General features: G+C 38.2%; 5 protein-coding genes across 6 annotated transcripts in view; all 5 read right to left on the minus strand.

The window, feature by feature from the left end:
• Positions 1-840: 840 nt before the first annotated feature.
• TAAR4 (trace amine-associated receptor 4) lies at positions 841-1,881 on the minus strand. The gene has a single exon (XM_003781681.1). It carries the CDS (start codon positions 1,879-1,881, stop codon positions 841-843), a length of 1,041 nt encoding a protein of 346 aa, XP_003781729.1.
• A 10,698-nt stretch (positions 1,882-12,579) lies between these two features.
• Positions 12,580-13,699, minus strand: LOC100958423 (trace amine-associated receptor 3). The gene has a single exon (XM_003781682.3). It carries the CDS (start codon positions 13,615-13,617, stop codon positions 12,586-12,588), a length of 1,032 nt encoding a protein of 343 aa, XP_003781730.1. The 5' UTR covers positions 13,618-13,699; the 3' UTR covers positions 12,580-12,585.
• Positions 13,700-22,944: 9,245 nt separating this feature from the next.
• TAAR2 (trace amine-associated receptor 2) lies at positions 22,945-23,877 on the minus strand. Its single transcript, XM_003781683.2, has one exon. It carries the CDS (start codon positions 23,866-23,868, stop codon positions 22,948-22,950), a length of 921 nt encoding a protein of 306 aa, XP_003781731.1. The 5' UTR covers positions 23,869-23,877; the 3' UTR covers positions 22,945-22,947.
• Positions 23,878-46,523: 22,646 nt separating this feature from the next.
• On the minus strand, positions 46,524-47,644 carry TAAR1 (trace amine-associated receptor 1). Its single transcript, XM_003781684.3, has one exon. The coding sequence runs from the start codon at positions 47,621-47,623 to the stop codon at positions 46,607-46,609; it is 1,017 nt and encodes a 338-aa protein (XP_003781732.1). The 5' UTR covers positions 47,624-47,644; the 3' UTR covers positions 46,524-46,606.
• A 15,451-nt stretch (positions 47,645-63,095) lies between these two features.
• The window catches only part of SLC18B1 (solute carrier family 18 member B1), a 26,314-nt gene continuing 17,320 nt past the window's right edge, over positions 63,096-72,089 (minus strand). For both annotated transcript variants that reach the window (XM_003781858.3, XM_023513540.1), the window contains exons 8-14: positions 70,825-70,926; positions 67,765-67,856; positions 66,140-66,235; positions 65,256-65,330; positions 64,158-64,251; positions 64,009-64,061; positions 63,096-63,665 (exon numbers count right to left, since the gene is read on the minus strand). In XM_003781858.3, coding sequence (XP_003781906.1) covers positions 63,599-63,665; positions 64,009-64,061; positions 64,158-64,251; positions 65,256-65,330; positions 66,140-66,235; positions 67,765-67,856; positions 70,825-70,926 — 579 coding nt within the window. In that variant the 3' untranslated portion in view covers positions 63,096-63,598. The remainder of the gene's footprint in view (positions 63,666-64,008; positions 64,062-64,157; positions 64,252-65,255; positions 65,331-66,139; positions 66,236-67,764; positions 67,857-70,824; positions 70,927-72,089) is intronic.

Genomic DNA, 72,089 nt, shown 5'->3' on the forward strand with positions numbered 1-72,089 from the left:
AAGACCAAAAGAATGTGGGGAACAGGTATTCGCTGAGGCCACAGATACTATCCTAAAACCCTGGGGGACGGAGAGGCTTCAGTTCTGTGAATGAAGTTCAATCTGTGTGAATGATTAACATGTATCCACAGATGTGGGCACACCCCCTGTGTGTACACACGCAGTATGCAGGGTGCATGTATGCAGAGATCCAAAGTGTATATTGGGAGAAAGAATATTTTCCTGAACTCTTTCTGTACTCATTCTTCTCATTTAGAAAGACAGTTCAATTTTATTAAATATTTGCAAATCTCACATCAATTCTTTCTGAAAAGAAGCTGAAATCAGAACCAATAAAATTGGAAATCACCACAGCTGTCTGCTTCCTCCTCCCCTTCCGTGTCACTTGGGCTTCCAATGTGCTCAGCTCTCTTCCCCTCCCCTAATAAGCAATAATAACCCCAAGAAAGATGTAGATCAAGTTAGAGACACTGTCAGTGACTGCAAAGACCGACTGTGTCTCCAAGGGTGATATTTATGAGTTAAATGGAGAAAATTCTTACTTGATTTAAGCTAAAGAAGTGAAACATCTAAATTCCTAAATTTGGAATTTCAGGAATCAGCAAGCCTTGGAAGAGAGCTCTCTTGTTGTCAGAGGTGCCTTTCCCAGAAGCCCAGAAATGGACTGCCTTTGTAGCTCTGGTGAACCCAGAGGCTAGGTCTGGTCTTTTGCCCCTACTTAGGGTCCTTTCTACCAATGGAAGAACCTCCTTATCTAGTCAATCCATGTCCCTATTTTGTGGAGAGATGGCATTTAGGATTCCTAGGCAGAAAAGAACCCCAGAGAATGAGATCCGCTGCCTAGGCATGCGCGGGAAACAAGCTCACGGTGGAAGAGTCAGGGTAGAAGATCATTCCTGTGACAATCATCCTCAGTGCCTTTCGAAACCAAGGATAAAACATGCCATATATAATGGGATTGAAAGTGGAGTTGAAATAACCCAGCCAGAGGAAGACATTGTACAAGTCCTCAGGGGTTGTGAAATTAATGAAAGGGTCTGTGATGGTTAAGATAAAAAAGGGCAGCCAGCACAACACGAACACCCCCATGACTATGCTTAAGGTCTTGGTGGCCTTGCTTTCTTTCTTGGACGATGCCTTCATTCTGTTCTGTCCACCCTGTTTTGTCCCAGGACCTGTGCCAATTTGCTTAGCATGCTTCCTGGCGACCGTGAAAATGTGTATGTAAATCCCCACCATGACTGTCCCAGGGAGAAAGAAAGCTATAAAGGAGGCCAGTACCCCCCAGAGCTTGTTAAATATTAGCACACAGAGACCTGTGCAGTCAATGGCTGCAACAAAATCTTCAGTACCAATTGTGTTTAATTCTGAGAACACCAGGCCAAAGGCAAAAACGAGGGGAATGGACCAACTGATGAGTAAAAACACCTCTATAACAGGGATGGTAATTTTGGTGACATAATGCAGGGGGTCACAAACAGCATAGTAGCGGTCAACTGAGATGAAGCAGAGGTGAAAGATGGAGGTGGTGCAGAGCATGATGTCACAGCAGCTGTGGACTTTGCAAAAGAGGTCTCCAAAGTACCAGCAGGACTCGACGGACCTGATCATACTAAAGGGCATGACCAGGCAGCTCAGCAAAAAGTCAGTGGTGGCCATGGAAAGGATCAGGAAGTTGGTTGGGGAGTGGAGCTGCTTAAAGTGAGCGATGGAAACGATCACGACCAGGTTGCCCAGCATGGTCATCACGATAGCCCCGACCATGACCATGTACATGGCCCAGACACTCGGCACAGACCTCATATTTCTAGGACATGAATTGTTAACCAAAGCAAAGCAAAATTGTACTTCTAGAGGGTTCTGTAGGTTGGGTGGATCCATCGTCTTTGTCCGATAGGTACTTCCTCTCTTTTCTGTGTAAGAAAGAAAGAAAAGTAACATTTATGGGCAGGATAGCTTTTTACAGAGGCCCAGCTAGCCTGCATTTCCAACCTAAGTTTGAATTCCCTGCTGACCAGGAGCACTGGTTCCTGAAACTGCATGTGCATAGAAATCACCTAGACAGCTTTTTATCGATTTATTTTTTATTTATTTATTTTTTTTTGCAGTTTTTGTCCAGGGCCAGGTTTGAACCCACCACGTCTGGTATATGGGGCCAGTGCCCCACTCCTTTGAGCCACAGGCACCGCCCCTAGACATCTTTTTAAAGCACAGATTTTGATTGTGGAGTGGGATCAAGAGTCTGCATTTCTCCCAAGTTCTCAGGAGATGCCAGTGGGATTAGTCTAAGATCCACTCCTTGAATAGGAAGGGGTTAAAGAAAATGGAATTCACATTCAGTCATCCAGTGTGTAAGTAACACAGGGGAATGCAGGTTCCAGTTCGCAAATATGTAGCCCTTTCTGGAATTCCCGATTCATAGGCAGATAAGCATTTTTCCTGTCTCACTTGTACTAGCCAATCGTTTTTGGATAAAAGCCCGTCAACAATTATTAAGATCTGGGCACAATTTTTAAGCAATAATTATGATCTGACAATTATGCTGCTTCTTTAAAAAAAAATTCTCTCTTTTGATCCTGTCATTTATTACATATTGTTCAATTAAGGAAACATTTCTCTTTCCAGTGTGAAGAACAGTTTTTGGAACTTTAGAGCAATATTTTGGCAAACTAAATACATGCTAAGGGTTATAAGATTATACATGAGTAATATCCAAAAAAGGATAAAAATATCTCTAATAATAGATCGTTTTCTTTAGAAGATGCATTCATGAATCCGAATTCAGGTTGAAGTACCCTTGTCCTCATATTTCAAGTTTTACATCTGGTAACAAATGTAAAATGTATGTGTGCTTATTGTACCATGTATGTTGTTGCATTCGTAATGTGAAAATAATGAGACCGACTCACCCAGAGTATGACATAGGCTTTTATTTGTTTTTCCATTGTCAGAGCTGGGCATGTCCTACGTAATTCTGATGACCCATGACAAGCATTTGTGAGAGCTAAGGCTAGTCAAAGCGAACTTTGGCCTGAGACTAGACTAAAGCTCCCTGGTCTGTTGGGGAAATTGATCCCACGTCCTCACTATATTTACCTGAAAAGACATTAATGAGAATACAAGCACCTTTGAAAATAGTATTTCCACTATTTACTGTAATAGACCAGCCATTATTTCCAATGCCTGTGTATTACCTGAAATCTTAATATTATGGCACCTTTTATGTGCTCTGGATATAGTAATAAAATTTCTCAGATTAGCACTTTTCTTCAGATAATGTTTAATTGTACCAATCCAATATTATGCAGTCAGGTTGAAGCTGAGGAACGAAATCATACAGAAATAAAATGTAAAAAGGACACAGATTGATTCAGCTCCTCTGTACAGCAAAGACTCTGAAGCAGAACACACAGCACAAGTGATTTATTTATTTCTCACTTTGGTTCCTAAGCTCTGAGGCTGAAAATAATGAAAACTGACAATCAACTTTAACATTCTTGTCGAAATTAATTCTAGAGCTAGCTAAGAGCTACTACAGAATTACTTAAGCATTTGTCACTATATAAGCATAGATACAGCATTCTCTGTTCAAAATAGTATACTTCATTATACAACTTTTAAAGTTTTTAATTTCATTTTTGAAAATCTGATTGAGGTTTATAAGGTGAATTTCTTTTTTTAAAAAGTGGAATTAAACGACTTCTAGAAATGAACAATATCTTTTCACATTCCTGTTGCATAGTTCAAACTATTAGGGGAATATTTAAACATTTAAGGGTTAGATTAAGACAAGAAGATAGAGTAAGACACACATGTTTATTTTAAAAGTTATCCAATAGGTGAATTGCTAAGTTAATATCAAAGATAAGAATAATTTTAAACACATATCTTTTTAAAAAAAATTTTCAGATTAATGTAGGGGTACAAGCAGTTAAGATTCCATGGTTTGCAGTTAAGGGTAACATCTGATTTGTAGGTGTGGCCCACACTCAGGTAGTATGCCATGCATTCATGCAATGTGCCCATTGTTACTTATAGCTCAAGCTCTGGGCCAAAAATTACAAAAGCAAGTAACCAAACACATAGATGACTGCTGGCCTACCACTCTGTTGAAAAAGAACTGCTAGGAAATCAAATGGTGTTGGAGTTTTGTCTCTTATATAAAAACTTAACAGAATAGAGATTCTTTCCTTTGGAGATTTACCTTCAAAAAATATGTACACGGCAGTTATTATTAAACCCTCTATAGTATCTCACTTTTACGATTGCATATCGTTGTACCATTTGCTCTGTTTACCAGTAACACATCCCCCAAGCATCAGCAAAGGACTCAATTAATTACTACAAAAACAGCATTACAAACAATCATGTAAGGAAAGCCTGGGAAATTATGAGTTATTTTCTTCTAGAAGGTAGAAAGAAACACTTGCCAGCAATTCTGTAGAGAAGAACAAGAACCTTATAGTTTTTAGTTCAAATGTAGTTCTTTAGGGGTAAAGATTACAGACTAATTAAGCAGACTAAGGACTCAGAAATAATGATCATGAAAATGTAAAAGCTTTTCAGAATTTTAAGAAAAAAAGAAATGAGGTAATAATTTTTTCCTCAAGTATTAAATGCCTAAAATTATATTAGTGTATACATATTTCCCTTAAATAACAATGGGAAATATTCAACAAGTTCAACAGTGCCTTGTCAATAAATGAGAAAAAGAAATAGGAGAGGACATGTCACACCTGTTTATCAAGCATGGTTTTCTTTCATTTTTGGTGACATATTCCGAACATTCCACTTCTGGGGCTATTTCAGCCAAACCAATGATTTTTAATCTTACTTTGGTAAATCTCACTCATACAATAGTTTCTTAAGTAAGGGAAATTATTTGCAAATAGATTTAAGAAAGCTGTTCTGTGGGTCCTCCTGTCATTGCCTCTTTGGAATCTCAATGTTTTGAAACACATGATCCAGACTTATTTTTACAGGTCAGTATTTTAAGTGTGGTGTCTCTGAGCATGACAAAATAGCAAGTAAAAAAAGAAAAAAGAAATAGAGCTAATTTTTGTCTCTCTTAATATAGTTTCCTTTGCTTTAACAAAATTGGGCTTATTAGGTAATTCGGAGCTAATGTGGTTGAAAGGTGAATTATCTGACGTGCTGTGGTTTCTTACCAGGCAAATGAGCCCTGTGCCCCTCACTTTCCTCCTTGCTCATTTCCCTCCAGTGAGTGATGCACTTGGGCCCACATGGCCTTAGGCAGGTTCCTTGCAAACTGCGCTGTCATCAGCATTTATGCACAAAACATGCCTCTGGAGGCAGCAGGACTTTGTGTCCTGTTTTTGACAGGCGTGTCCTTTCACCACCTTCAGCGTGCTGCCACCAAGAGATTACAGTCAGTCACCAGAGAATTGGCTCTGGGAGGGGGTATCAGTTTTGTATTATCATTGCTATGATCTCAGAGGGACAGCACAGACTAGTGTCACCCAAGAGCAAAGGAAGGAAAGAACACAGGAGAGAGAAAGTGAGAGAGAGAGAAATTTCATTCAAATCTAACACATGCTCATTTTACTGATTACCAAATGCTAGATAGTGTTTCAAACAGTGAATTGTTTAATTTGCAGCGTGAGCTTGACACGTTTACATCTCTTCCTTTTGCTATGACTCACAAGTCAGTGATATTCCTTCATACTGCAGTTCCTTAAATGTACAGTTTTCCAAATAAAGTCCTAACTCAAGAGCACAAAGAACTGTGTTTCGAAACAACCAGGATGAAAAGTGGAACCTTCCATCACCACGTGGCCATTTTCAAGCTCACTGGGGAAGCCTTTTCCATCAGTGTACCATAGTTTCAGACACTAAGTTTTAAGTACTTTACACTGATAATTTCATCATCCGTCAAGAACACAAAATCATTATAGTTAAGTACACAACACTTCAGAGAACATCAAAGCTTACATGTTTATAAAAATAGAATCAAATTATCCATATTTAAATCAACTGGTAACATCTACTGAATCACATTTTCTGAGGACTTTTCTTCATAAAGTTAAATCCCTTGATGAATGGGGATGGTTGGAAGATGTTGGGTTTTTTTTTTTTTTACATCCACCTGTATTTACAAAACTTCTCTTCAAATTTCTTCCCTAGATGGAGAACGAATTACTTTACAGGATATTTGTATAAATTTTGATAGCTTCAGTTAGAGTCCAGTCAGGAAAATTGGAGGGAATTAATTTAAGAAATTGTTTTAAAAGACTGTAGAAGACTAAAAAGGCAAAACAAACACACAAACAAAAACAAAACAAAACAAAAGGTCAAGGCTCTAACAGCAACTGCAGGAAGTATCTATTCCCAGTGATTAAGGAAGCAAGGTTGGGGAGGGTCTTCAGAACCTGAAAAGGCAGAGCAGGGGCCCCTCAGAATGGGTCCTCAGACTTCTGAGGTGAGGATGCTGCCGCCGCCTCCTCAGGAGCCTGGAAAGAATCCTCTTTGGGAGGTGAATTATCACTGTTATTTTTTTTTTATTATATAAATTATTTTAACAAAAGAGCTAGTTTATTATTTTTACCGTTTAACAACAATTTAAACATTTACCTATCTTCCTCGAGGAAGTGGATCTACTAAGGGCTTTAAAAATTTGACCCAATTTAGGCCCAGAAAAGAATTCAAATGTTTCATTGGTATTTGGCTGAATCAAATGATTCGGCCTGAAGACCACACCTCCGTGAACTTCCAGCCTCACAAAGCAGTGCGCAGGCTCTGAATTCTCTAACCCATTGCTGCCAGGAGCTGCTCTGACAGTTCTGCTGGGCTCTGTGGAGAATAAAATGACTTGTAGAGTCCCAGGGCTTAACTATCTCTAAAAGTAGAAACAACGAAATTGAATTTGCAAAAGATATTACCTGCTTTGGACATTAGAAAGATAAATGTTTCTCCTTGTCATTATGATATCAGTAAACCACTCACAACTACTTGTCCTCCAGGAATAATAAAGTAATATAAAATAAAGGTGGAAGAATGAAGTAAATGAAGAGTAAAGAAAGAACACTCCAGACCCGACGGATGCTCATTAAAGGAACACTAGAATTTTTGATAGGTTTTTTCACATATGCTAAATAACAAATAAGTCTGGATTAAATACAAAATTCAAATGGTTCAGGACATATTTGTAGACTTGATCAGTCTAAAGTCTTGCAAAATATGAATTCATGTGTCCACATATTTTATCCCCCCCCCAACCAGGATGCAAATTGATGGAGGAAGGGTTTAATTCTAGTTTATTATTGTGTCCTGTGTTGTGTGCTTGGTAGGCATCGAGAAACATTTACCATATTCAATCCCTTTAAGAAGCAGTGAAATTCAGTAAAATAAATATCAAAAGTCAAACAACCAAAGTATCTACTGATAAACTCCTATGAAGAAACATGTATGTAGATATTTATTGCAGCAAAGGTCAGAAATAGTAGGAATTTAGTTAAATAAATTATACTTCCAGTAACGGAATATTCTGCAGACTTTTTTAGGCAGATAGATGTTTACTGATATGAAATGAATCTCCAAGACATAATACTGTGTGAAGCAACCACAATGCAGAACTTCATGTACAATATTTTGCCGTTTTTGTAAAATGTGTGGAAGCAATGTGTATATGTCTGATTGCTTATGAATATTCCTGTGTTTCTATGTATCTTTAAGAAGTGTTCATCTCAGAGCTGGGCACTGTGGCAGGGCCTGTAGACCAAGCTACTTGGGAGGCTAAGGCAAGAGAATTGCTTGAGCCCAAGAGTTTGAGGTTGCTGTGAGCTGACGCCATGGCACTCTACAAAGGATGACAAAGTGAGACTGTCTCAAAAAAAAAAAAAAAAAATGAAAAAAACAAACAAACGGGCGGCGCCATGGCTTAGTGGGTAGGGCGCCGGCCCCGTATACTGAGGGTGACGGGTTCGAACCCAGCCCTGGTCAAACTGCAACAACAACAACAACAAAGAACAATAAAGTATCAATATTTGTTCATCAATTAAAAAAAAAATAAATAAAAATAAACAATTTAAAAAAAAAGAAAAAACAAACAGTGTTAATCTCTGAGGAAGATCTGGAAGAACAGGGAACAAAGATGAGAGAGAAACTTTCCAGTGTGTGGACTTTGGTTCCTTTTGCACTTTTTTTGAAATGCTTGTATCAGCTTTCTAACAGGTACAATTTTTAAAACTAAACTTTTCTTCATTTTATCTTTCTTTTTAATTATTTTAACCAAACTGTTTAATTTAACAGAGCTTAAGTGAAACTTTATTTTTGCCATAGGGAGGGTCTATGAACACATATCCTTTTGTTTGTGAAGTCTTAGAATAAGGTATAGAAATGACAAAGTACAAGTAAAAATACTCATAGAACATTTGGGAGCTCTAAGACCTGTAGAATTGGAAGGAAAAAGAAGAAGAAGAAGAAGAGGAGGAGGAGGAAAAAGAAGACGGCAAAAAGGTAACTACTTCTAAGAAGGTGTTAAGGCTGTGAATTTTTTAAAAAAAAGTTTTGCTTTATTTTCATAAAGGTTAAGATGAGCAGCAGGCTATATGTAAACTAAAGAGGTTATAAAGCTGCAAGCAGGCATCTTCATGGAGATGTCTCAGGTAACATTTCAGTAAGAAACAGGGCCCACTCCAATCCAGTAACAATGGGAGTTGAGAAAACCATCCTTTGAACACAGAAGAGCAACCAGCAGAGACACAGTTGATGATGGAAAATTAGTGCTTTAATCTAGTACAAAGAATGTATAGCAGGAGGCACCTGTAGCTCAAAGGATTAGGGCACTGGCTCCATATGCTGGAGGTGGCAGGTTCAAACCCAGCCCTGGCCAAAAACTGTAAAAAAAAAAAAAAAAAAAGAATGCATGGTCAATCAAAACCAGTTTTCTTCACATATAGATCCAAGGATATCTGCATTTGTCCGAATGTATTGGGTGTGTGTGATCAATACATTTCTCTAAAAAAAGGAATGACAAGGTAAATCAAACCCATAGTATTAATATCGTTTGTGGTCAGTCTAGAAATTATCTTTCTGTATTTGTCATTTTAAATATTGGTGATGGGTAAGAGAATTTGCCTTTGTGACAAGTCAGTCAGTCATTCAATTAGTAAGTGTGATTTAGGTATTAGAGAAGGTTATGTTATCTGGCCATTAAATTATCAAAAAGGGCGGCTCGGCGCCTATAGCTCAACCGGCTAAGGCGCCAGCCACGTACACCTAAGGTGGCGGGTTCGAATCCCCAGCCCAGACCCGCCAAACAACAATGACAGCTGCAACCAAAAAAAAAAAATAGCCGGGCGTTGTGGCGGGCGCCTGTGGTCCCAGCTACTTGGGAGGCGGAGGCAGGAGACTCGCTTGAGCCCAGGAGTTGGAGGTTGCTGTGAGCTGTAATGCCACGGCACTCTACCCAGGGGGACAGCTTGAGGCTCTGTCTCAAAAAAAAAAAAAAAAAAAAAATTATCAAAAAGGGAAGTGAACATTTTAATTAATGAATACAAACAATAGGGAATTCAATTAACTGGCCGATAATTGCCATCAAAGGTCACCGTTAAAAGTTACTAAGTGTGGGTGGCTCTGTGGTGCACTGGCTGGTGGACCAGACTTCTAGTGATGAAAAATTGCTAAACGTACAAACAGAACAACTTCTATTTATAAGTTATAGTTGTAAGTTAAATAAAGTTTATACCTTATAAGGCAGATGGAAATTATAAGTTAAAAAGTTAAGGGAGATCTAGGTTTTTAATATTATTTTAGGAATGAAATATTAATTTTAGAAGCCAAAATTGCCTTGAAAAGGCCTTTCTATACACAAAAGGACACCAGATATCTTACACTAACAGAAGGATCTTAAAAAACAAACAGGAAGTTGGCCACGTGGGGGAGAAGGGCAGTAGCTAGCTCCCCTGTCAGGGAAACAGGAGTGAACGAGTATTGGGGGGCCTAAATTCCTTCAGAGGAGTGTGGGGCCAGAAAGAGGGGTTCTATGTGGCAGTACAAAGAAAGACCAAGTTGGCTTATACAGAAGGTGATGCCTCTGGGCAGAATTTCAAAGCATTAGCTCAGAGCAATGAAAAGCTGCATTCGCCAAGTGTCCAGCAGGGAACAGATGGCAGGATCAACCTGGGTGACTGAGGAGAGCTTAGTAACTCATCATTAACTATTTACAAGGGTGTTAGCCATGTTTGAAGAGGCAAGAAACAGTCTAGTACCCAGGGCAGCAACGGCAGGGGAGCCCCTCCCTAACTAGACTAGGAGTAGCAGGGAAGGGGGCGCTCATAGGAATTCCAAGAGGATGGCCTTTCCTGGAGGGACACAAGCTGGCAGAAAGGTTGCCTGGGTTAAATGTCCTGATTTCGGCTGCTGACATGCAGGTACCCCCGCTGGTGAACTGTCATCTCAGACCCCAGGCAAAAGAACTCCTCAGACCAGTCTGCACAGGTCAGCCTCCTGCACAAAGTGAGTGGAGGAGCCTAGAGGGGGAAAAAAGGATCTAGCATAGAAACTACTTGAGATACTTATGAGAACGGTGTCAATGTTACAGAACTGGGCTGAGTAGATTGGAAAGCTGTGGACGCACGTGGGTGGGGCGGAAGGCACGCGTTACAGATCAATCTCTAAATAAATCCTTTTATAATCTTTACTGAGTACTCGAGGTCTGTTTCAGGGAATATATACACAGGTTCCACAGAGCTGTTTAGCCATGTGATTTATGCGGCTAGCTAGTTAGTCTAGCCAAATAGATGCCTGATACTGGGATAGGTTTATATCTACAGACAGTCCTCAGTCTGACGACTATATACCAATGTTCCCTCTCTGCTCGCTTCCCTCGATAATCCCTCTGATGTTGCTACCATGAGACACACATAGACGCACAGAGATACAAAAACACACACTGTGAAGTTTTAGGGGTAGAGAAATAGATCAGAAGTAGAGAAACTAATGAGAATCTTGAAAGCAGAAACCAGGAGGAAGCCAAAAGTAGAACGATTGATGGGCACGAGCTGCCTGTGACTGCTGACTTGGCGCGGCGGGGGGCGGGGAACAGTTTTAATGTTCTCAACCTTTAGAGGGAGAGGCGTCACTGGGGGAAGTCTACTGCCCTGTGGGACTCCCAGGAGGAAGAAGCCTGGTTGTGCTTCTCATGCTAATGTCTCCTCCAGACAGAGCCTAAATTGTTCATCTCAAGATCAGCAGTTAGACTGGCTCATCCTCTGGTAAACAAGAAAATATTTCACTGCTGTGAGTTATGCAGTTATAACTGATAATAAAGGCCAGCCTCGAGGCAGCCTTCCTTCAGAGATCTGCAGGTCACATGGTCTTCGCTTTTCCGACTTCCTGAAGAATCAGTAGAGAAGCAGGTACTTGCTTTTCTTCTGACAAGGAGAACCTGGTGAGAGGCAGGCAACTCTCACCTTGTCACACTCCTCTTCAAGGAAAGCTAATTTCCCATTGTTGGATCTAAGACAAAGAGTGTCCAGGTGTGAGGAGAGAAGGACTTAGAAGACGAGGAAAAGCCAAAATTAAGTTAAGCTATTTCAAAGTTCGACCTAAGGCTGAACTTAGAGTCAGGAAAAGAAGAATAATCTACCCTGTCCTGCTCCTCCTGTCCTCCCTCCCACACCACAATCCCAGGTACAAGGGGATCTGGACATGACCATTATATGTCCTAGACTTCCCAGTCAATGAAGCAAGAGGAAACCTGACTCTATTTTTGTCCTAATGTTTCACTGAAAAATCACTGGAAAGATTTTCACCAATGTTAAGGATCTGACTTACATCATAGGAATTGCAGAGTGGATGAAATTTTTTTTTGGCAGGGCCCTTGGGAGACTTCCAGAAAAAGTGGCTGGAACAAGTACAAGGGAAAGCCTTATGACTGCCAGCAGATCGCGCAGACATAACGCGCAGATTGAGATGCTAGAGACGCAGGAAACAGTCATTTCAAACATAAATGACAAAAAATCACAAAGGTTACATAATTATTTGTAATCATTCAGCTTCCACTGTGGGTAACTCTCAGTGGTGAGCCTACGGTTTCAAAAAATAACTGAATAATTTATACAATTATGATTGGTGGTTCTCCCAAACCAAACGATAAGGAGGGCTATTTGCTAATACAGGCCAACCTTAAGGCACCCTTCCTTTATAGATCTGCAGGACACATGATGGTCCCTTTTCTGACTCTTAAAGTAGAATCAGACAGGAATACAAACCATACACACTTTATTTTTAATTTCTTATATTGGTCTTTCATTTTCTGAAGTATGTAATTCTAGGCCAACCTCCTCTAAACTATGGTCTATATTTCCTTTGTACCTTTTCCACACCAGTCAGAGGTGTGTGTGGATTGGGACACAGCTGACAATTAACAAATGATGGATTTGCTTATTAACTGGTGAGACCTGTGACTGTAGCTCATGTGCAGGTCACAGAACACTCACCTAGATCAGGGACATGTGATAGTGTGAGGCTTATGACGATCTGGGGATTTAAGGTATGTGCTTCAGGTCAGAATAGTAAAAATCGTATTTTCAATAGTCTATTCGTTTTCATAACAGCTTTTTATTAATGTGCTTCGGGGAACAGGTTTGCAGAATCTGAATGAGAGCTAAATATTTTTCCTGACACTATGTACTTGAGAGCTCTCCGAAACCAGGGGTAAAAAAAGCCATGAATAAGAGGGTTGCAAGTGGAGTTGAAATATCCGAGCCACACTAAAAGATCAAGGGTTATTATGGGAGTGGAGTAGCCTAAATACGGGTCGATCAAAACAGCAAGAAAACAAGGCAGCCAACAAGCCAGGAACACCCCCATTACTATCCCCAGAGTCTTAGCCGCCTTCCTGTCCTTTTTCTTTGAAAGGTTTTTCTTCTCTTCCCGCTTTGTGTTCTCAGGCATATTACTGATGACTCTCGCATGTCGTTTGGAAACGATAAAGATCTTGCCATAAATACCAATCATGATGGAGCCAGGGGTAAAGAAACACGTAGTAAACAATATTGTCCCCCAAAACTTGTTGAAAGTAAGTGCACAGAAATTGAAGCAAGCAACAAGTATCGCATAGCTCTGCATGCCAGAAACATTGGCCTCCGACAGAACCAAGCTGAAAGAAAAAAGAGCCGGGGCCGACCAGCAAAATGCCAGCAGTCGCTTTATGGTGGATGTGGTCATCGTGGTTGTATAATGTAAAGGGTAGCACACAGCATAGAATCGATCGATAGCGATGGAGCAGAGGTGGAAAATGGAGGTCAGGCTGAGCATCATGTCAAAGCTTGCGTGGAATTTACAGAAGCCATCCCCAAAATACCAGCAGCTCTCCACGGATCGCACCATGCTATAGGGCATAATGACAAATCCGAGCAGGAAGTCCGTGGTTGCCATAGACAGGATCAGAAAGTTTGTGGGAGAATGAAGCTGTTTGAAATGGGATATGGAAATCATTATAACCAGATTTCCAAAAATGGTGATAACCATGGCTCCAGTCATGACGGAATACATTATCACTCGGACATGAAAAGGGCGGTTGGTGGGAGGACAAGATTTATTTCCAAATTTTGGACAACTGGACAAGTCTTCGGGAATATAAGTCAGATCCATGGTGCTTTAGTCACTTCGAATTCCTTTCAAGGGGGACAAGTCAATGTTTCTTCTCTTCTTAAGATGATTCCAGTAAATTTCGGCTCCTGATAGTATAATATAAAGTTTGGTCATCTGTTATTAATCCGCTTTGATTGTAATTTATTTAAATATTTAACATTATGTAAACTGTGTTTGTTTTTTGACTTATTTGTTGCATTTATGGAATGAAAAACTTCAGCTGCTTATTGTTTTCCTGTATTACTCTGTTTTATCCTATTCCATCCATCCATCCATTCATTCAACAGGGGTTTATCTATTCACATAAGCTGATATCGTTTGCACCATAAAAATACTTAACACACAAAAACTTAGAGAAATCACTGTCTTTCTTTGTACATTCTTTCAACAATTTGAAACTTTCATTTATAAAAAGTTTGCTGATGTTTTAAAAGTTATAAATGGCATATTGTTGCTCAAATATATAGTACCATGCTTTTCAACATGGCTGTTGAAAGCCATGTGCCCATGGGCTAAACCACGCACTTGACTCAGTTGCCTTATAGATTCTCTGTTTACTACTTCTCTCCTCTTCTTTCCTCTCCTCTCTTCCTCTCCTGCATTCTCTCCTCTTCATTCTCATTCCCACTATTTTTTGAGTCTTCTGGCTTATCTGAGATTCTAACTAGTGGAGTCATGTCACATACTCTGTCTTCAAGAGAGCCATAAAGATAGCAAATTTTACATCACTGGGCCAATCACTCAACTCTCACCTGACTGTTGTTGGTCACAGTAGGTAGAATAAAAGAGGGTGGACCAATTGTATAAAGCCACATTTTCAGTAAGTTGTTATACCTGAACTACTGTTTACTTTGGAATATACATCATCCTAAAAAAAACACTCACTAATAAGCTCTGGATAAGTTTGACACTGTGCCTATCACAAAGCATCAAGTCTACTCAGGGGGCCACAGAACAGTGGACCTGATCTTGAGTGAATTAAACAGAGGAGACATCCTGGGCCTTTGTTGGATTCTCTCAAGCCATAGAGATCCAACAGCAGCTGTACATTTGTACATCTAGCAAGTTCATCTATTTAGGCTGATTCAATTTAGTTTTCCCTTTAGAACCCTAAAAAATAAACAAGGTCCCTTCCTTGTCTTAAGCTCCCTTCCTTCCTTTTGATCCTGTCATTCTTTCCTGAATAAGGGGATGTAAATAAACCTTGTTTTGACAACAGAACCCAATCGTGTTAGTTGAGATGCTTCTTTATTTCCAAGTCGCAGGAAAATTTCTTTGGAAAGTCTTAGGCAGTCCTGTTTTTGAGCTGATTGTTCCATGTGACTCCCTAATTTGCTCTAGGTTAAAGGTTTTCATCACTGTCTTTCACCGAGGAGGAAGCAAAATAGCCTGGCCTTGGGAGTTCTCCCAGTCCGACCTCTGCCATTGGCCAGCTGTGTGTGCTCAGCACCATGAGGTACACTGGACTAGATGAGCCTTGCAAACACTTCCAGCTTTGAAAGTCTATGAATCTGAAAGGTGGTTCACCCTAAATTATCTTCCTGTAAAAAATAGAAAACTGAAAAGCAAAGAAACAAGAAAGTAAATTATGAAATAAAATTTGGGTCTCAAGCCAGAGGTTCTTTGCATGATGCTTTCGGTCCTGGAGCACGTCTGATCAATATTGAATATTATTTAGCCATAAAAAATAATGAGGTCTTGTCATTTGCACAACAGGGACAGAACTGAAGGACAGTATGCTTAGTGTAATAAAACAGGCACAGTAAGACAAATAATGCCTCTTCTTACCCCTATGTGGGAGCTAAAAAACAATAATTGAACTCATGGACATAGACAGCAGCATGAACACATCTAACTATTATGTATCCATAATAATTAAAACAAAAAAAATTTAAAAGAAGAATAGTTGATGGGTCTCAGGATAGCATACCCCTAAATATAGCACCTTGACATTTGAGAAAATAGCAGAAGTCAAAAAAAGTTTATTCTGACCTTCTCCAGTCTTCTCCCCTGAAGCAGACCATAAAAGAATTATCTGGCCTTCTCTTGAAGTAGGTCATAAGACCTTCGTGTGCCCAACACTCAGAGGAAAAGAATGTCACACAGAGACATCAAGAAGAATCTGAACAAACAGGCCTTGTTACGTGCCCCCACCCCACCCCAGTTTATTGCTATTAGATCATATTCTTTCGTCCTTCAATCACACTTCTGTATGACCGCCCAGAAAAATACAGTTTTCCCTGTTTTCCGGGGGGGATGGGGGGTGTGAGTCTTCATCTCCATAGATTCCTGTGTCATGTAAAACTCATATTAAAGAAAATATGTATGCTTTTCTCTTGGTTAAAAAAATTATTGAGGATGTTTTTCTGTCCACTGTAGATACCACCCTACTTCTTGTTGCTTTTCTGTACTTTTTGATTTTCACCAAGGAAAAGTTGTGGGCATGTAACCTGGGCCCCATCTTAGCATCCTAGTGATAGCACTTGATAAATAAATTGTTGAGTAAAGTATCTGCGTTAAAATATGCGTGGATCACATCTTGTCTTCTCTTGCCTTTGCCTCGTAAAATAAACTCTAAGCCATCTTACCAGAAGTGCCTTTTTGATATATTACCATGGGGCAAGAAACATGTCTATTTTGTTTCTTGCTAGATACTCAGTATCTAGGCGGATGCTTATAGGATACACTCGAGACATGTTTTTGAAGGAATAGGTATGAAGATAAGTGGTAAATTATGATTGCTTAAAAAAAAACTGCATCATTCCAATGAAAGCATGATTGAATGTGCTTCAAACATCTTTTTAAATGAATAGATGAGTTCCAGGAGCACGTTTCATGAAAATTTCTTCTGAGTTTAAATCGTTTCTGATGTCATAAAATAATTCCTCCCAGGGTAGCATTTAGACGGACAGAGCCGAGAGATTGGCATGGATGTATTTTACTGATGACTTATGCATGAGAAGATAACCAAAGATTCTGAGTCTGGACAGAGACATAAAAGTATTAGTAGAAAAAAACAAGGCTGTCAAGTATTAATATTTCAGCTAAATTCACTTTGGAAGGTGGTAGTGGTGCAAATTTTTAAGTCTCATCTAAACACCTATATGGATAATGTCATAAATTAGATGCTTCCTTTTTCTCCCTTAAACTCTGATCCCATGCTTCCTGGAATTTAAGAACTGAAGACTGAGATACTTTAGTTGGTTAGGTAACTGGTAAACTTCCACATATAATTTCAAACTAGCCTCTATGAACTTTAGCCTCTCCTGAAAACCTGTGTATGATGTTTAAGAGGAAGAGTCTTTTATCAAATCCTGCACCGATTTTAAGACCTAGAACTAACACTAGCAATGATTGCTCCATTATATCTCTCGTTATAGGTCAGAAAACAATGCATAACCCATTCAACAATTGATCTTAAACTACAAACCCTCAAATACAAATTCTATTTTTAAAGCTCCAAAATTACTCTTAGTCTAAAAGAAAATTTCATTCAAAGTGCATACTAGTGCTAATTTTCTAATTAAACTTGTTAAAATAAACACGATAGGGCAGCAGCACAATTACTGAGCAGTTTTTAAATTTAAACTATAAAGATATAAATGGTATATGCAGTATTGCAATATTGCATATAAATAAAGGTTTGACATCTGGGAAAATTCATGATGCCGGATTTTTCTAGTTAATTCTTTAATATCTAATATAACCCCCAATGAATATTTAAAAACTACAATAGCAAAAGACACTTGGAAGTGATTTCAGAATTGACATTAAGAGGTAATATTCACACATAGCACTAAAAACTAAGATAAGCAAAAGACAAATGTTTCTCCTCTAAATCTACTTGTAACTAATGCAGTAGTTTATACATCCTAGCATCAAAAAGTAAAAAATAGTATCTGGCATGTCATGTAATAGTATCTGGCTTATTTACTCCAAATAAGTTACGGCTCATAAGGAAGCCTTATGAAAACGCATGGCAGTTGGCAACAAGCAGACGTGATATCTTGAAAATAATTGTCTTCTTAAAAGCAGCTGGGAGCAGGAAACGTATTTTAAGTGACATTAAATACACACACAAAACAGGCAGAGCTCCTTCCCTTTCAGAGAGCAGGGGCAGAAAGGAGAGTGAAAATGAAAACCAAGACATTTTTGTTATGATTAGCTACAAACCACAGCATTAGTTGAAAACTAGCCCAAGAGAAGAACCTCTACTAAGTCTCAGAGAATGTGTTGGTGGGGCAAGAGGAAATGATTGACAGGAATCTTTTATGGAGACCATGCTTTTATTTTTTATTTTTCAGTAGACAAAACAGAATCCGGGAAAACACACGTTGGCTGAAACCTCAGAGCACGGTCTTGCGTGTTGTAAGGGTGCTGTTTAAGCCTCTGTGTGCACGGAGACCTGGTTGTAATCTCTCTTCTCTTCAGTCTGCAGTACTCCAGCCACTCTGAAGCCATCGTGGTCTCTGTGTTGCCCTCCAAATGCCCACTCCAAGGCTGAGCCAACTCCCTTTCCTCCATCCAGTTGCCAGTCCTTCATCTCTGCCCACTTCAGGGTCAGCACAGATATCATTTCCATCCAAAGCCTTTCTTGACTCTCCCTGTTAATTATAGACTATGGGGGTGGCCAAAGATCTTAGGGATAGGTGGTTTCACTTCCTCGTCTTACAGCTAATCATGATTTCAAATGCCTTTCTTTCCTACTTATAGCACACTGCCTTATCTTAACTGTACATTGCTTGAAAAGTGAGATAACATCCCATCAGCCTGGGAACCCTTCTAATACTTGACATAGGGCCATGTACGTGGTAGGTTACCAGGAACTGCTTGTCAAATTAAGTAGAAAGAACCTAATTCCAGCACGTGATGAAAACCTACTTAATAAGCATCTTATTGCATGCTATTATAGACACCCAATTAGGAAAACATTAAAACGTTATAAAAACAGCAAATGCCATTTAGAATCCCCCTCTCAATATAAGCTTTTACAAATGAAACCCAGTTAAGAATAAAAATTCTGGGCATCTTAAATTTCACTTGACAAGAACATTTTCATTGCCTCCTCCCACCTGCTTCCTGTAAAGGAAATAGCAGAGGTCTTGAAGTAGCCATTGCTACGAAATGCTGGAACTCACATTATATTCAGGTCTCCTGGTTCTTGTTCCAATGAGTCTTCCCTCAGCCTTCACCATCTCTAATAATGGGTAACAATTCATTCCTGATCTATTTGGGCAGCAAGAAAGTCTAGCAGGCATCCTCAAACTATGGCCTACAGGCTACATGCAGCCTGCCTAGGACATTTATCCAGCCCACTGGGTGTTTTTGCCGCCACTGCCTGTCCTGTTTAGCAGTTGACTTGTCCCAGGGCCTACAGTCTGGCCCTCCAATGGTCTGAGGGACAGTGAACTGGCCCCTGTTTAAAAAGCTTGAGGACCCCTGGTACAGCTTCAGGGGCTTATCATTCCTCCCATATTGACCTCACTAATCAAAGTATATTTGATGATCAGACCCATCGTTATCTCCTGGAGTAGTCTCGGAAATTGAAAAAATCTCAGACCCAACCCCAAACATAATTCTTACCAAGATACCTATTTTATTTGTATGCCCATTGAATTTGAGGACTGCTCTAGACACAGAGAGACCGCATTTTCACTTTGGGCACACTTTATGTCTGCAATGAGGAAATGGTTTTGAGAAGAAAAGAGCAACAGAAAATCTTCATTAAATACCACTTGCAAGGGAAAAAATACCAAAAATGAAATATGTAGTATCTGCCAATGACTTCAATAGTATATAACAAGTATGTCTGTTATTGAGATATGCCAAGGAGGAAAGTGCATTTTAGCTTTATTGAAATATCTAATACCTTACATTCTATATAGTTCTTATACTTTACAAAAGCATTTTTATGTGTCACAACATAGAAATTTACAAACCATGTCAAACAAATTTTGATGGAAAATTTAAGAGCTTTCACTATAATATCATAATAATTATTTGTCAGTTAAGAAAAAGCCCTGCCTTTTCTATCACAGCCTATTTGCAACAATTTCCAGTTCTCTATAAAAGCTGATTATTACTATTCAATTGTTTTGAAGAAGAAAAAAGTCAGCAATAATTTTTAAAAGAATAGAACATTTCTAATTTTTTGTTGTTGTTGTTGACCCGGTACCTTCTTTCTCCTGAAAAGTTAGTTGTGAATCATTGAGCCTCTTCTGGTGAATTTGCAGGTGTAACATCAGGACATTCTAGAAAGTTTAGTATAGAGGAGTGAGAGACCGGATTCATATAAGTTTGCTTCTTCTCTCAAGAGAACTAGAGTGGAGAACTCAGATCAATGAGAATCAAGACAGCATTCACTGCAGAGTCCCAGTGGGACTGCACTTATAATTCTCTTTCTTGAGGGAAATTGAAATATACTGTGTTTTTTTAAAGTCCCATATACTTTTGGTTTCTCTTTTTCCAACTGAAAGACAGTAATTGAATATGTGATTTTAGGGAAAGATTAGGTAAGAAACTTCCAGATATTACAAATACACAGACATGTGTAGGCTAAATGGAGGCTAACATCCAAAGAAGGAATAATAATCTGAATCATCAAAGATTTCTGTTTACATTTTGATTCCTGAATGTAAAGAGAAGATATTGGGGTGGGAAAAATGTCTTTATTTTTACTTCAGTGGTTTCTATGAGTTTGACTAAAACCTTTAGTTTAAAAAAAAAAGAAAGTCAGTTGAATATTTTAATCTTTGAAATAGTTTGAAATAGTAGTTCAATAAACAAAGAGCATGGAATAAGAAGTCAAGTAAGCTAGGTTCTTGGTCTATTTTTATAATTAGTTGTATAGGGTGGCCATAAAGTTTGTGTTCACAATTTTGAATTGCACATGAACTTTATGGCCTCCCTGCATAATCCAGGGTAAATCACTAAATCTTCCAGGCTCAGTTTTGTCATTTGTAACGTTTCACAAAATTCTGGGTGAGTAGGAAGATGATTTCCTAACCCCAGAAAGTAAAAGCAGAGTGAATGGTGCAAGGCAGCAAGGAGATAGAAGCCAGGATCACTCTATCGTCCTCACCAGCTAACAAGGCAGGGGATGAGGTTCTGCAATTCAAAAGTATTTAGTGAAAAGGTGCAAAGAAAATCGTCAGTTTCAGTGAAAGAGAAATAACTTAGCAAAGCTTTCCGGAGGAGCTATTTGCATAATCCTTTAAAGTATTAATAGGATTCTAATCAAGAGAGGGAAAAGTATCATGAGAAACTTCCAAGGCCCACATAATGTTGCCAAGTTTTTATTTTGTCTGTAAGCACCAACATCAACAAAATCCACCTGCATAAACATCATCTCCCTGTAAAAAGACCGTCACAAACTCCAGGAGATGACAACAGTCAACCTCCCACCAAGATATTTGGTATTATTTTCTAAAGTCATATATTCATGAATAGGGAAGTAAATTTAATTTAATAAATATTAATTCAAAATAATTCTACTTTACAGTAAGACTAAAATCTATTTTACTCATTTTTTAAGCAATAGGTCTTTTTAAAATGAAGATAAAAGGTCTTTGTGTATGTGTGTGTGTGTGTTTATACCAAAACAGCATAAACGTCATTTCATTTAAAAAACTGGCAAATAACTCAATAGTATCCAGCATACCAGACTACCTCTCATTGCTGCACCTGGTTTCATGACTCTCTTCTCGGAAACTCATTTTTTTCATTAGCATGATGTAAATGAATAAATTAAACAAGAAATATTTCAGTGCCACACAGTTTGTTTACATATACAAAAACACACATATATATCTGAAACTAAAACTTCAGGAGGTAATATTGCCTTCAGCAAAACTGAGGTATTCTAATATTACCTATTTTCTTCTGAACTATTTTCCTTTTCATTAAAGATGTTGCTTACAGCCACTGGTATGCTGAAACCACCATGTCTATTTTTAAAAATAGGTTTTTAACTTTTTAGCAATTTTGATAGCCAGTTAATATTACATATACCTCTTAAAATCAGTTCTAAGGGAAGATTTATATACCATGGAAATCATCAAACTCTACCAATCAGGGATTTTGTTTTTTTTCTTGAGAGCCAAGTATTTAACACACACCGACACAGAATTGGTTATAGTCCATCTGTTATGAAGGAGTCTCAACTTACAGTTACTAATTTTCTTCTTTGCTTTCTCCTCTCACTACTTTTTGCGTGTATATGTGGAGACAGAGTCTCACTCTATTGCCCAGGCTAGAGTACCATGGCATCAGCACAGCTTACATTAATCTCAAACTCCTTGGCACAAGCAATCCTCCTGCCTCAGCCTTCTGAGTAACTGGGACTACAGGCACCCACCACAACACCCTGCTAATTTTTCAGTTTTTAGTAGAGATGGGATTTCCCTCATGCTCAGGCTGGTCTAGAACTCCTGAGCTCAAACCTTGGCCTTCCAGGGTGCTAGGATTACAGGAATGAGCCACCACGCCAAGCAGCCCACTACTTTATTATTCAAAAATATCTGTATATCCATTAAGAAAATAGGAATGATGATTCAAAACAACCTTTTTGTCAGATATTTTACCTATATTAAACATCAGAACACCAAATAGAAATCCAAAATGTGGATGAGGCAAAGGAGGAGATTTTCAAGACACTGAACAGAATTCAACTGCTAATCAAATAGAAAAGCGCCAGCTGCTGTGATTAAAATGTTGCCTTAATGAAAACTTGCCTGGAGTCTGAGGCCTCAGCTACACTTTCCACTTCATCTTTTGTTTAAAAACATTCAATCTAGTGAAAGACTTACCTTTCAGCTAACAAATTACTGGTTCCCGAAAGAATACGGGTTTTTAAATTGTTATTTCCATATTTACTTATTTATAATTTTTAGGTTGTTATTGATGTGTCAAAATGCACCTGATTAGATACTGCGGAGCAAAAATTAAATGGAAACGTCACACAGCGTGTGTGGGGTATTGAGAGAGGTCAAGTTTGACTTCTATTTTGATCCGTTTTGAGGAGTATGGAAGTTTTCCTGCATCCTCTTTCTTCCATTCCTGGATTTTTCCACCTTCTCTTGACTTTTCTAATTTTCTTTCTTTCTCTCTACCTGGAAGTAGTGGATATAGGAAGGATTCAGAAAGGTATTGGAGGGGTTTGGGGCCCAAAGAACAGATTTCCTTTTTTACCCAAGTCTTAGAAACGAAGAGATTTCTATGCTAGCCAAAAAGATACCGCTGTGTGCAGGTATCCACACACGTGATGCTGTAAGCAGTTTTATTTCTCTAAGTGTTAGTCTCTTTGCTTCAATTCACTCATGCGGGATAAGTCTATTCTGTTTCTTTTTGAGTAAACAAATTAGTGTTATGGAAATGGGAGCTGCAAATTTTACCCAGCAAAATGTACTTAAGCGCTCTGCGAAACCAGGGATAGAAGAAACCATATATTAGGGGATTACACGTGGAGTTAAAATAGCCAAACCACGTCAAGGCATCAAAGAGAACGGCAGGAGTAGAGAAGTTCAGAAAGGGATCCAACAAAATGGTGAAGAAACAAGGAAACCAGCACAATAAGAAAACACCCATCACGATTCCTAAAGTTTTCGCTGCTTTTTTGTCTTTCCTCATCTGATTGTTCTGATTTTCTGGCATGTTACGGATTGCACGAGCGTGTTTTCTGGATACTGCAAAAATTTTGCCGTAAATGCCCACCATCGCAGATCCAGGAGTGAAGAAACCGGCCACGAACAAGGTGGTCCCCCACAGCTTGTTGAACATCACAGGGCAGGAACTGGAACAAGCGACCAAGACGGCATAGCCCTCGATGCCATCGGCGTAGGCCTCCGAGAAGACCACCCCAAACGCGAATGCTCCGGGGATGGACCAGCAGAGAAAGAGCAACCGTTTAATGACTGGAATTGTCATTTTCGTGGAATAACGTAAGGGGTAACAGATAGCATAAAATCTGTCAATGGCTACCGAGCAGAGATGGAAAATAGACGTGATGCTAAGCATCAAGTCAAAACTGTAATGAATCTTGCAGAACGTAAGCCCAAAATACCAACAATTCTCCACTGATCTGACCATACTGTACGGCATGATGGTAAATCCCAGGAGGAAATCGGTGACCGCCAGGGAGAGAATGAGGAGGTTGGTTGGTGTCTGCAGCTGCTTGAAGTAGGAAATGGAAATTATCATGGCAAGATTGCCAAATACTGTGATGAATATGGCTCCTGCCATAAATAAATACATGGCGGCTCGGACACCGGGGGACTTCTCATTTTCTGCGCAAGATCCATTTCCATATTCAGAGCAATCAAATGTTTCCTTTAAAAAATAACAACACATAGAATTTTGTCAGAAAATAAATAAAATATTCTATAGCTTCATAGAAAAGCTTGAGAAAGATGTAGAAAAATCAAGGAAGATAACATATACTGAAATATTATGTACGATCTTTCTCTCTTATTTACCTTAACCTTTATTTGTAATTTCATGAATTCTAGCCTACTTGGTTCATATGACCATTATTTACTTTACACCTTCCTCTATACTACTGACAGTTAGTAAGCTCTTACTTTATGCCAGTAAATTTCTTACTTACGAAATTTTTTAAAAGAAGAGAAAGAACACATTATTGAAACTAACTGTAATTGATCCCCCTTACATGCCCAGGAGGAATAGTTATCTATTACATGATACAGACCCTGCTTTCTCAAATGAGTCTGCAATACAGAATCAGATTGGATTTGATTGGGGTCTTTTGCCTTGTGGGACCAAGAGGTTGTTATTTGAGAACAGTTTCATTCATGCGTCCTATTCTTTTTGCTTTGATTTTTTTTCTTTATGCTAAGGTTGTTGAAAGGGAGGAGAATCATTTAATGACCTCTAATTATCTGATAGAGTCACTCTTTTCAGCAAATCATAAAGACTTAAGAAGCATCACAGCAGCCAGAGCAGCTAAAGCAGAGGTAGGCAGAGACCAAAACCAGACAACCCTCACTGCTTCACAGAGAGCAAATGCACCCCCCGCCCATTGTCTTTCCTCAGAGCCCCGGGCAGCATGCAACAGGCAACAACCACTGCCCAGCAAGTTCTGGAGTGTAGGTCACACAGACAGCTACAAGCAGGTGGCTGGGGAGTTTTTAGAAAGCAAGCCATCTCCACTACAAGAAAAACAAACTTATGCCCTCCTCATGGTGGCCCATTGTACTCATTTTGCTTATAAAAATCCACACATTTTGGACAATGAATTTCACAAACTCATGCTAGAAAAGGGTGCTACTACCTCAATGCAGTATAATACTATGGGTCCCCTTCAAGGTACTCTCCTTGGGAAGCTATGCCCTGATGCCCTTCAAAGCAATTTTAGGACTCTCTTTCTGAAATGGCCATCAGAGCAGTTATAGCATGGCCGTGAGTTAGAATGATTTCCTTTTTATAACGCACCTTAGGAAGAAAAGCACTATCTATAGGCAAAGTATAACTCTTAATATTGCAGAAAAGCCTCTGGCTGTCAGTGGCCTCATACATCTCAGACCTGAACAGTGACTTACAGATAAACCAAAAACTTCTCAGCTTTTGTGATATAAGAACACAGCACAAATTGAGCAAGAAATATTTATTGAATCCCCACCATATATAAGGCAAAAAGAAAGAAAGAGGAAAGTATGAAGGTAGCGGTTGGCAGCAGGGATTCTACAAAACAGCTGAAGAAACAAAACACATCAACACTTAAAACCTGAAAGATTCTGTACCTCCACGCTGATTAATTGACCAAAAAGAGCTCCAGGCAAAATGTGCAACCAAAGATCAAAAGTAGACAAGAGAGTTTCAGTCTGGGTTAGAGAAGAATGTTCCAGCAAGCATGTGACTTTTGACCAATGAATGAAAAGGATTTGAACAGAAGAGAAAAAAGCCCATTCCAAACAGAAGGTAGGATGAAAAAAAAAGACAAAAGGCTTTAAGTATTTTGAGACCTAAAAGTAATTCTCTGGGATCTCTAACACAGCAGAGAAATTAGGGTGTTGGGGAGAAAACAGAATAAGAGAGGAAAAGGTTCTTAGTTTCATTGTTGCCCTCCCAGCCAGTGTTCTTGGTCAGTTTAGAGTCAAAAGAGATTTCCCAGTTTGTTCTTAAATTGGGTAATGATTTTTTTTTTTTTAAAGAAAATTAAGGTGGGCTCAGCGCCTGTAGTTCAAGCAGCTAAGCTGCCAGCCACATACACCAGAGCTGGCATGTTCGAATCCAGCCCAGGCCTGGCAAACAACCATGACAGCTACAACCAAAAAAAAAAAAAAAAAAAAAAAAAAATGGCAGGACGTTGTGGTGGGCGCCTGTGGTCCCAGCTACTTGGAAGGCTGAGGCAAGAGAATCACTTGAGCCCAGGAGTTGGAGGTTGCTGTGAGCCATGAGGCCACAGCACTCTACCCAAGGTGACAGCTTGAGGCTCTATCTCAAAAAAGAAAGAAAGTAAGAAAATTAAAGTAATTAAGTTAGTTACAAGAGAGTGAATGCATATCTGAAGTTAAAAGCTTTCTCCAATTCATACCAAATGGTGAGTCCAAGGCAATTTTACCCTTTTTATTCTTCCCTCTCTGGGACCCCATCCCCATTTACAGAGAACCCAATGGCCTGACTATGTGAAGGGATGCATCTCAGCAATGGAGCTAAAGATGGAGGAAGGAGCCACCTTGTACCTGTGACCAGGGTGATTGTATGCCACAAAATATGACCACCACCAAACACTTTTGAGGTCTCTGCCAATGAACACCCTACATGCTATCTTGAGAAACAGCTGACTTAATTTTGAAAGATAGTTTCATCAAAGCATTTTTAGCCAAAAATTTCTGAACTCTGTACAACTAATTTTCCAACTACAGTATATTCATTTTTAACAGCTAAAATAGGGGTTTCTAATAAGCACACACTGTTTACTCCTCGTAACATCATCACAGAAAAAATGGTAGGAGGAAAAGAATGAGAGGTGAAGGATTTCCCCATCCCCTTGGTACCAAAATATGTAGCTATTTGCCATTTCGTTAGCTATTTGCTGATTACCCCAGAAGACAATATTGGTAGAAAATACAGAATTACAAACAAGAAAAAGAGATTCTGATCACCTTTAGGATGCTCAAGGAAAATGTGGTTGGTCTATTTTTAAAATCACTTTACTCCTTAGAAAGAAAAGCTAAGAGAAAGAACAACTAACCAATAATTTTATCACACACAGTAGTTTTGGGCTAAAGTCAAGTCCACGACAACAGCAAGCTTGAGGTTTATTTGCATCCTCCTTTGAGTTCTTGGATTAGTGATTTGGATATTATGAATCATCCTGCCACCCCAATTTTATAAATGTCCTTTACTCAGTCCTTCTAAGTCTCAGATTGTAGGGTACAGGGCTTGGTGCCTCTTCCTTGAAACAGCCGGAAACTTTAATGAGCCAATTAGCCTTAAGTACTAGAATAAAATTCTTTAAAACACATGATGCCTAAATTCATGTTTTAATTCCTCCTACAACCAAAACAGAGTGGGGAGAGGCCCATCAGATGACTATCCGATGAGTTTATCAGGCAATACTTTTAATTCCCTGTAAGCCTCACATCCTCCATGGTATATTTGGCATAGTTTTTGCATGTGACATCTATCATCGGTTTAAACCTTTCAGTAACCATGTTCTTCACATATTTCAGATTGATTGTCTATGAAAACCTAAATGAAAAAACAGTACTCTGAAGCTATATTCTTAAGGGTCCCTTATTCTATGTTTTAAACCTATTAAGCAGACATTTATAGATAACTGTTTGCCAGGCAGTCAAATAGAAAGTCTGACATTTTTCCATTACTGTTATGTTTCTGCATGAGGCCTGCACATAAAAATTAAAGATCTGAAACATAGGTTTACTCAGCAGCTAGGGCACCAGCCACATACACCAAAGCTGGCAGGTTCAAATCCAGCCCAGGTGTCCCAAATAATGACTACGACCACCAAAAAATAGCCAGGTGTTGTGGCAGGTGCCTGTAGTCCCAATTACTTGGGAGACTCAGGCAAGAGAATTGCTTAAGCCCAGCTTGAGATTGCTGTGAGCTGTGATACCACGGCACTCTATCCAAGGCAACATAGTGAGACTCTGTCTCAAAAAAAAAAAAAATAAACTGAAACATAATGATTTGTTTTCCCATTCAGCTTATGAATAAATAACACGTCTAAACCTTATTCTACAAAATTGTTAAAAAAAAATATGTTTTCCATATTCCCTGAGAAAATGATTAAACTGTGGGGCCATGACCACAATGATAAAGAATTTTCTGATTTTTCTAACGTGACCTCATTTCTTTTGGCCTTGTCATTAACTGGGATTAGTGCTACATGATTAACTATTCCACTGCTTTAGTAACCACTTTTAAAACTTTGAGGGGCGTCACTATTCCTTCTTGCTGTTAGTCATGCTTTCTGCTTTCCTTGAGTTAATTTCCTCTTATCCAAGCCATTGATTTTTTTCAGTTGTTTAACTGCCATCAAGTATTTAATACTAATGAATTGCATCCTATTAAATAATGCATATGAACAGTCTTAGCACAGCACCTGATACATAATGAAAACTATCAAAACCTACCTACCTTCCTTCCTTCCTTCTTGTAAATAAACACCATATTCAAGAATATATTTGACTTGAAAAGATATCCCCAAGAAGTAAAGCAGTGGGATTATGAAGAAAAAGCCCAGGTAACTGTCTTAACCCTCCACTTCTCCTAGGTGAATACTCGTGATAAATAATTTATTCAGCCCCTTATGAAGAAGTAACCATTTCCAGGACTCTAAATATTCTTCCCTGGAAACGTACTGCACCGCCAAAAGGCAGCACATTATCCTGTTCACATATTAAAATCATTCTGCCTTTTACTATAGATTCATACTGAGTCCTGAATCTTCTATTAATACAATCTTCCCCATTCTCGCACATTTGCCCCCCACACGACCAGAATTCAAAAAGGAAGAATCAATGCACCAGCAATGCTACTACATTATTAGGGTGGCAATTAAGAAAATTCTTAAGAAAATTTCAAGAAAAGAGAATACAGAGATCTTTCTTTCATAATCCCACATTCTCCACATACCTCTTGCATGACAGAAGATGCCATTATTAAGTCTTTACTGAAGAAACTTTATTCTTTGTTTCTTTTCTAACCACCATAAATGTTTATATGGAACTAGAAGACCTGAACCATGTGAATTCCACTGACTTATAACTTAACAATTAGCCTCAAGGGAACTGAATCTGAAAATGAAAAAAACATACACAACTAAAACCAAACCTTGTCACTCAAAAGTTTAACAGCTCAATGAGCCTAAACTGTTCCTCCATCCTCTCGGGAGTCTGCTTACCTATGTTTTGTCACCTAAAGCATGGAAGGTTTTAAGTCTGCTTGCTATAAAGACTACAAAAGCAAATTGGAACTCTTGAGTTACGGGTGGCCCGAAGAAGCCTGATCCCACTCATGCTTGGCTGAGATCAGTGGTTCAAGCAGGAAAAATGGACATAATCTTTACTTTAGGAAGCCCTGAGATGATCACAGTCCGTGTTTAGCCTTACATTCCAGTCACTGAGAAGAGTCTTTCACCTGTTACTCTACTGTTTTCTTCTTTATATAAATATGATTAAAACAACATATTTCATTAGTCTTCTTAGACTTGGCAGAATTGGGTTTAATGCTTATTTCTTTATGCCAAAATCTCAGATGCTACTGGTTTAAATCAACTCATGTTTAAGGGCCTACATTTTTGTTTGTTGTTCTTTTGAAATGCAAAAATTCATGCTTCCCTATGGGATAGATTTGGGAGCAAGACACTCAGATGTAGATGAAATATAACACTGTCACTAGAAGACACCAAAATCCTGCTTGAATTAAAATTATAGCCACTCTGTGTGATCTCAGTCTACTCAGCCCGGGGCCACGGGTGTGTAAATCATGCAGGGGACTGAGCTTTGAAGGGCTCACAATTTAACGCTCTGTTGACCTTTGGAAATTCTTAATAATTTTCTAACAGGGAGCCCTGCATTTTCATTTTGCACTGGGATCCACAAAATACACCGCTGGTCTGGCTCAAGCACTCTCAGTAGCTTCTGTTGAAAAGAAAGAAGAACCAAAAACAAATCCTTTCTAGAGCATATTCATATTTATATTACGGTATTAGGAGGAAATATATGTGAAAATGTTATAAAGAGCCGATGTGGAGCAAAGGAAGTAAGTCTCATCTCCTTCCCATTGAAGTCAAATCTTATCAAAATACAACTAGGAAACTGAAAGATTTCAAGCAAGCTAGCAAGAAAAGGCATTCGGGCTTTTCTGAGTGGGACATATTATGACAGAGGGCAGAAAAAGGACCAGTGATGCGAGTCAAAACCAAGCCCAGAAGCTTTCGGGCTTAGCCTCAGAAAACTCTTGTGAAGCAGCCTCTTTAATCCTGAGCACAAGATTTAAAAATAACAGCTCTGTAGGGAATGGAAATGTAATAAGCTCCAATTCACTTTTCTTCTTTGTTTTTGTTGCTGTTGTTTTAAAGCCATTAAGGTTTTTCTTATTATTATTGTTTGGGATTCATTGAGGTTACAAAGAATTAGGGTACATTGATTGTATTTGTTAGGTAAAGTCTCTCTTATAATTGTGTCCCACCCCAAAGAGGTGTGTCACTCTCCATGACCCCCAACTCCCTCCCTCTCTCCCTCTCCCCATTCCCTCATTCCCTACCCCCCACCACTATTAGCTCATCTACTGCCTTCATTTTAGAATTGAGTACATTGGATTCTTGCTTCTCCATTCTTGTGATGCTTTATTAAGAAGAATGCCTTCCACCTCAACACATTTCTTCTTTTCTAAGAAGGAAAAGAAAAGGCAAACTATCCACACATTTCTAAGCCCTTAGAAACTACAGCTCCCCTTCATAATGTGGTGTCTCCACATAATGGCAGTCAGAATGGCATCATCAGACTATGCGACCACCTGTTTTCAACAGTGACACCTTGTGGCAGCCATAGAGAACTGAATCTTTGGATTTAGTCCCCAGGGAATGTAGCCAAAAGGAAAGACCCAAAGGGAAATGAGGAAATTGGCTAATTAATTTAAATACTACAAAGAGATATGATTTTATTTTGTGCCTTAAGCTGGGGAAAAGTAATATATCAAGAACATATGTTCATATTTTTTAATAGAACTCAGGTGTGCAGGATTTGAATTAATTAAAATTAATCACGCCAAGCATGTCTTGCTTGCTTTGTAACATAATGAACATCCCGGCTGTGAATTAGATTAGCATTAGTGTATTATATACATCTATATGCTGCTTCTTGCCTGTCACCTTAAATTTTGTTTTTATAATTTTTTGTATTTATTTAATATTTATACATTTATATAACTAAATCAAAATATTGTTTAGCTTGCTTTTTTAACTCTTTGTAAATGGGTATCATGCTTTTTTTTTTTTTGGCTGGGGCTGGGTTTGAACCCACCACCTCCAGCATATGGGGCTGGCGCCCTACTCCTTTGAACCACAGGCACTGCCCTGGGTATCATGCTTTTTGTTGTCTTTTGGAATTTGTTTTGCTCTTATTTTTCCATTGAACTTTATAGTATATGTAGCTGTAGTTCTTTCATTTCACTGCCATATAACATTAATAATCTGTTCAACTTTTCTTGAACTTTTATTGGAATTATTTCCAATTATTTTGTTATTATGAACAGTGCTATTCTGAACACTCTAGTGCAACTCCTCTGGAAAATATTAAAGATATTTTCTTGCAAAATACATGAAAAAGTAATTGCAGAGTCAAAAAGAATATGAATACTTATCTTCACAAAATGAAAACAAATTGTGTTCCCAAATAGCTGTTCTAATTTACATTCTCATAATCAATATGTAGAAGTTATGTTGACCTACATCCAATACATTGTATTGTCAGGATTAAATTTTTGATAAGTTAACAAGTGAAAAGTGGTATTTTATTGTAATCTTGACTTCTGTTTTCCAGATTACCAATGAGGTAGAATATTTAATCATGTGTTTATTGTGCTTATTTGTTTCTTCTTCTATGAAAGCCTGTCATTTCTTTTGCATGTTTTCCTTTTACTCTTTTTTTTTTTTTTGAGACAATCTCATTTTATCACCCTCAGCAGAGTGCTGTGGTGTCATAGCTCACAGCAACCTCAAACTTTTGGGCTTAAGCAATTTTCTTGCCTCAGCCCCCCAGGTAGCTGGGACTACAGGCGCCCACCACAACACCCGGCTATTTTTTTGTTATTGTTGTTGTTGTTGTTTAGCAGGCCCAGGCCAGGTTCAGACCCACCAGCCCTGGTGCATGTGACGGCACCCTAACCACTGAGCTGCAAGTGCCAAGCCCTTTTCCTCTTATCTTACAGAACTTCTTTCTATATCCTTTATAATAACCTTTTTAGTTACTTATGTCGCAGATATATTCCTCCACATAGTTTGACTTTTCTTTTCCTTTCAGGTATTTCTTGATTAAAAAAAAAAAAGTTTTCTTATATAGCTCAATTCATTGTCTTATATAGCTCAATTTATTAATCTTTATAGTTTCCTGTGATTTTATTCAAGAATTCTTTCACTACTTAAAAGTCAGAAAAATATGCCTGTAGTCCCAGCTACTTGGGAGGCTGAGGCAAGAGAATTGCTTAAGCCCAAGAGTTTGAGGTTGCTGTGAGTTGTGACACTATGGCACTCTACCAAGGGCAACATAGTGAGACTCTGTCTCAAAAAAAAAAAAGTCAGAAAAATATTCATTCATATTGTCTACTGAAAATTTAAAAAAATTGCTCTTACCTTTCAAATTTTAATCCACCTGGAATTATGTATGGTATAAGGTAGGGATAGAATTTAATTTTTTTATAAACCATCTTCTTCCAACTCCACTTATTTAGTAGATGTTCCTTTCCCCACTGATGTCATGCAGTTATATGCCTTACATCAGACTCTACATATACCTCTGAGCTAATTCCTCACCAATTCCTAATTCTAACTAACTTGCTTAATGCTGTATGATCCACATTGTCTTAGCTTCACACTAACTCTATATTTAAGAGACAGGCCTTCTTTCTTTGCTCCTCTCCTCTTTTCCTCCTCTTCCTTCTGAAGTGCCTGGTAATCTTTTGGTCTTTTAAACATCTATATTAATTAGCTTTCCAAGTTCCATAAAAACTATGCTGAATTTTTAGTGGATAGCAATTACATCATGTCAATATTAAATCTTTCTATCCATAAACTTAGCCTAGCTTCACCATTAATTGATCTTCTTTAATGCTCTTCAGTAAACTTTCTCAATATTCTACAAATAGTTCTTGCACATCTTTTCATAGTTTTATTCCTCGGTACCTCATAATTTTTATTTGTGTCTTTGTTTTTAGACAGAGTCTCACTTTGCTGCCCTTGGTAGACTGTCATGGCATCACAGCTCATAGCAACCTCAAACTCTTGGACTCAAGCAATTCTCTTGCCTCAGCCTCCTGAGTAGCTGGGACTACAGCCACCTGCCACAGCACCCAGCTATTTTTAGAGATGAGGTCTCACTCTGGCTCAGGCTGGTCTCGAACCTGTGAGCTCAGATAATCCACCCACCTTGGCCTCCCAGAGTGCTGGAATTATAGGCATGAGCCACTGCACCCAGCCTACATTTGTGTCTTTTTAAAATTGCATTTAATATTTGATTATTACTGGTTCAGACATTCAACTGAATTTTTGTATATTGGTCCTCTTTGTATCCAGGCAACTTGTTGAATTTTGTTATTTTAATAATTTCTAGCTAGTTTCCTTTGGTTTTCCATATTGTCAGTAATATCACCTGCAAATAATTATGATTTTACTTCCCCTTTTATTTCTCCTTAGATCTTTAATTCCTCATTCTTAATATGTAGTACCAAGACCTCTGGAATAATGTTTATGAGGTACAATTAAAAAATGATGAAACCAGCTTGCCACCTATAGCACAGTGGTTGTGGCGCCAGCCACATACACCCAGGCTGGAAGGTTCGAACCCAGCCTGGGCCACCTAAACAACAACAATTGCAACAAAAAATAGCCGGGCATTGTGGCAGGCACCTGTAGTCTCAGCTATTTGGGAGGCTGAAGCAAAAGAATCACTTAAGCCAAAGAGTTTGAGGTTGCTGTGACACAGTGAGACCCTCTCTCTCAAAAATAAATAAATAAATAAAATGGAACTGCTTTTTAAAAAGCTCATTTGTACCTCTTACTAGCTGGGCACAATGGCTCAGGCCTATAATCCTAGCAATCTGGGAGGCTAAGGTGGAGACCACCTGAGCTAAGGTGGAGACCACCTGATCTCAGGAGTTTGAGACCAGCCTGAGCTAGAGAGAGATCTCTGTCTCTACTTAAAATAGAAAAATTAGGCGGACATAGGGACATAATGGGGGGGGGGTGCCTGCAGTGCCAGCTATTTGGGAGGCTGAAGCAGGATTGCTTGAGCCCAGGAATTTGAGGTTGCTGTGAGTTAGGTTCGATGCCACCGCGCTGTAGCCTGGGGAACAGAGAAAAACTGTGTCGAAACAAAACAAACAAACAAAAAGCTCATTTATACCTCTTATGATACTTAAAAATGACATTTAAGTCTTTTAGGGATGATATTATAGTTTAAAACATTTGGGGAACTCCTTTCTGCCAATCTAAAAATAAAAATAGCCTCTCTTATTATAACTCACAACCATTTCTAGGAAACAAACATCACAGTTATCATTAACTTTTGGCTTGAAATGTATATTACTATCTCTGAAATCCAATGCACATTAAAGATTTTTTTTAATGGGTATTAACCATTTTAATCTGCAAAAACTAGAATTAGCATTGCCTCAGTCTGATAATGACTTGATACTCCCCAGAATCCCTAATGCACTCGTCGTGACAGCTTTCATAGTCACTCACAGGCTCCTTACTGAGACTTCTGGTTTACACTGCATTTTACTATACCCAGCTCCCACTTGATTTTTACCCCGGCTACCCCCACTTCAAATACACATTAATAAAGCTGATTTCAAGCAAAAATTTTTTATACCACAGAAAAGGGAAAATCATGGGAGAAAGGAAAGAAGAATTAAAGAAGGAAGGAAGCAAAGAAGAAAGGGAGGATGAAAGAAAAAAAATAAGAGAGGCATGGAGGGAAAAAGACATGCATGACAGGATGGTGCTGAAAATGTGCCAATGGCTCCATTTTTAGAACAGCAAATAAAGCTCTTCCTTTGGCATAAAAGACTTCAATGATATGGCCCCCAGCTATCTATCCGAGCTTAATTCCTGCAACTCTTCTTTCAAAAAGCAAAAGTGCCTAGATTCACCTTTTTCAAAAATATTCAGCCATCAATCACTTTAAAAAGATCTAAAATATAAGAATAACAAAAATTTGAAAATAAAGATGAAGAAACATGCCAGAAAAATATAAACCAAAAATATAATCCAAAACCATACGTAGTCTTATTAATAGCAGACAACAAACATGTTACAGCAAAAGGCTTTATTATGAAAAGGATACATAATAAAAAGAGCTTCATTTATCAAAATGATAGAATATTTCTAAATGTAATACTAGAGTTTCCAAACACATTAGGGAAAAATGGCTGAAGTACAAGGAAAACTAGACAAAATTCAACATTGTTATGGAAGATTTTAATACACATTTATCAGTAATTGATAGGATAAGTAAAGATCAGTAAGATTTTAAATAAGCTTGACCCAAAGAAATTACACATAACACTGTATAAAACAACCACATAGGGGCAGCACCTGTGGCTCAAGGAGTAGGGCGCCAGCCCCATATGCAAGAGGTGCAGGTTCATACCTGGCCCCGGCCAAAAACAGCAAAAAAAGAAAAAAAAAAGAAAGAAAGAAAGAAAGAAAGAAGGAAAGAAAGAAAGAAAGAAAGAAAGAAAGAAAGAAAGAAAGAAAGAAAGAAAGAAAGAAAGAACGAACCACATAATGCAATCTTTTCAGGCATGAACACAACTCTCACAAAAATTGAGAAATTGTTGGGATATAAAGTGTCAACTAATTTCAAGGGACTGAAATCCTACAGACTAGATTGTCTGAGCACAAAGCAATTAAATTAGAACTAAGTCAAAAAGAGGTAACTAGAAAAACTCCCTATTTTTGAACGTTAAAAAACATACTTCTGAATAATTCATTGACTAAAGCAAGAATACAATATTAAATTAGAATTTACTGTGACTGGACAATGAAAAAATGTATTGTCTTGAAAGCAGCAGCTAACGCAGAAGCTAGAGGAATAATTTTCCTTAAATGTTCATATTAGAAAACAAGAAAGGTTTAAAATTAACTAACCATTCAAATCAAGAAGAAGAAGCACTTGGTAAAAGTGTTAATTTTTCCCCAAATGATTTATAGATGTAAAGCATTCTATCAAAATCTCAAAGGGGGATGTCTGTGGGGGAGGAGGGGTGCGTGTGTATTTATTTGACATATTGTCTCAAAAATTTATAAGGAGTGACAAAATATTACATAAACTTAAACTCTCCAGATGAAAAAATAAACAAAGAAGAGGGAGAAAAGGAGAAAATGGAATGAAAGAAAAATTTTTTTACCGTATTTGGAGACTTACGTTAGAGTAAATAAGACAATGAAGTATTGTTAAAGAGATAATGGATCAATAGATTCCCAAAGGACCTAAGTCAGACAGACAGACAGACAGACAGACAGACAGACAGATAGATAGATAGACAGAAGATAAACAGTTTATTATATTCTTACAACAGATTGATGGCAACGTGTTAGACTTTGCAGTAAGTAGTGCTAGGACAATTGTGCAGAAATATAAATAAAATTGGACTCCACACTACACACAACAACCAGGTTCACAGCTAAGACAAATTAAAAACCCAAATGTGAAAAGCAAAATTATAAAACTGTTAGAAGAGAATATAGAAAACTTGTTTTATGAACGCATAGTAGGGAAGGATTATTTAAATCACAAAGACATAAAACATAAAGAAACAATTGATAAATTTGACCACATTGGGATGAAGAATTTATGTTTAGCGAAAGTCATTATAAAAGATTGGAAAAATATGCTACTAACTAGGAAAAGATATTTGCTATAAATATAAATGACAAAGAGTTAACCTCAGGAAAATGCAAAGAACTATAAACAAAGATAAAAATCAAAAAACAATGTTATTTTTCCTAAGCTGAGTGTAGGCAGCAAGGATGCTCATCGTGATTTTCATACCTAATGTTTATATTTTACATATTTTCTCTTATATGTAATAAATGTAACAAACATTCTAGTCAACATTTATTAAAAATTGCTTATTTTGTAAAGACGAATTATCACCATGCAATGTGCTACGTACAACAACAAAACTATTGAAAATTGCTTTCCAAGATCAGAGAATAAAACACCACCTGGGGCTAAGCAGGATGCCATCAGGAAAGCTTCAGAAAAGGCTTATTTTTTAGACGAAGCTTGAAGTACAAGTAAACAATTTGGTGAAGAGTAGGACTAGGTTGTTCAAAGAATAAAGAGTTCTGCAAAGGCATGGAGTTTTTAGGAAATTTAGATAATTTGGTATGGCTAAAAACCACACTGAGATGTCACTGTACACCAGAGTGGTTATTATTAGAAAGACAAAAAAAAAAAAAAAAAAAAGAATAGATGTTGGCAAGGATGCAGAAAAAAGGGAACACTTATATATTGCTGATAGGAGTGGAACCTCTTTGGAAAGCAGCATCAAAATTTTTCAAAGAGGTAAAAATAAGAACTACCATATGATCCAACAATTCCACAGCTATCTACTCAAAGGAAAAGAAATTATTATGTCAAAAAGACACTCATTCATCACACCAGTAGAGATATGAAAGCAACCTAAGTGTCTATCAGGAGATGATGAGGTCAATTGCAAAGCAATTATATGAAACCACAAAGAATGTACTGAGCCTACTAACCCTTTAGCATACAGTTTAGGGTCCTGTGTAAAGTCCTTGTTTATAGGTCATTGACCTGTCATGTATCAGTAATGAGAGGATTGGGATAATAATTTTACATATAAATGAGGACTTGATTTGTTGAAATGTAATGTCTTTAAGTTTCTTGAAAATGGAGTTAATTTCCAAAAAAAAATGTATGTTTCTAAATGCTATCAGCTTTTAACTATTAATAGTAGTTGCCTACACTTGGGGACTTTAGAAAAGAATTATATTGTGTCAGTTATGTAGAGATGGTGGTAATGGATGCTTTTATTTACAATACCCTTTTTGTGTTTAGTTTATGAACTTCAAATTGCCCATTTCTTAACAATATGGTCTGCATTTGATATGAAGGACGTTTTCTTGATAAATCTCTATTGTACTATTTGGAAACATTTGTGTATTCCTTGCAGCCAGCCTGCACTTGTGGGATTGGTTTAGGGTTAAATCATCAAGATGATTTCATAAAAATAAATGTAAGAATTTGTCCTGTGTTTAAAAAAAAAATACAATGAGGTAAAGAAAATGTACTAGTATATGCGATGGAATACTACTCAGCCATAAAAAGAGAATGAATGAAAACAGAGAATGTCTCTTGCAGCAACATAGATGGAGCTGGAGGCTAGTGTCTTAAGTGAAACAACTCAGACAAATGACAAATACTATGTTCTCACTTATAAGTGGTAGCTAAATAATGTGTAGACTCTGGAATGATGGATGCTAGAGATTCAGAAGGTTGAAGGCTGGGAGGATGTGGATGATGAGAAATTTCTTAGTGGGTATAGTGTACATTAGTCCAGTGACAGCTACACTGAAAGGACTGACTTCACCACTATATAATATATCCATGAAACAAAATTGAAACTGTACTCCATTAATTTCTTACAAATAAAAAAATATTTGTAAGAAAGGGTCAGAAGATACAGTAGAAAAGTAGACAGGACAAATCACAGAAAGTCTCTTATGCTAGCCAAGAAATTTGGGCATTATTTTGTAATACAAAAAGTAAATGCACAATCATTTAAGGATGTTCACCAGCAGAAGACATTTAGGTTTCAGATGAATCAGGGGCTACTATGTGGAGAATGGACTCCAGAGGTCATGGCCTGGGGGATAAAACCCATTTGGGGGATTTATTCAGAGTCCATGGGAGGGTTAAGACTTGAATGATGATGCATTGTTCCCTTTCCCCTTTTCATTGGGTGTGGGAAGGACGAGAAGAAGGATCAAGAATTACTCCCAGAGGTTTTTTAAGCAGTTGCAAGGGTAGTGGTGTCAGTGAATAGAGAACATAGGAGAAGATGGGGTAATGGGATGATTCAGTTTAGATTGGCACATGTAGAATGTTGAGTGCCTGGTGAAAAGTAGAAGCCCAATAGATAGGAAAAAAATACCAGTGTGTGTGGGGGGGGCGGGGGGGGGGCCTGTGGCTCAAGGAGTAGGGTACTGGCCCCATACACCAGAGGTGGTGGGTTCAAACCTGGCCCTGGCCAAAAACTGCAAAAAATAAAAAATAAATAAAAATAAATAAAAAATACCAGTGTGCTTTACGGTGTTGGACAGACAAAAAAGAAACTAGGAAAAGGCAGTAAGAGTATGATCACAACAAATGTAGAATGAACTGAGCCCTGATCTTTAGCATAAGACTCACTTTCTGCTTGAGAGACCTGGAGAATCCCAAGCATTGCATGGGAGCTGTGTGCCTGCAGGAGAACAGAAAACTGGCCTCCAAGGGGAGAATGTACATGTGAGGTGTAGCAATGCCAGACCTAATAGTTATGGGAAAGATTCTCTAGATTACAAAGGTCTCTTGACCCTAGAGGCAGAGGTCTTGCTTAAAGCCTAAGATTGGCAAAACAAATTGGAGACATTCTGTCTGACACTTTCCATATTCCCCCTTTTTTAATCATGATGCCTGATAAGTAACTTTTAACTACTTTTTCCTGCTGTGTGTTAAAAAATATGGACTCAAGGTTTACTAGGGAGGGCTCCTCCCAGAGTTCCACAGTCCCCTGACACAGACTTTGTGTTAAGCCTCTTCATTCCTCATGCCAAGACCCCTTCTTCTGGTGACCCTAAGCCCTTTCAAATGAGCTTCAGGGTTTGCCTTATCAGTAAAATAGAAAGGGTGACACATAAGGCTGTGATCTTGGCTCAGAATCCACAGGTAGGAACATATGTTTAAATTCTATCCCTTCAACTATAAATCAGGTAAACAATGGCAAAGTGAGCCATTGTTCTCATCTGATCTTGGGAGCTAAGCAGGGTCAGGCCTGATTAGTACTTGAATGGGAGAACAATGGCAAAGTGAATTGTAAGTAATAATAATAAACTAATTTATTGCTATTAGCTATGCACTACATTACTTAAACATTTGATAAATATTTTATTTCCAGAAAGCCTTATTTCATCTCCCTGAAGATTCGACAGGTTTGGGGAAAGCACTGGCCTTGCTCAAATGTGTATCCTCAGCTAGGTAACACAGTGACTGGCATGTAACAGATGCTCAATAAATGCTTATTATGTAAATGAAAAAATGATTTAATTGATGGATAAATCTTCACAAAGCCCCTGAGCTGTGTATTACTTATTTCATAAATAAGAAAACTAAAATTTAAAGAGGGTGAATAAGTTGCTTTCTGCTGTTGAACAGTTCCAAACAGCCCATAATCGCCTGTTGGAACAAAAAGGCAGGCCAAGATGGTTCCAGGTACACCATAAGGGAAGATTCTGGCTTCTTCTGTTTGTGGTCTTATCTGAGGGGTGGTGATAGAAGTGATGAAGAGGAGACTTCAGACAATTCAGTTACCCAGGTAATGACCACCGTTTGCCCCTTCACTCTTTTTTATGTAGAACTAACCTATGATCTAGCTGCAGGTCTAACACACCACTGTGGTAATTCCAAGTCTATTACACGGTAGTAAAACAAGCATTACTATAGTATTTCATTTTGTTTTGTTGTGTTTTGCTTTACTGTGCCTAGTAATATAAATGATGGCAAGAAAGCCAATTGATAGTCTATGGGTTTTTTCTTATTCCTCAAACTTTGTATAATTTTCTATGCCTAAGAGAATATACAGACAAAACAAAAACTTTAGGTCACTTTAAGAATGAAGTTATTAACACATTTTAACCATAGGAGATCACACTGCAAACCCTTCTGTTTGTTAACAGTAAGGCCTTGAGAGACTTGCTAATAGAAGAAATTAAATGTGTTGATTACCTATTTACCAACACCCACCTCGGTTCATTTACAGTTTGACACTTTGAATCTGCAATTCGGTTAAATTGAGCCCTCTAGTCCAAAGAGACTCACAAACAGCATCTCTCTCACTTAACTCTCAGTTGGGAAACTGGAGAGTCCACAGAGACCGGAGGGCATCATTAACACATCTTCTGTTTGGCCTTGGTCATGATGGGAAATAATTTCACACTCTCAGTCACTGGGGAAATAGTTGTACTCAGTAGAGATAGGAAAACATTAATTACAGAACTTTACTTGAGGAACCAAATGCCTGGGGAATTCTCAGACTGTTAAGCAAAGGCCAAGTGTAAATCTGAGAAAGAAAACTTCAGCTGATGCAAGAAAAGCAGAGCAGTGACTTGTGCCTTAGTCTACCTTCTTATTTGATGTAAATGTGTACAAATGTGGCAAAAATCAAGGAGTCACCTACCTGGCAGATTTCAGAAGTCTCAGGAAAACCTTTCCACTAACATCACGCCTCAGCCCTGGTTGGCTGATATAAGAAAATTAAATATCTCACTTGGTTCGTACCTTTCACTGTAATTTCAAATTTTAAAATTGTAAGTAAATTGCATACATTGAATAAATTAATCTCCTCTATCAAAAGGAAGATTTTAAAAAGGCAAGGCCAACTTTTTTCTAAGTAGCCAGAATTATTTTGCTTGTGTTTGGCTATCGGCTTTGTCATCTGTTGCCACTGGCTTGTGACTATGGGTTATTAGAAGTCCCTATGACTTCACTGTCCCCTATGATCAGAGCTAACCATCTGCCTCCCTGCTACATTTCAAGCTCACTGTAAGAAATTGTTACTAACAGGCTGAAATAGTGGATTATGGGATTTCCACTTAAAAACAAATAGACTTTTTTCTTTTTGGCCACGGTTGGGTTTGAACCCATCACCTCCGGTATACAGGGCCGGTGCCCTACTCCTTTGAGCCAGTCACCACCACAGACTTTTTTTTTAATTAGACGGGTAAACAGGTTTGTTGAATAAGGTCATTTTTAAAACCTTCTGCCCATTATTACTATATTTTCATAAAAGAAAAGAACATATTAATCCATAAATTAGCAAGTACATAATCTTAAACAAAAACTGCCTTTTAAATAGAATAAGTATGTATTTATACTATTTTATGTGTTGTATATATTTTATGTTTTGCTAAAAAGATTAAAATCCCCAGTTTTAGTAACTGATACAACTAACAGTCCACAAATATATCAGCAGGTTACTTCTCTCATTGTAGAACTTGGAATAAACTTTCTGCTCTCCTTTTGCATAATTGTCATTTGTTAGGTTAGAGATGCTGTAATTGTGCACTAGCTTTTTTAAAAAATTGATATGTGGCTACCACCATGCTCGGTGGTTAGGACTCCGGCCACATGCTCTGGAGCTGGTCGGTTCAAACCCAACCTGGATGTGCTAAATAAACAAACAAAAAAAATAGCCAGGCATTTGTGGTAGGCACCTGTAGTCCCAGCTACTAGGGAGGCTGAGGCAAGAGAATCACTTGAGCCCAAGAGTTTGAGGTTGCTGTGAGCTGTGACACTACAGCACTCTACCAAGGATGACATAGTGAGACTCCATCTCAATAAAAATAAAATAAAATAAATAAAAAATTGATAGGTAATGTCTACATGTGCCACCTCTCTGTGGGCAGCAGCTTAGCACACACTGAGTGAGCACCACTGTAGCACAGATCGATACATTATTCCCTAATAATATAATATTATTATTATAATAATGTGTTCACCAAGTGTTTTTATGAGCAAGGCCCAAGTTGGGCAGTATCTCTAATATAATAATCAATAATTTATTGAGGTAGATAATATTGTTATCCTCATTTTACAGCTGAGTGAACAAAGGTTTAGAGTTTTTAATTAACTCTGTCCAAATGACAGCTGATGAATATTGGAGCCAGAATACAAACCCATAACCGCTGGCTCCCAGACTTGCCCTCTTCACCATGGATCATTCTCTTGACATAGGGGCTGCGCATCCACATTCCTTAAAAATCTCCCCAGGGACAGCTAGAATTGTGAAACACTACTTGACCCATCACACTGTGAAAACATTGAGCAATAAACAAATTTTAGAGTTTAGCATTTCAGTGTTTGCTTTTCTGACTTCTACAGATGAAGAGGAATGCCTGCTATTGATAAATCACTGTTAGCAGCTTAACTTCTAAGCTCCTGCAATCCTTTAATTTACAGACATGCTGAGAACTGTTTAATTTGTGGGTCAATGATGTCTTTCCACGGGGTTGGGGTGGGGGACAGAATCAAAGGGGAATCAAAGACAGAAACAACTGAGAAGCTAAGGCTGACATGACTCAACATTAGAGCCAGCCTCGGTGGACTGCCGCTGGAATGTCAGAGCAGCTGTAATTCACTGGGAACCTAGACACCTAGGGAAGGTATTTTAGAAATAGGAGGGATGTGGAAAAGAAAGCGAGGACCTGCCAAAGACAAATTTACTTCCTTTCAATATTTTTTACAGCTGCCATGCTCTCGATGAGTTATGCTGAAACACTTTGGAAAATGCATATGTACCTTTGCAAATATGTACCATATTTCCAAAAGCAAAAGAGAGGAGGGAAAAAAAGAAAACTTTAATCTGATTCTTACATCATTTAGGTTATTTGAGTGTGTATCTCAACTACTAAATAATCACTTTGCTGATACCCAATATTATCTTCTAAGTTTAAAAAACATAATCTTATGTTCTAAGGTTAAACACATAAATCATTCTTCATGTATTTTTACACCTTTAATGTTCAAGCTCTTCTTGACAAGATACCATTAAATGGAAACCATTGTTCACCAGAATCTATAATGGACTGGAGTTCAGCTAATTTGCCCTACTTCAATGGCAAATATTTATGACACTCCAAACATTGGATTATTGACTTCAAGTACCCAGTTTAAAATCACAGTGGAACTTCCAGTTCACTGATCTCTTAAGATGACATTTTTGTTATCATTAATAAATGAGTTTCAAAAAACTTCCTTGATTACACTTTTTCTTTATTCCTGAGTGGAAATGTATATGAATATTCCTTTCTGAGAATGGAAAATGAGACTATTTTGATTGGAAGTTTTCTTGACTTGGGGAAGAAGGGTCATGTGAAAATTGCTTTCTTGGTATTTACTATAATCTTGTTTCATGTTAAGGCCCTTTCTGTGGATGCAATCAAAAGCTATTCTCAAAGGAAATTTACTGGAAGGCCATCTGGGACTTGTGGAATCATGACAGGCTGGATGACTCAGTTTGGAAATGGACAGATAGGAAGCTCTGAAGTCTGGCAAGCAAGAATTCTGACAATATCAAGAGCAGTCTGGTCCTGATCCTACTAGAATGGAATGGACACCATGTGTCTTCATGGCTTTCTGTTAATTATTCTGTTAAAGATCACTGTCTTTATCCTTTGGCTAGAAATTCAAGTTATAGAGAAAGACCTGAAATTTTCAGCTTGGGTTATCTACTAATTTCTTTAGTTAAAGGAAGAGGCTGGGGGCCATTCTCTTCATTGCCATTCCAATAGACTATAAACTATTTGGGATAGGAAAATTCTCAAAAGCTAGCTGGATTCCAGGAGGAAAATGGACCCTGGATAACCAAAAGACAAAAGTACCTTCTGAGTGGGGAAATGGAAGCCACAATAAAACCAGGAATACGGAAAGACAAAGCAATCCTTCCTTCCTGTTTGGCTGAGATTGGTCATTTCTTCTTATGAGTATTAAAAACAGAGCCTACAAAGAAAGATAGGCTGTAAGGCTTTAGTACTGAATAAAAAATACAGAACTATTTGAGTCAAGAACTTGTCCTAAGAAAAACATGGAAGCAATATTAAATACTGGAAAGTAATTTAAAATAAACATACGACAAGGATGATCCATGACCATTATCAATATTGCTCTAGAAATTCTGACTACTGAAATACAGTAAGGAATATAAATAAGAATTATGATTATGGGAAAGAACACTAAACTTAGCATTGTTAGAGGATAACATGATTGTGTAATAAAAACTCAAACAAGTCAACTAAAAAGCTAATATAAACTTTATTGTATACCAGTGATAATAAGTACATAGAAAATATAATGGTCTGTAAAAAGATTTATTCAGAATAGGCAAAACACACACAGGAAAATGTACAAAACATTTAGGAATAAACTTAAGATACATGTGTGGGAGCAAACGAAGAAAACCACATTAATTTGCTGTAAAGCCTAGACAACTCTCCAAATGCTTCAGTTTCCTTTTTAAAATTTGTCAAATTGGTCTCATAGTTGAAAACAAGTCAAGATAGTTTTTAAACTAAGAGTGATTAGGGGCAACTTGACTTACTCTATGCTAAATTTAAAAGTAACCCATGTTTTTAAAACGTAATAGAATAAAAATCTAGCCAGATCGATAAGAGAAAATATAGTGCAGGAACAGACTGTAACAGGAGGAGGATTTGAACATATTTTCAGGAGATCATCAGATTTGTGACCAGAATTTTACATGAGTGTGCATTTTAGGTTCATATAAAATCAGCTGCCTTACCCATACTTACCCCTGAGCGTAAGTCACTACTATTAAATAAATCCAAATCCCTTGTGATACCAACCCAAGACAGACTGTGTGAAGACTGAGACAGACTGTTTCTCTAAATGAGAAACAGCTCAATGGCAAACCGGTGCTTATAATTTTTCGAGTGTTTGCTCACTTCCTATTAGGAAATCTTATTTAAAACCACTATTGGCTCCTCTTGTTTCTTTTCACGTTTTCCATCTTCAGAGTCATGGTCTGTCTATTCTGATCATACCTCTTGCTGTTCTGTGTGTTTAGCTTCTTTGATGGAAGACTGCATCTCTCTCTGTGTACCCTGGAGTGCAGCAAAGTGAATTTAATTCCAAATAGCCTATATTTGGGGTCCTACTCTGCAAAACACAACCTTAAAATATGGTAAAATCCTTCTAGACATTCTCATGTGTTCAGTAGCAAGCAGAAGGTAGAAATTTCATTTATTTTATATTTTAAAAAAATAAAATAAAAAACAGAAGTGGTCAACAATAAAGAAATGGTTAAAAAAATCTTTGTACATTCAAACAAAGTAACATCATAGAGCCACCAGAAAAATGATATTTTTAAGAATTTTAAATAATTCTTTCCAAGAAGCTATGAGTAATATTTTTTAAATTTTCATTTTGCTTTTATATAGTATTTTTACATTTTCCTTTATTTTTCAAATTTCCTGAAGTATGAGAATTAGACATACTTGTTTTAAAATATGAAGATCAAGTGTTTAAAGATTGAAATATATATTACTAGGCATATAAGTAGCAAGTGATATGTGCACAATTATTTGGTAATAGTATGTAATGTGTACTTTTCGTTGATTTTACCAGAAGACATATATACATATATGACAACATCATTCCACTTTGCATCCCCAAATTTAGTCCCATAGTTTCTATCACTGAATAGTTGAGTAAGGTACCACTATTCCTGCATGGTAGTTCATCTAAGGGTGAAAATTTTCCTTTAAAATGTAGGCCTTTATATGTTGGATTGGCAAAGCCTCAATACGTACAAAAATAACAAAGCTCACACTACTATGTGTCAAATGAGGTATAAGCATTATACTTTGACTCAAATAACTGATTTTGGGAAGTCCATGATGTTAGTTCATGTAGTTGGTTATCATGTGTTCATAAATAGTCTAATTGCCAGCTTTCTTGTACAACAGTGAAATGTAATCATTCTATGAATTTGATTCTAAAACTAATTTACATATAGATGAGTCTTTTTGGAAAATTTTACCAAATAGAATCATCTTCAATGCTTTTCTAAACCAGGGATAGAAAAATGCATAAACCATTGGATTAAATGTAGAGTTCAAGTAGCCACACCAAATCAAGGCATCATTCAAGGTGGGTGGAATAGTGTAGTCCAGGAAAGGATCCATGAGTGTACAGAGAAAGAAAGGGCACCAACATACCAGGAAGACACCCATCACAATCCCTAATGTCTTTGCTGCTTTCCTTTCTTTGCTTCGTAAAATTCCATGTTTCTCTTCCAATCCAATTTGAAAGTTCTGATTCATACCATTAATTGATCTTGCCTGCCCGTTAGCTATAAAATATATTCTATAATAGACACATAACATAATAGATCCAGGTATATAGAATGAAATCATAAAGGCAAGTACCCCAGATATCTTGCTGAAGAAGACAGAGCACCCCCCCATACAGTGAACGTGTTTGTAATACATCTCTTCAACGCCTTTGAAATTTAGCTCCAGAAAGATCATTCCAAATGCAAAAACAGCCGGGACACTCCAACTAATGAATATCATCACAAAAATAACCAAGATATTGATCCTGGCTTTGTATCTCAGTGGGTCACACACAGCATAGTAGCGGTCAATGGAGATGAAGGACAAGTGGAAAATGGACGCTGAGCTAAGCATAATATCAGTGCTGGTGTGAATTTTACAGAAGAATTCTCCAAAATACCAACAGTGCTCAACACATCTCACCATGCTGTAAGGCATGACAAGACACCCCAGAAGAAAGTCCACAGTGGCCATGGAATGAATGAGCCAGTTAGTCGGAGTATGAAGCTGCTTAAAGTGTGATATGGAAATAATAACTATCAGATTGCCAACCAGTGTGGTCAGAATTACGAGCACCATTAAAGAATACAGGGAAGCACGGACGTCATTCGACCAGGTGCTTTTCACACAGGACATATTAAGGATATTGTGACAAAAGGGCATCTTTCCTGAGAGCCGTCGACCAGTTTATTTTTTCCGTTGTGTATTGAGTAATCTTTCTCCCAAATCCATAATCAGGTTAGAGTTCCAGCTCGGTGAATTTTTTATTTGCATATGCAAAAACCTGGGCGGGGAAAAAAAAGAGTAAATCATTGGTAATGTGATGCCTCTCACTTCTAACACATTTACCTATTAACTTCTTGTTGAAAAAATAATTATTTCAGGAGGAGACTTATTTCCAAGTTCAGTTCGATTGTTCAGTTCAATAAATTTTAACTTCTAGTTGGAGACAGACATTATGATAGAAATGTGAAGCTGAATTATGTGAAATTATATGAAAAAACCACATTCATTGTTCAGAGAAAATCAGATTGATGACTATCATATACCCTAGTCTATGGGATTCGTTTTTGTTCATAGAAATCCAGAGTCTAAGAGGTAGATAGAAATTTCCAGAATATTTAGAATTAAAATATGTTCACGAAAGAGAAACATTTTAAATGTGCTTCTTATACAAAATTAATACCCACTCATGCCCCCTTTTGTCCTTGGGTATATGTATTTTTTATTTCATAATTGATTATAATAAAAACAGTTTATATACCTTTACTTCCAATTTGCAAAGCACTTCTACATAAATTCCATGCATTATTTTGTTTAGCCTTTATGTGACATCTATAACATCATCATTATTCCTTGTAAGGAAAACACGTACATGTTTTATTAGCCTCATTTTTCTGGCAAGAAATCAAGGCTTGGTTCATAAAACTCTAAGGCTGTAATATGATCTGAGGTCCTAATTGCTAGTTCTTTCTCTTTCTTTCCCTTTGGTTTTTACCAGTCCATCTTTCAAGAGCAATTGAATAACGTTAATCTTTGAAGTTTTATATAAAAATCTATTACATCTTAAATAATGGCATTAGTGAAGTATGAAATCGTGGCCACTCTCATTAAGGGTTTTTAATACGCAGATCAAAGGATATGGTAAGAAGTGATGGGCAAAGAGCCCTGCGATGAGAACCTGGGGAGGCTGAGCTTCTGGGGGGGCTGGGAGGGGTGGTCCAAGACCTCTTTTTTCTTTCTATGAAGGACTAAAACCTATTAAACTTTTTTTTTCATAAAATTCCAATTTATGAAATAAGTCAAAGAAAAATCTTCTTCAAACAGAGATAGCCCTTTCTACTCATCTTCCTGTTCTTGTTAGTTTAAAGAATCTCAAACCTCCATGGGGACTCACTTTGAAAATGTTCATTAGTTTTTATATAACTCTAAGCTAAATTCTAGAATGTACATATATGTATGCCCATATGTGTGTGTGTGTATATATATATATATAGGGAGAGAGAGAGAGAGAGAATGAGAGAGAGAGAGAATGAGAGAATGGGAGGAGAGTAAATTTCTAGCAATTGCTGAAGCCCTTCATTTTCTAGTGAAAATGCTAGAAAATAGCAACACTTCTTAGAATTCCAGGGATCTGCCTGCCTTCCTCTGTGCTGATGGTTTAGATTAAGATCATGCAGAAATCTAAATTTAAATTTACCTAAAAAACTGGAGAAAGACAATATTTAGGAACTAAATTTTGATATAAATAGGAAACACTTTTCACAATCCCCTTCTTTCTTCTATTCCTAGGGGGCAACATTCATACCAAATTAATCTATAAAACTTATTTGAATCTGCACACAGGCTCATTCCACAACAGAACAGACCGGAAACTAAAACCATTATGTTATTTGAACTAGGCAGCATTTGAACTGTAATTAAAATTTCATTAAAAAGGATAGATATGCTTTTACTATGAAATATAAGTGTGGATTTGACTAAAGTCTATCAAGTTATAAATGTTCTACGGAGACATTTCCCCCCACTATTCTCTCCCTTTTCCTTTTTTTCTTTTCTTTGCACTTTGACATATTAAAGAACTCAAGCAACACCGAAAATCACTCTTCAGAGGTGTTTGCTAATTACTGGCTGTCTACCTGATGTCATATTGAAGAGGGATTCTCCGCAGGAAGAAGGGTCGTAAAAGAAGTAAGCGAAGATAGACACAAAGCAAAATAAATGTTTTCATATTAGAAGTGGAAAATCACAGATGATGATAAAGCCATCTGACAACTTCAAATGCCTTGTTCTTTGGGGATCTAAACTGATCAGTCATTTACCAAGTTAAAACCAAAGCTGATTCAGAGGCTGCCTCAAGCCCCCATTAGCACATCTGGGTTTCAGAGAAATAGTGCCTAACCCGTAGTATCTGAGAAATTGTTGATAACATTAATGCCACATGGGTAGAATAATTTGTCTGCTCAGACTAAAGAATATTAAATATCATCATCTGTATAAGTATAGTTTGGTGTTATAATTTGTTTTAAAATAGTGTGGACTTAACTACATTCTATCAATTTATCTGTTTAAGTAAATAAATGCCCTGTGATGACATTATGAGTTGAAAGCTTATCTAAGGACACTGCAGAATGGTGTTTCTGTTTCTTTTCTTTCAGCTTTGAACTTAGGAGCTAGAAATGATCATTATCTATCTTTACAAATTATCAGGTTTGTATGGACAATAGTAATATGGAAAGATAATAAGTCTGTTTCTGATTACCTAGCTAAAGCAAATAGTTCTGTACAAATAATCTAATCGTATAATGTTTGAAAATGATGTATGAATTCAAAATAGGACTCGGAGTTTAAAATAGATCTGTCTGGCAGGGCAGGAACTCACTGGTAGGGCCCTCCGTGAACACTAATCCCATCATGCCCTTTGTCCCCGGTTCCATCAACCACTGTCTCTAATTGCTCAGACTTTTATCCCTGTACTGTTCTACTTCCCTCCTAATCTGAACCCATCTCCCACTCTACTACTACTCATGCTCATCTTTTTACACAGTTTAGATTGCAGTATTTTCTGGCATTATCTTAAATCGCCTCCTATTAACACACTTTCCTAGCTAAACCTGACCCCTGGTTAAATCCAGTTTTCTTCTCACTCCACTCTTGCACACATGCAACTGAACGTGATGGGGAAAAACAGACATCATTTTAAATTCAGGACAAATACGGACCATTAGGACTTCTCAAGGAGCCACTTCATCTCCCTGTCACTTTCATTCTCCCCTCTCCTAGGTGACCATATCTTTTCCCTTTTGATTCCCAAATACCTTCTTTCACTCTCAGCTGATGACTTTGCATCATGTTTCACTGAGAAAATAGCCACAATCAGAAGAGATTGTCCACCTCCTACCTCCACATCTACCCACTGACCCGCCCACAAGTATTCACATATTCTGCCTACCTGGAAGGGAGGGAGATAAACGGGGTGGGGAGGAGGAACGAGGAAGGCGATAAGATAAACAAATCAAGGTAGGATGTCAAATGCCCTGTGTTTTAGTTGTTGTTCTAACTCCAGGATCTGGAAAATGTCTAGAACATGTACTGAGCACCAAAATGAATAAAGGATTGAATGAACAAGCAAGTGAACTGAGGAGTTCATTAACTTAGTTCTGTGCCAGGGGCCAATAAAAATTCATGCATGTACACTGAGCCTGTTCTGAATTCCAAAGATCAAGGAGAAAATGTTATAAACATCCAGACAGAAAGAACTGGTTCTTTTAAAAGGGAAGAGGTTCAGGCTAGCATAGGAATTCTCATCCGTAATTTTGGAAGCCCAAAGGCTGTAGGATGACCTTTGCAACTATTAAGGAAACAGGATGGCAATTCATCAAGCCTACATCCAGCCAAAACAGTGATAACACCAGGGTGAAAGATAAATAGTAGATATATATACATCTACCCACCTTCTGAGAACTCCAAGAAATACTCTGAAAATATAAAAATTATACCAAAACAAAAACGTCTAGATAGCAAGAGATTAAGCATAAAAATAACAACAGTGAGTAATAGCTAAATTAATATTTAGTGTAAGTAAAAAAGGATTTTGATAATATGATACACTGTAATGCTTATTAAATATATTTAAAATGAAAAATAATACATTTCAAGTAATTACTTAAGATTGACCTGAAACTTAAATTCTCAACTACGAATATTTTAAAACATACAAAAATATATTTTAATTTTAAAGCCTGTAACAATTTCTGGGAAGATCCCTTATCTTATCAGGATCAGTTGTTATCAAGATTGGTGAGGGGCTAGAAAGACAAACTTCTTGACTGATTTAGGTAGAAAGATGGATAGCTATGAATTTAATTTTGGAAAGTTGCTCTAGCAGCATTTTTTAAAAATTTAAAGTACTGACGTTGTTTAGATTAACAGGTTTTGTAATAGCAACAAAAGTAAAAAATAAAATAGTGTAAACTTACACCAGACATACATATAGCAGTAGATACATATTATCAACATCTGAACAGAATGAGTTGGTTCTTTGAATAAAGAGACACATAGGGATCAACGATATCTTGTTAAGTAAAGAAAAAAGGTTATAGAGTATTTTTAAAATACCACATATAGGGATACACATATATGTTTGTTTAATAGTGGGATATAGGTTATAGGTAGGGAATGGAATACTAAATTCTGAATATTGTTTTCTCAGAGATGGTACAATTGAAACTCAAATATGATATGAAACTCAAAAACTAAGAAGAATCAAACAACAACAAAAAGGAAATAATACCAAATTTTAGCCATACTTTGTCCTGGGTGGTGAAATAATAGGTGAGTTTTCTTTATCTTTTTGACATATTACCAGTTTCTTCACTTGATCTTAGCCAAAAGGTCAAGAAGCGATACAAGCTTCTTACTATGAAAATGTTTTACTTTCATAACTAGAAAAAAATATTTAATAAAATTAAGTGTATTGTCTGTGAATTGAGTTTTATTTTTTTAAAAAACTATGGGTGAGCAATTATTCAGTTTATATTATTTGTGTTTCTTTGGCTTATATAATTCTTGGCATGAATTATTTATTCATTTCACCTGTGTGAGAAGCAAATTGTTTCTATTGTAAAGAAAGGGGGAAAATCCATTTGTTTAGTCATATGTCAACACAGGCCAAGAGATAGAAAAGAAAAACCATCTAGCCCATACGTGAAAGTATTTCTGCTGTTTTGACACAAGTAAGGTAACATGAATCAAACTTCGGTAATCATAGCTAGAAGATTCTACTATACGACGCAGATAGACACATACACCCCAAAGTGTGAAGTTATATGGAAATGTGCCAGAATTATTCCCACCAAGTAATATATTTATGCAAATAAGATTTTAGTCTTATAGTTTCGCATATAGTTACAATAAGACATATTTGAGTTTTAAAACCTATGAAAAGTCTGTAAAGACTCCTTATATTACACTAAAACTAGCCAATGTACACAACATGGATACCCTTCCATATTTACAAGGAGTTTAAAAAAAAATCTACATTTCAACTTTTCAAATGTCCTAGTTTTTTATAGATGAATTGTTGACTGTGAGCTAGCATGGGGCAGCAGGTGTCTCCTGCTCTTTGTAATAAAAGAAAAACATTTTTAAAAGCACATGCAAAGCCAGTTACTTAAAAATATATAACTATTCTTTTAGCTTTTCTTACTAAATCATGCGTTCAGTCACCAAAAATTACAGTAGCCTTGTTAAAGTTCACACTAAGTGATCCTAAATTGTAATGAATGAAGAAGTACCATGCCCATGACAAACCCATTATCTTCAAGATTCTCCCTATAAAATACTACACCAGGCCTCTGCGTCAGCCTCTAAGCGTTGGTGTGGCTGTTCGGTGTATTCAGACCTACCTGCTCAGGAAAAGAGTGGATGAGCCGGAAAACAGAAACACTGACTTTGGGACAGGACTGTCTGCATCAGTGTTCTCTACACCTGTTGCTGGCTGGAGACACCTGCTGCCCATGCTAGCTCACAGTCAACAAAGAATGACGCAAATATGAAAATCTGAAAAAGATAAGCTGATAGTAAATCTGTCTGAAACAAGCTAATAATATGTTACCGAGAAATACAACTGGGCAGATGCTTTTATTCCAAGCCAGCATCAGGAAGCTAGCAGTGAGCAAGCTAAATAGAGAAGGTAAATATTGCCACTACTTTAAAAATAATTCCAGGCATGGGACGCCAGCAACCATAGTCATGAGTGATAACAGTATATAAATGAAAACAAATGTCCATTAAAACTGCCTTAGCCTTTGACTGATCTGAAAAAAAAAAGTACTCCTCTATTTTCTATTAGTACAAAGGAAGTAATTAGCATTTTAAAAATAACTTTCCGCCAGGTGCAGTAGCTCACACTGTAATCCTAGCACTCTGGGAGGCTGAGGCTGGAGGATTGCCTGAACTCGGAATTTGGGACCAGCCTGAGCAAGAGCAAGACTCCCATCTCTACTAAAAATAGAAAAACTAGCCAGGCATTATAGTGGGCACCTGTAGTCCCAGCTGCTCAGGAGGCTGAAGCAAGAAGATCACTTGAGCCCAAGAGTTTTCACTTGCTGTGAGCTAGGATGAAGCCACAGCACTCTCCCCCAGGACCCCAAGTTTTCAACAGCAAAATGAATATGAACATGCCCAGAGATATTTGCCATTGAAAAGCAAAACCATATTGTCTTCAATACATTGAGAAATGTCTTGACGTGTGGAACTTGGCAGGAGAAAAGTCCTGGTACAAAGGATGTGGCCTCACGCCCTGAAATCACACGGCATAACCATAACATCGTCCACAACTTAGCAAGCCCTGAAGCAGGAAATGTAGGTGGTCAATTGGGCAGCTCTATTCCTGTGGTGGAGAAAGAAGACACAACAAAATTCTCATGGACTTCTAAAAAACATTCCGTAAGAGATAAATTCCCCTTACTCTGATTTGTAAATTATTTTTAGCTAGTAACTTGTATATGTGGGTATTATTGGATTTCTTAAGCAGCTTTATTTCATGGAGTCACTGCTGGTCTGAAATCAGCAGCCAGCAGCCAGTCGCTTCTGGAGTGCCTACTGTATGCCAGGCCCCGTATGGCATTGTCTAAACACCTTATCATACCAAGAACACTTATATAAAAATGGTATATTTAGGATATTTATACGTAAAAGTTCTATCACAGCCCCTGAAACTTAGTAGAAACTTAGTCAATAATAGTTATGGTATTTAATAATATGGAGGCTGGAAATCAAAGTGGTACTCCAAAAACTGTTCAGTTCAGAGCTCTGAGGACAGATCAGCTGCTAGCAGACTTCATAGCTCCCCTCATAAAACAGATCAACTAACAGATAATGTTCAGATGCCACCAACTCTAAATCTTTTTATGAGTATTAGAGAGTGGAGCTTTTAGGATTGTCTGTGAATATGTTTATTCACCATAAGTAGAAGAAGGGCGTGTTAATAAGACTCAGCTGATACATTTCAAGAACAGTGTTTTCTCATTCAGAACTACACCTGGAATGTGAATTTATTGAACTTGAATCTCTGACCTAGATGTTATATTCACATAGACCTGTAGAGGGCAGCCCTCTACAAAGTTTTATAGGACATGGCTTTGTATACCAGGTCCCTCTTCTGTCCTCCCAGAGGTCTCAGAATGGAATAACTGAACATGAAATAACTTTACCCCTCTCACTTTTTCCCCCTGTCAGAAGGGAAAGGTTGCAGGAAAGTAGAATAACAACTTATATAGTAGATTTTCCATAGCGTAACTCACATTCTTGTCTTGCACCTTGGGAACTCTGGAAGGCAGAACACAAAGTGCTTGTGCAGGCACAGACTAAGCTTGCCATCGCCAGTAATGACAGAGGAGAATGAGAAGAAGAGGAAGAAGGGGGGGAGGGCAGAGGAGAAATTCCACATCATGACCTACTAAATCAACATTCTGTGATTCTAATGGGTTTTTGTGTGTGCTTTTTTTTTCCCCCCAAGACAGAGTCTCACTTTGCCACCCTGGTACAGTGCCATGACATCACAATTCACAGCGACCTCAAACTCTTGGGCTCAAGTGATTCTCTTTCCTCAGCCTTCCAAGTAGTTGTAACTACAGGCACCCTCCACAATGCCTAGTAATTTTTTTAGAGAGAGGGTCTCACTCTGGCTCAAGCTGGTCTCAAACTCCTAAGCTCAAGCAATCCATCAGCCTTAGCCTCCCAGAGTGCTAGGATTACAGGCATGAGCCACTGCACCTGGCTGATACTAATAGTTTCATTACTCCATTCAAAGTTTGTCTGATCAACATGTCTAGAATGCACATGCCCAAACATTAACTGTCTATCAGACAGTGTACCTCCATGCTGACAGCTGGGCCATGTTTCTTTGGCAGGAGTTGTAAGTTTCTAGAAAGTATCAATAGCTAAATAGTTATTCATGCTGATGAGCACTTGTGCTGTATTTCTGCGGCTAGACCACCATATGGATCTAAATTTAATTCAGCAAAATTAAAGCAGTAGCTCTTCTGTTAACATATTTCATTGGTCCTTCTAAACTTAACTCTGAAGTCTTCTCCCAATATCTCAAGGAAAATCTTTGTTCTTTATGCTGTGTCAACAGATATAATCAACTAACTTCAATCTTAGTTCCATGTACATACAGTTTAATATTAATTGTGTACTTTCACCTTAGTCTTCACCCTGTATTAAGGTGTGCAACTATTTGCCCTACAAGTTTAACTATAAGGAATGCAATATATCTATCTTAGAAAGGATAAGGATCCAATAGAAATCAGGATTTAATAATTATTGAGCAACATGGCTGAGCACAGTGGCTCATGCCTGTAATCCTAGCGCTCGGGGAGGCTGAGGCAGGTGAATTCCCTGAGCCTGAGTGAGAGAAAGACCCTGTCTCTAATAAAAAGTAGAAAAACCAGAAGGACATCATGGTGGGCACCTGTAGTCCCAGCTACTCAGGAGGCTGAGGCAAAAGGACCTCTTGAGCTAAAAAGTTTAAAGTTGCTGTAAGCTATGACACCTGCCACCACAGCATTCTACCAAAGTTTGACAGAGTGAGACTCTATCTAAAAACAATAATAATAATAATCATTGAACAACAAAGCAGTGTCCAATACTTAAACAAGATGGACATTTAGTGCCTCAAGAAGCCACAGACTAACATGACTACACAAGAAAATATTAATGATCTACAGTGATAGAGCAATTCCTAAACATGAAGTTAAATGATTCTGGTTTGAGGATTTGATACGAGTTAGACATGTAAAACATGACACTTTGAGTAGTGCCCATAGCTCAGTAGATAGGGCACTGGCCGTATACACCGAGGCTGGTGATTTCAAATCCAGCCCAGGCCAGCTAAAACAACAATGACAGTTGCAACAGAAAAATTGCTAGGCATTGCAGCAGGTGCCTGTAGTCCCAGCTACTTGAGAGGCTGAGGCAAGAGAATCACTTGAGCCTAAGAGTTTGAGGTTGCTATGAGCTGTGACGCCGTGGCACTCTACCTAGGTGATAGCTTGATACTCTGTCTAAGAAAAAAAAACACTTTGCTCTATAATGCAAAATGGAGAAAAGATGACTTACAACTCTCTCCAGGCCAAAGCCATCCTGTTCTCTGTACACCAGCTGCTTTCCTCTTTTCAAGGCGTATGCTTCTGGTGTTCCCCCAGCAACTCTCTGTTTTGGTTTCCCTTTCTGGGGCAGCTCTAGGATGACAGCAATCACTGGTTTTAAGATTCTTTCCCTTAGGTACCAGGAAATAAGACTACCTGTTTTAGCCTAGCATGGCAATTCTAATCCCCAGGCTTTCAGCCACGTGTCTTTGGCATGATTTCCACCAAATGGAGACCAAATCCAGCAGGAGAAGAATCAGAGCAATAGAAGCTGGAGATGCTCTCACCTGGAAAGCCAAAGTTCATTCTTATATTTATGCCATCGTCTTTCCCTGTAGCACATTAGTCCTTCACTCTAACACAGATCCCACCCTAGACCTTTCTCCAAGGTAGAGGGAAATAAATTACAGATGGTCCTGTGTCCAGTTATGATGATTTTTTTTTTTGAGACAGAGTTTCACTTTGTCACCTTCAGTAGAGTGCTGTGGAATCATAGCTCACAGCAACCTCAAACTTATGGGTTTAAGCGATTCTCTTGCCTCAGCCTCCCAAGTAGCTGGGACTACAGGTGCCCACCACAGCACCTGGCTATTTTTAGAGACAAGGTCTTGCTCTGGCTCAGGCTGGTCTTGAACCTGTGAACTCAGGTGATCCAGCGCCTCAGGCTCCCAGAGTGGTTATAATGAATTTTTCTCACTATAGTTAAAAGACTCATGGTGGCATCTTATATGCCTGAGTTTGAACCACTTCCTAGATGTGTGACAATGACCAACTTATGTGGCCACTCAGTGCCTCAGTTTCCCTTATGTGCCAAATGGTGATAATATGTGCTGAATAATGTTTGCTGTTATTATCACCTTTGCCTCGGTCCCACAAGATGGAGGCCCTATTGCAGGACCATGCCCATGTGGGTGTGATCCGTGTCTTCAACTACTCTGGTCAGATGCCCACCTGTATTTGGTACTGTCTTCTTAAAAGAGTCTCAATGAGTCCACTTCCTCCATGTTCTCATGTTCTTTATCTGCACAAAGTCTTTCAAGTTTTTTTTTTTTTTTTCTTCTGGGGCAACTAGATCTGAATGGTTTCTCCAAAATTCATAATGGCTTTCCTTCTAACGGTACCATAGATTCTCCCTCTGATCAAGGGCTCTCACTCCACCTATTTCAGGCGTCAGTCTATTAAAACAACAACAACAACAACAAACTCACACCTACACAAAACTTGCTGAGAAAATAGATTACTCAGACTTGGCTGTTGGGAATGTGAAGTGGTACAACCACTCTGGAAAATAACTTGCTATTTCCTTAAAAAATGAATTACAACCTCACCTCTCCCCTCCCAAGGTGACAGCAACAGAGAGGCAGGGCAAGGTCACAGCACCTCCTTCAGCCTCCAATTCCTCTGGGGGAGGAGGGTAAAGGAGGCCAACAGGACAGGATGGTGTTTGTGGGGAATTTAAAGGCCCCAGTCCAGGAAGAAATTCTTTCTGAGCAATTTCTTCAGTTTCTCCTAGGCCTCATGTAAAAACAAAGAATAGGGGAAGTCTTGCATTTGTCTGCTTTAAAGACCCAGACTAGGACTCTTATGCCATAATTCTGCAAAATGGAAGATCATTTATATGGAAGATCAATTAATGTGCACTATCAATTTGGAAATTCTCTCTCTTCTGAATCAACTAACTAAAGCTTTAAACACTGTTAAGATAAATTGCCACAGCTATAGGGTTGAAGAACGTGTGGGAAGATCTTCTTTGCCACGTAGTTCTTTCCAATTAACAATGCTTCTTTGCTGGCTCGGTGCCTGTGGCTCAAGTGGCTAAGGCGCCAGCCACATACACCTGAGCTGGTGGGTTCGAATCCAGGCCAGGCCCGCCAAACAACAATGAGGACTGAAACCAAAAAATAGCCAGGCGTTGTGGCGGGTGCCTGTAATCCCAGCTACTAGGGAGGCGGAGGCAGGAGACTCACTTGAGCCCAGGAGTTGGAGGTTGCTGTAAGTTGTGATGCCACAGCACTCTACCCAAGGGGACAGCTTGAGGCTCTGTCTCAAAAAAAAAAAAAAAAAAAAAATGCTGCTTCGCCTTGAGAATGTTTTTTTTTTTCCTTTCACAAAATGCAGCAGGAAATGTACAACCCAATGCTATAGCTTCCTTCCCACGTAAGATGACCTCAAATTTCTTAATTCACATCCAAGTCTTCCTCATTAAATCATGTTCCAGATCTAGAGGTTGGACCCAGCTCCCCAATACCCAAGGACGCACCAACAAGTGAGTCAGATTAGATCTTTATCAGAAAAGTAACCAAAAGGCAAGAGCAAGCCAGTAATAGTGATAATATGACAAAAACAGTAGAGACAATAAACATGGGTAAAAGTTCTGAAAGTGGAAGAAGAAAAGGTATTAGCATTATTTCAAATGAAAGGGTTTTCTGCACTGGTTGTAATGCTATTAAAAGGAAAAAATCCTACCTATATCATTCCACAATCGATTTCATAACTATCATTTTTGAAATATGAATAAAATTGGCAAGCTGTTTGGTAGTCAATTTTTATCTTGAATGACAAAAACCTAAAAATGGCATAATGTACCTGCTTTTTGTATTTGTCAAGATACTACTGGTCTAAGAAATGCACTTGGCACTGTTTATTTTCGTACTGATGATAACATCATACTAAACCACAAGCCAAAAACTATCACTGAACACCATGCTTTCCAAGATTATCCCCTATAACACTCACCTATCAATAGGCTGAAATTAGAAGAGATGGTGTAGATTTTCCAAAAGAACAAATATTTCAATTGCAAATTGTTCTTAAAGAAGACTGAATATACAGGCTTTAGTTTCTTTGTTAATACTTCATATAACATTTCATTTTTTCCATTTAAATATGTTGTTTCTGAGCCTTACTCCTATGGATCTATTTCATAAAATAGGGACATATGGTAATATGTGATTTGTATTTATCCTTTTTATTTTGCATTGATTTGTGTATCATATGTATAGGTTACAATATGATCTTCACAAAAAAATATTTTTTATTACTAATACAGTCCACAGTCAGCTACATAAAATATTCTCATTGTGATTTCTCTTTTTGTTGTTTGTTTTCTTGTTTTGTTTTTGAGATAGTGTCTCACCTTGTTGTCCTCGGTAGGGCAAATTTTGGGTTCCAGGGATCCTCTTGCCTCAGCCTCCTAAGTAGCTGGGAATACAGGCACTCACCACAAGGCCTGGCTATTTTTAGAGATGGGGTCTCACTGTTGCTGAGGCTGGTCTCAAGCTTGTGAGCTCAAGCAATCCACCCTTCTTGGCCTCACAGAGTGCTAGGATTACAAGCATGAGCCACCTTGCTCAGCCCTATTTCTTTTCTTTTCTTTTTAAAATCTGGGGGTAAGAATGTGTTTGGTTGTATGTATCAACTTTGTTACGCTTGGGTCAGGATATGCCCATCACCTAGTGTTCATCATACTGTTAGGTGGGTTTTCACCCATTCTCACCTACCCCTTCTGCCTGTTCCATTTCCACTGAGTTTTACTACCCTTTGGGCACATGTGTGCTTACTGGTTAGTTGAAATTTAATAGTAAGTACATATGGTATCTGTTTTTCCATTCTTTGGATGCTTCATTTAAGACAACGGTGTCCATTTCCATCCAAATTGTTGCAAAATTCCTTAATTCGTCCTTGTTCAGGGCTGTGTAGTATTCCTGTGTGTATACATTTTGTTAATCCACTCAAATTAATGGGCACTTGGATCCATTCCACATTTTTGCAAGTGTGACCTGTAAACATTGGCAGGTGTCTTTTTAATAAAATTAAGTCCTTTCATAAGTCTCATCTCAAAAAGTTATTTTTAAGCTGAGTATCTTTGTAATGCTTAGATTATAAATATATAAAAATATAAACACAAAAATTTCCTTTGATAGTTTTGACCTACAGTTTGGTTTCATTTTTTAAAGTTCTTTTCTCTTCATATATATAAATTCACACACACATACACTTTTGGTCATTTTATTTTTGCACTTGTAAAATCATAAAATGAGTAAGAGCTAAATTTGGTTAAATAGAAATACACTGGTATCCAAGGCATATATTGAAAGTAGCATGTTGGGAATAGGAACAAAGGTAGTTCAGCGGAAAGGCTGGCATCTTTGCCTTGACCTCGAACTCTTGCTAGTCCACTGCGCTGCTAACAAACAGGTGACAATCCAGAATGGAGCCAGATACCCTGTTAGGGAGGTGCGAGCCGCCCCGCGCGGCCACAGTGGGAACTGCAGGCGCTCAGACCAGCACGAACCCGCACAGACCCGCAGAAAAGCTCCAGGGCGATTGACCTCAGGCGACCCAGGCCCCGCCCCTGCACTCTGGGTCACACCCTTTCCCTGTCCACTCCAGGGAAAAGAACAACAGGCTATTCCTGTTCCTCACGCGCTGGAGGTCTGGGGGTTCGAGGGCAAAGGGGCTCATGGGAGGAGGGATATGAAGAGCTCATGAGACAGCCGCACACCCAACCTCTACAGTTAACGTCAACGGCACCCATTGGTTTTTTTGGTTTAGACAGTCTCACTGTGTCGCCCTGGGTAGATTGCCACAGCATCACAGTTCACAGAAACCTCAAACTCCTGGGCTCAAGCGAGTCTCCTGCCTCAGCCTCCCAAGCAGCTGGGACTACAGGCACCCGCCACAACACCTGGCTATTTTTTGTTGCAGTTGTCATTGTTGTTTAGCAGGCCGGGCCAGGTTCGAACCTGCCTGCCTCGGTGGATGTGGCTGGCGCTGTAACCACTGGTCTCCAGGCATCGAGCCTCCCATCATGGTTTTAATCAGCTCCTTAAGGATCCGTTTTGGTCCTGATTGCCCCTATCTCGCTAAGAAGCACCGCCATCTACCCACACCCACAAACCCAAACCTGCGGACTCATCCTAGATGCCGCTCTCCTCTCTCCAAATGAGTAGTATATCCCTTTTGCTCCAATTCCACTGTCACCTCCCTGGTCAAAACCATTATTATTTCTCTGAAAGTCTCCAAAGTTCTTCCCCTCTTCCTATTTACACGCCTTCCCACTCACAGTCCACGTACAGACATTATGCGCTGCCCGAAAACGGGAGTCAGATTTTGGAATCACCCCTTTAAAAGTCGGTTCTTCCCCCACACCCACACCTCGCCGTTTACTAGACTCTGTGTCTTACACAAACTACCCGCTGTTCCCCCTCAGAATGAACAAACGGCCGCCTCATTCTCACCCTTCAGATCTCAACTCAGAAGTCCCACCGTCCCAGAAAACAGGCCTTATCCAAATTAGGCCTCCACATCCAAACCCCAGCCGACTACTCTATCACATAGCCAGGTTTTTCCTTCTTAGCATTTCTGCAAGATAATCAGAGATTCTGGTATCTATTTATTCTTTGTCCCTTCCACTGGTATAAGTTATATAAAAGCAGAAATTGTTCTTTTTCCAAGTTGTGGCAGAGAAAAAAAAAAAGAAAAAAAAAGCAGAAATTGTATTTCTCTATATGAGTCACAGCCAACCCCCTAGCATTTAGCAGGTGTCAACTCCAGAGAAGCCATTCCATACCTAGGTGTTTTTGAATGAAGGAATAGACGATACTGGAAATGTGGCTACTATCTCCTGAAAACTGGGAGGTAGGAGAGTTGTACAGTAGATATTTGCTCACATCAAAAAACAGCAGGGATTACACCTGAAGTCAAAGGAAGCTGCTCCTGGAGGAAGGGGTGACCTGCTGATGGAATGTATCCAGCAAGAATATGGGGAAAAACACAAATACAACATATGGAAGAACTGAAAACAGAGACATTCGGGAATGAATCGTGTTACACCAAGTAATGTTTATAAATCCAGGTTATAATTGAAGGTAGATTACAAAAATAGAAGTTGTAAATGTTGTTATTCTTGTAAGTTTCACACAAATAACATTTTGATAAAATCTTAAGACTTTACAGAGTTTTTGCATAAAAGACAGGAATTTTGCCTTTGTCTCATGACACAAAGTATATCTTTTAAAAACTGACTTCAGAGTAATTATCATATATATTTTGAGTTACTTTATATATTTAGAAGAGCCTATCAAATCAATTCATCTCTTTCCCCAGTAACAACAAAAAAAGGTTTATTCACAGAATTACTGTACTTCGAATAAAAAATAAACAAAGGAAATAAGAGACCTAATAGAGTCGATGACAGCATCTTCAAGGACAAGTTTGGTCACGTAAGAACACAAACTTTTGCTGGTTTCCATCTATACTTCTCCGTTAATGTTTCCAAGTACAGCTGGTTCAGCAGGCCAGCTTTTTGGGACAACAGTAAGTGAAACCCAACACAGGACAGTCCAAAAACACATTCATATTTCCAAGATGCCGTGTGGGTCCACAGAGTTCTCTGCATAAAATTAAGAAAACGTTTCCAGCAGTATGTTCAAGGCCAGAAGCATCCACCTTCCAACTTTGTATCAATCCAGGGTTCATCAAGCTAGAGTTCATGAGGCAAGAGAGCAGTTTGTTCATCCTCGGTGCTGAGGACGTTTTGAAATTTAGATCTATATTAAGAGAAAGAACAGAAAAATTTCAATATTTCTCATCTTAGAAAAAAAAATAGTATCTACTTATCTATCCAACTGTCTCCTGCAAAGGGTCTACCAAGCGAGGAGCCTCAGAGTGCCTAGAAAGCTGGTGATGGGTGTAAAATGTTATTTCTTTTCTATTCACACACATTAACTTTTTTTTTTTTTTTTTTTTTTTTTTTTTTCGCAGTTTTTGGCCAGGGCCAGGTTTGAACCCACCACCTCCAGCATATGGGGCCAGTACCCTACTCCTTAGAGCCACAGGTGCTGCCCACACACACATTAACTTTTAAAAAAGAGAAAAAAGTCCAAGCCTTACCTCCTTCTTCTCCTTGAGTGTTCCAGTATATAAAATAAGCCCATGGCTAATCCCTTTAACACAATTAACACAAAGGGTTAATGTCAATTCTCTAAGTCAAGTCTCTCCACAAATATAATGAAAATGAAAATTAAGAACTGGTTACTCACACTTATCAAAGCCCACAGGCCTTGTAAAGCTGCTGCCCATTCAAAACCAATTTTTTCGTATAGAAATCCACCCAATGTTGGTCCTATAAAAGCACTAACAATAGAAAGAAGAGTATACAATAGTGAAAAAAGGTATGACTACAGAAAAGTTGCACAGTCCCTCAGTCATAGGGCTTCCTTAAACTGGAAGCATAAATACTGGAGGAAAAAGGCAATTCCTCGGCATAGCACTGGGTGTAAGAAAATAATTCTAACTCATAATGAACCATAAAGACTAAAACAAAAAGCCAAGTCCTCAGCACAGCATTGGATATAAAAAAAGAAATTCTGAGTCAGTGCCCGTAGCACAGTGGTTGTGGCACTGGCCATATACACTGAGAGTGACAGATCTGAACCCAGCCGGGGCCAGCTAAACAATAACAACTGCAACAAAAAAACAGCCAGGCATGTGGCAGGTGCCTGTGATCCCAGCTACTTGGGAGGATGAGGCAAGAGAATCACTTAAGCCCAAGAGTCTGAGGTTGCTGTGAGCTGTGATACCACAGTACTCTACTGAGGGCTACATAGTGAGACACTGTCTCAAAAAAAAAAAAAAAAAAATTTCTACCTGATCATTTTTAAATAATTGTAAAATTATATCTGCTTCTGAAAAGTTGGTAGCTTATACAAAAGTCAAAAAGATGACATTCAAAAACTTCTTGATATTACTTTGTTCTCAGCATTTGCATCTAATATAACTCAATTCAACACATGTTCATTTACTATATGCTACATTGTCAGAAGTTAGAAAATAAATAAGAAAATGAATGAATTGAATAAATGTTTAAAATCTGAGACATGTTTTTGTTAAAGGAACTTACAAATATCATTTAAATAAGATAAAGTATATGAGATCATTTGATGGTCTCATAAAATAGAGATAACCACTGATTGTGGACTTGGAGGATAGGGATTAGAATTCTGGCTCTACCCTAGATGAAGTATTTGTCTTTGAGAAACTCATATGACCACTGAGCACCTCAATTTCTTCATCTGTAACATGGAGATAGTATTTTCCATCTTGTAGGTGTACATGACTAAAAGGCAATGACTACTCACCCAACGGACCACATTGCACTAAAGAGACCTGATACGAGTCCCAGTGTACTTAATCCCTCTTCAAATCCATTTTCACTGCAAAGAGAGACAGGAGGGTATCCATTATTAAAAGGAAAACCTGCATGAAAGAAAAATTTATTGTAGATAAATTAAGATAAGTCAAGGATAATCTGGACAAAATCCATAGCAAAAGCACTCTATTTCTAAGATAAATAATGAATCTAATTGGAAGGAATGTTCATAGTTTTACTCCATAGTTTTCTAAAAATAATTTTATTAAATATGTAAGATATGATATTAAGAATCATTAATCATTTGCCTTAAATATTTATAAAATACACAATTAACTAAGAAATTCTCAAAATTAGATAAACATAAAGAACAATGGCAACTTTTAACAAACACAGAGATAGCTGCTGATTCCTAAGACGATTATTGAACTGTCCCAGCACAACCATAGTATCTAGGGATCTTCATCATCATGCCTATTCAACAAAGGTGATGACCGAGGGACAGATGTCCGGTCACTCTATATCCCTTTGTATGGACTTCTTCTATGTAAGAGGAATAATGCTAGCCCTTTCCATCTTGCTTTAGCTTTGAAAAATTATATAAATACATATACACTGAGACAAAAACCAAGTGAAGCATCTCTCCACAACCCATTTTAGCTATTACCGAATTAGTATTACTATATATTGCCATCTATATTGCTGTATTGTTATTGACACTTATTTATATCACAATATTATATGCTATAAAATTATCAAGATTTAATATTGAGGAAAAATATCTAACATGCAAAAATACTGAGAAATCTAGAAAAGTCTGTGATGCTCCCTTCTGTTAATAATACAGCTCTTCAAGCAACAGCAGTAACTTACTATGCACAGCTGAGAATTTCCGGGAAAGTCGGAACTATACTCATTCCAGCAGAGATGCCATGCACAACTAATACCAGCACCAGAAGCCAGAGCTGACTACAAAGGGGTTTGGGGAAAACCAAAACAAAAATGTTAGCATTTTAAGAGACACAAAGCTTAATTCTAAGAAGGACAGGATCCCAAAGAAATCCGTTACACAGATTCTGTGCCTCACCTTGTTCTCATTCCCACGTGACCCCATTCCATTGGGTTAGAATTCCCATTAACTTTTTATATTTTGAGGTTAAAAAAATTCACCCTAATATCTCAATCTCTTTAGTCACACATATCGTATGCCTGAAGCCAACCTGCTGTCTTCTCCCAAACTTTTCAAAATTGGTTAAAATGTCAATAACAATACTGTTCATTTAATCACTTGGTTTTGAAATTCAATTAACTAAAAAATGGCCTAGAGGGAAGTGGTAAAGAGACAGGAAACTAACATCTGGTCCATGCCCATTATTTAATAGACATTAGTCTATTTAATTCTTGGGATGTAAGTACTATTATCGGCTCCTTTTTGTAGATGAGAAAACTGAAGCTCTTGGAAGGTAAGTGATTTTTGCCCCAGTTCACACTACTAGTAAATGATAAAGCCAAAATGCAAAGCCAGCTCTGAAAGACGTCGAAATCCTTCTCTTTCCACGAAAATGTGTTTGATCCAAAAGTATCAGAAAAGGTCTAAAAATCTCACTTCATTTTAGCAAATAAATTATACTAAACAAGCCTTAATGAGCAGTTACTACATGTTAACAATACAGAAACCAGAAAAAGATTTGGTCCTGGCCTCAAAGAATAAGGGGAAAGAGTAGAAAAAGTAAAAAAAATATATTCTAAGAACTATGAACTATAGTGGGCAACAATAGATGCTATTTTCATATAAAGTACAAACAAGTGTGCGATTGAAACAGAAGGAGAAACATTTTTGTCATTTGATGCAGACTTGATGCATTCCTGTCTGCTGGTAGGAAGGTAAAACACCATCAGTGTAACTGAGAGCACATGTGGCGAGAATAGGATGGAGTCCGTCAGGCTAGGGCCTACCTGACACAGCTGGTCTGATCTGCTTTGGTCCTACCTGACTTTCACCTCTGCTTTCCCCTTCTTACGATTTTGTAAATTTAGCTCCCACCCTAAGAATGCCCAGCTTAAAGAGTTTAACAAAATTGATTTAGGAAATTAACTTTTGAATTGGAAATGTTGTATTAGATTGTCAATAACTTGTGTGGATTATTTAAAATAAGTTAATGTGCTCTTTCCTTTGAACCTTTATGTATAAAACTGTGATTTTGGAAATGGAAGAACAGAACAGTCTTGAAGAGGCTCTTCTCATTGTTCTCCAAAATCCCAGGCCTGAGAAATAAAGTTTGATGGACCTATCCTCATCTCTGCATATTGGCTGACAGTGACAGGTGGGCTGGACCTTTGTCTGGTAACATAATAAGCAACTCAAAAGAGTCCTAAGTCAAAATAATTATTTAAATATTAAGGCTCAAAAGAATAAGCCATAACAGAATTATGAAAAAAAAATTTGAAATCATTCTTAATGCTATTCAACCAAAAATACAGAAGAAGAAAAAAATTACCTTTTTATGTGCAAAACTGGGACAGGTCCTAAGAACATGTAGCACCCTGCTGTGATTAAGTTTCCAAAAACCAGAAGCCATTTCCTTAGATGCTGGGAAAGAGAAAGAGCGTCCAAAGAACCTCTTAGAGGTAAAGCTCCTCCATGATTAAACAAGATGAATAATTATTAAAGAACACAAGTCATGATATTCAAAAATGCAAATACAATAAAAAAATTTTACATTTAAGAGAAAATAAGTAGACGATAAACTCCAAAGCAAGGAGTTTATCCCACAAGATAGAGGGTGAGTAAAGGACAAGGATTGCTCAGAAGGGGAGTGTACTGCAGATTTTGTACTTGATGAACTATTCCAAATATAACAATTTACAGTGAACACAAGGTATGCACCAAGTAGTTACAATACCTAGTAAAATTCTAGTATTAAAAAATGGAACCAAGTATAGTAGCTTATACCTACCATGTTTCCCTGAAAATAAGACACTGTCTTATATTTATTTTTTCTCAAGAAGACACACTAGGGCTTATTTTCAGGGGATGTTTTCCTCTCTGTGCCGAAATGCATGGAGTGGCTATGCATACGCTGCATAGCTATGCCCATCACTAGGTCTTATTATCAGGGTAGGGCTTATATTTAACAATGCACAGAAATCCTGCTAGAGCTTATTTTGGGGTTAGGTCTTATTTTAGGGGAAACACAGTATAATCCTAGCCCTTAGGGAAGTCATGGAGGGAGGATTACTTGAGGTCAGGAGTTCAAAACTAGCCTAAGCATGAACAAGACCCCATCTCTACAAAAACTAGAAAAATTAGCCAGGCACGGTGGTTAGCACCTGCAGTCCCAGCTACTTGGGAGGCTGAGGCAGGAAGATCTCTTGAGCCCAGGACTTGGAGGTTGCTGTGAGCTAGGCAGATGCCACTATACTAAGGTGACCGGATTTTAACATTGGTAAAGCAGGACACCATTGACTGGAGGCAGGGGGAGGCCTGGGCACAGGCTGACAACAGTGCAAACTTTGATAAGCAGTTCTCAATAATCAGTTCTCAACAATTATTTGTTATTATTAATGTTTAACATACAATTAACAAAAATAATATAAAACTCATATTCTGGCAAAATAGCCACATGGCAGTCAAAAACCATATATTCCCTTCCTGTTCTCCCACGTTCCCTAGCTTGTCATGTATTCTTTCCAAAAATCGGGACTTTTTAAAAAAGCCGCAGGACACAGGACAAATTGTTAAAAATCAGGACTGTCCTGCCAAAAGCGGGACATCTGGTCACCTTACACTATACTCTAGCCCAGGTGAGACCCTGTCTCAAAAAAAATAAAAGTCCCCCTTATAGACTGAATGCTGTGTCCCCCCAAAATTCATGTGTTAAATCCTAACATCCAAAGTGATGGCATTTGGAGATGGCTTTTGGGAGGTAATTAGGTCACAGAAGTAGGGTCCTCATGAATGAGATTAGTATCCTTATAAAAAAGACCCCAAATTGGGCTCACCAACTCTTGTCTCTAATCCCAGCTACTTGGGAGATTGAGACAGGAGCATCACTTGAGCCCAGGAGTTCAAGACCAGCATGGGCAATATAGCAAGTCCCAGTCCCAAAGAATAAAGACATAAATTTAAAAGGCCCCAGAGGGCTTCCTTGCCACCTCAGGCATTTGAGGTGACAGTGAAAAGATGGCCAGGTATGAACCAGGAAATAACTCATCACCAGACACCAAATCTGCCAGCATCTGAATCTCAGACCTAGCCTCCAAAACTATGAGAAATAAATTTCTATTGTTTACAAGCCCCCTAGTTTAAGGTATTTTGTTATAATATCTCAAACAGACTAAGTCTGTACCCAAAGAATCTTGACTCTTGTACTGTAGGTTTTGGGAGAAAAAAGATGGTACCCAATAAATTTATCCCTTATAAACTATTTTAGTCAGGCCAAAAATTAAAGGGGTACCACATCTGCTCAGTTATATAAGACGCTATCTTAAATTCAAAACTCCCTATGTTGTTTAAGATATTTGCTTTTTGTCACCTGGGTTACTATGTAATTTCCATATAATTTAGTTCTTGAGGGCTGTCCAGAAAGTATTGAGCCATGTACTAGGAAAAACAAAGCCACACATGACTGGATACCTTCTGTACAACCCTGTGTATCAGTGGTTCTCAACCTTCCTAATGCCACGGCGGTTTAATACAGTTCCTTTGGGTTGCGACAGGTTGAGAACCGCTGCTGTATATGCAAATCTAATAAAGAGGGGAAATGCAAAAAATCAGTCAGAGACATCTGAGATTGGTTAATAGTACCAGTTTTGTATATTAGTCATCTGGACTGAATAGTTTAAACCTAGTTAAGAGAATAGAAGAGATTTTCTGTCAGGATGGCCATGGGATAACCAATGAGTCTTTACATGGCCAATCCTTTCACTCCCACAAAAATTCCCATTACATCCTCCTAAAGAAGAATCTTTCAATTTGATCAAGTCCCATAATGTTCTCTGGGATTCTGCCTAGAGATTAATTGTTTGGTTTTTTGTTTTGTTTTGTTTTGCATCAAGGGAGCATCTCCCTTTAGAAAGTCAAATTCAATTCTTTCCCTTCGAAGTAATTAGAGGTGAATCTGCTGGGCTGGGTGTGGTGCCTCATGCCTGTAATCCTAGCACTCTGGGAGGCTGAGGCGGGTGGACTCAGGTTTGAGACCAGCCTGACCCAGAGCGAAACTCCATCTCTAAAAATAGCCAGGCATTGTGGCAGGTGCCTGTACTGTAGTCCCAGCTACTCGGGAGGCTGAGGCAAGAGTTTGAGGTTGCTATGAGCTGTAACACCATGGCTCTCTACTGAGGGTGACAAAGTAAGACTCTGTCTCAAAAAAAAAAAAAAAAGTAAATAAATGAAAATGAATCTGCTCAGGGTGATGTTTCATGTTAGAGACCCTGGAACCTCTCCAATTGAATGTGTCAATTCTAACCAACAAATCCCCAGAGTTCCAGAGGAACACTTGGACAACCACTAGTTTAAACATACAAAAGCAACTAAAATATACAGTAAGTGTACGTACAGGCATCTTATCACTTAGTAGGCCAAACAGTGGTGAAGAAATGGCGTAGGATAGTGCCAAACCCAGGAATACCAGTCCCACATATCCAGCTGGTAAATTAAACTGTAAAACAAATCTTGTATTAAAATTATATGATTAAACAATTTTAGATAAACATCCAACTTTTCCTTCTATCATTTCTTCAGCTCTTGTTATTACCACGAGTGCTAATAACACTCAGCATTCTTCCTAATGTTTGTCTGTGTAAATGGGTACCTTTTTCTCAATGAGAGGGAAGAAAAACCTCTCCAAGAGATCAGAAGACGTAGATTTTTTTGCTTTTAGCTTTTGACATTACACATATAATTCTACTTCTGTGAAACATAACATTTCTATATGTAAAATAGTGTTTTGCAAACTTCAATGTGCATAAAAATTACCAGCTTGTTAAGAGGTTCCTGGGCCTCGGGAGTTCACACCCAGGTAATTCTGACAGTCCACAGGCTGCAGTTTAAGGAATAAAAGGCACTAATAATAATAATATTTTCCTTATCCAACTCAATGGGATGTAAAAATTAGATGGTATGACAGGCAGTGTTTTAAAAGGCTTCTAAAACAGTAACTCTGATACTATCACCGTTACCAACATGGCATAAATGCCTCTTTATATCTAGTTGTTTTCATTTTCCTTTAATGAATTTCCTCAAATACTTTTCTTAATTAAGTCCACAGGATTTATTTATGAATCACTATGTGTTTTAATAGTTTTTGTGATAAATATTAATTTTATTAAGAAATTAGTTCTTTTCAGCTCGGCGCCTGTGGCTCAAGCAGCTAAGGCGCCAGCCATATACACCTAAGGTGGCGGGTTCGAATCCCCAGCCCGGGCCCGCCAAACAACAATGATGGCTGCAACCAAAAAATGGCCAGGCATTATGGCGGGTGCCTGTAGTCCCAGCTACTTGGGAGGCTGAGGCAGGAGACTCGTTTGAGCCCAGGACTTGGAGGTTGCTGTGAGCGTGATGCCATGGCACTCTACCCAGGGGGATAGCTTGAGGCTCCGTCTCAAAAAAAAAAAAAAAAGAAATTAGTTCTTTCAAGATGGTGGCAGGATGCAAAAGTCAGAAATGTCTTCTTCTCATCTTACAACTGGAGGGATAAAATGTCAACCCATCCTACCCTGAAAGGCCAGACAACCAATGGGTGTACAACAAAGTGTCAATTAAATGACAAGTCAGAAGAAAAAAAAAATGTGATTAGGGCGGCGCCTGTGGCTCAAAGGAGCA

This window comes from Otolemur garnettii, unplaced genomic scaffold (assembly GCF_000181295.1).
Source record: "Otolemur garnettii isolate 467f Iridium unplaced genomic scaffold, OtoGar3 scaffold00002, whole genome shotgun sequence".
Classification (NCBI taxonomy): Eukaryota; Metazoa; Chordata; class Mammalia; order Primates; family Galagidae; genus Otolemur; species Otolemur garnettii.

Excerpts from the sequence above, each read along its gene's own strand:
- TAAR1 (XM_003781684.3), bottom strand. The coding sequence starts at position 47,623 with ATGCCCTTTTGTCACAATATCCTTAATATGTCCTGTGTGAAAAGCACC.
- TAAR2 (XM_003781683.2), bottom strand. The coding sequence starts at position 23,868 with ATGTATTTATTTATGGCAGGAGCCATATTCATCACAGTATTTGGCAAT.
- LOC100958423 (XM_003781682.3), bottom strand. The coding sequence starts at position 13,617 with ATGGATCTGACTTATATTCCCGAAGACTTGTCCAGTTGTCCAAAATTT.
- TAAR4 (XM_003781681.1), bottom strand. The coding sequence starts at position 1,881 with ATGGATCCACCCAACCTACAGAACCCTCTAGAAGTACAATTTTGCTTT.